The 72089-nt window shown below is 38.4% G+C and overlaps 1 protein-coding gene across 3 annotated transcripts; it reads left to right on the forward strand.

The window, feature by feature from the left end:
• Positions 1-1023: 1023 nt before the first annotated feature.
• On the forward strand, positions 1024-41033 carry LOC118802181 (NLR family CARD domain-containing protein 3-like). 3 transcript variants are annotated; one of them, XM_036562668.1, is made up of 10 exons: positions 1024-1201; positions 7006-7048; positions 8774-8834; positions 9378-9563; positions 11698-11790; positions 12473-14267; positions 17320-17490; positions 20431-20604; positions 28801-28847; positions 40428-41033. In XM_036562668.1, exons 3-10 carry the CDS (start codon positions 8789-8791, stop codon positions 40949-40951), a joined length of 3036 nt encoding a protein of 1011 aa, XP_036418561.1. In that variant the 5' UTR covers positions 1024-1201; positions 7006-7048; positions 8774-8788; the 3' UTR covers positions 40952-41033. The 3 variants fall into 3 exon arrangements, with proteins under 3 accessions (XP_036418561.1, XP_036418559.1, XP_036418560.1); XM_036562666.1 differs by lacking the exons at positions 1024-1201; positions 7006-7048 and adding an exon at positions 7924-8028; XM_036562667.1 differs by lacking the exons at positions 1024-1201; positions 7006-7048 and adding an exon at positions 7924-8028 and having other exon boundaries at positions 12476-14267.
• Positions 41034-72089: the final 31056 nt, after the last annotated feature.

A 72089-nucleotide genomic window follows, 5' to 3' on the forward strand; every position in this document is an offset into this window, starting at 1 on the left:
GTGATTAGTATTAAAGTCAGTGTGAGTCAGAAAATATAACCCATTTTCACTCTTTACTGTAATGTATTTCTGAGTTGAGCTCAGGATCTTGGAATGGCTCTGAGCGAGCTGAGAATCTGTATCAACCATAGGTGGGGGGAGGGGGAGGGGAAACATGATACGATTGGTTAATATTATTTTTGTTGCACGGCAACATAATCAAGAATCAGAAGACGATTTGGTAAAACCTTATTACTGAACATCATCTGACAGCATATGACATCTTTCATGACATGTTTATGGCATGATTATGTCAGTGTAACATAGCAAAGTTCAAGTAAATGTTACCTATGTTTTTTGGGACTGAGCAAAAGTCTTTATATTTTAATGATAAGATTTGGGAAAAACAAGAATTTTGTCTTTTAAATGACATGATGCAGCATCATATCATATTATTTGATGAAATATTATGTAAAGAATCATTCTTAACCTGACTGGGAATATGAACTAACCAGGTTAAAAAAGGTTCATTTTGAGTTCAGATGGACTTTAATGTTCTTGCAGATGTTCTACTTGTATTTTCATTGCTGTTCTTTTACTGGGTTGCTCTGATCAACATGCTGTCTGAGAGTGTAGATGTAGAAACCTGTACTGCTGGAAAACTCTGTCTCCATCAGAGCTTTAACTGGAGACAGAGAGCACTGACTCCCATATAATAACCCATATAGACATTTTTCTCTTTACTCTCAGAGCTCATATAGAAAAGTAATACATAGGTGTGTATTGTTTTATTTGAAAATGTGTTCCAAAGTACGTTACGCAAAAAACAAACTATTTTTGGCATTGTCATACATTTTCAAACTTATTTGATAAATGCATTTTACATGCATTTCTTTTCTGTGTGGTAGAGGAACACGGACAGATGATAAAATCATCCTGCAGTTTGATCTGCCACAACTACGCTTGTGATGTAATGTGAGAAAAATGTACCTCAACTAGTTCTTCCTAAAGAAAAAGAAATGCAGTCATATTATCACCGAGTCTGGACTGAGAGTGTGTGTAGATGTGTAGCACAGTGAAATATGAGAGAAGATACAGTACTGAAGTAGAGATTAAGTCAGCATGTGCTGTCCATAAAGTTTTCTTGTCTTTTGTTTTTAAGAATGTTTTCTGTGTAAATGAGCACTGATATGACTTTTTACTGAAGACGGAACCAGTAAAGGTAAGATTGCTCTCTTTTTCCTGATTGATACAACTTTACTGTGTTTTTTTCTGTGTAATAATTCCTGTTTTCACTGCACTGTATATGAAGATGGTTCTTATAAGTCATTCCTCACCAACTCACACCTGCCTGACGTCACATCGTGGGCTTCTATGAAAAAAATAAAAAACCTAAATTTCTCAGCCACACAGGCTGTACACAATTAGTTTTTAGATATGAATTTGCGAAGTTTGTCCCCTTCAGGCTCAAAAATGTGTTGTAAGCATTGAGTGTAACTGTTTACAGAATGACTGAGCAGAGCTGAAATATTAATGGGTATAAATACAACACTCAGAATTATATTTCACCTTAAATGAACAGGTTTCATATTAATAAATGTCCATAAGAGGTTAATTTATTGGATAATGTACTTTTTCTGAAAAAAATTCAGCAGGCATAGGTTCTATTTTGGCGGTGCACTCAGGCATATAAACACCAACCCACGTAAGTTTAAACACTTGAAAAAAAGCATTGCTATTAATCTGTTCCAAAAAAAACTGCTTTGAATTTGATTGTTAAATGAACGCAGCTCAGGTCGAGGCGGAGGGAGAGAGAGAGAGAGAGAGAGAGAGAGAGAGAGAGAGAGAGATGAAGACATTTGGAGAACGAGCAAGTTAGCATAATGTTAGCTAGCTATTAGGGGTGGGTGATACAGCAAAAATGTCATGTCTTGATACTTCAAGATCTTTTCACAATACACATTACGTATCACAACATTTTAGAACTTTTAAAAACAACCACCAAAACTATGAACATGAACTATGAATTATTCAGTGTTTCACACACTGCACTGCACTGCATCCAGTTAAACAGGACTAATTATGAAACATGCAGTTGGTCAGTGTTCTTTAAGTGCTGATGATCTCCGAGACATGCTCAATAAAGCATATTTACTATGATAAATAATTTATCACAATAGTGTTATACTGTCCTCCTCTTCTACCCTTTACGTGTAACTAGCAAAGTCAAACTGGATAGAATTTATTTTCTTAGTTTGAAAAAATGCCTAGCTGGGGTTCCATGACTGATTCATCTAATGTTTACTTAAAAGACAAGAACATTTTATCAGCAAAAGACATTATTTGTATTCAACCTGTGTCATGTTCAACATGTGTTTACCATGTCAACATGGTTTCTTCTGTCAGTAATAAAACACTTCAGTTCACTGTGAATCTCCTTTAGAGCACATAAAAACAGCTGTTAGCCTGTAGAGCAACATACCAGAGCAAAATAATCAGAATGTATCTAAATCTTTTACAGCACCAGCAAAGATGTCACATATAAAGCTGAGCCAGGCAGCCGGTCAGATAATCTGATTTTATATAGTTATGTGACAGTTTATAGTTTCACAGGGGACAAATGCAACACTCGCAGTCAGAGTTTAGCATTTTTATTAAATCTATGAAATATTCCTCTGCAAGCAGTATTTTAAGTTATGGTTATTTATTTATGTATTATTATTATTAATTATTTAGAGTTAATATTTAATTAGCTTAAATTACACAACCTAGTATTAATTCTTTAGGCTCTTTTTTGAATCTATTATTTCTCAAAATGGACTTTTCCTGTTTCCTTCAATCTTTTCCTGAATAAGAACTGAATTCAGTCTGTGATTTATTCATGGACTCACTGCTGTGATATCTGCTCTCAGTTCTTCAGTGAGGGGCAACTTGTTCAGTAGCGAAGCCCTAAAACTTTATTTACTACCCTAATCTTTCAGTAAGTGCTGTTCTGTTTCATCTTTCAGAAACCATCTCAGTGCTTTCCTCTTTACTGAAGTGTTCTCCTTTTACTTCATACCTCAGGGGCTTTTTATCTACTGCAGTTGAAGTTACTTTGGGTTTGTGAAAAGTTTTATGTAAATAAAACATTACTACGGCAATTAATATTACTATTGTTGTTATCATTATTAGCAGTAGTAGTAATATTAGGAGTTTTGTAGTAGCTAGAAAGTGTCTGCGTTTCCTGGAACCCGACAGCTCAACCAGTTTTTTTGGGGAAAGTGAACGTGACTGAATTCATAACATTCCACCTGAAACAGAACTGGAGCCAAAGAATGTCTCTTATCTCTCTTTCTGTCTGTCTCTGCCTGTCAGTCTCTCTCACGCACAAGCTGAACTGTCACTCAGGCACGATCCACTGTTACATGATGTTACAACATTTTAATATGTTCAAAAGCATTTTGTTCTTCAATAAATGCTGTTCTGGATTCCTTCTGTAGTGAAGAGTTTATATTAGAGTATCATTGTAAGTGTAAAGTTAAAGTAGAAGTGAATGAAATGACGAGAAGAAAGTCAAGTCAAGTCAAATTTATTTATATAGCGCCTTTTACAACAGATGTTGTCACAAAGCAGCTTTACAAAGAATCCGGGTCCAAGCCCCCAGTGAGCAAGCCTTGGCGACAGTGGCAAGGAAAAACTCCCTCAATAGGAGGAAGAAACCTTGAGAGGAACCAGACTCAAAAGGGGAACCCATCCTCCTCTGGTCGACACCGGATAAGAGGACAGACACAAAACAGTATAGGTTGATACAGTTTAACACCACTGTGCAGTGCGCCGGCCGCATCTCAGGTCAGACCCTCTTAGGACAGACAGCCGCTCAGCTCAGGGAAAGAGAGGGGGAGGGGGAAGGGGGGAGGGGGGATGAGAGGGACATAGTTAGAAAAACAAATTAACCAAAGGCTCGACTAAACAGGTACGTTTTTAGCCTAGACTTAAAGATGGAGGCTGTGTCTGAGTCCCAAACACAGACTGGTAGGCTATTCCAAAGCTGGGGGGCTTTGTATGAAAAGGCTCCTCCCCCTGACGTAACTTTATTTATTCTGGGTACTAATAATGAGCCCGCACCTTGTGATCTAAGTGGGCGTGTCGGTTGATAATAGGAAATAAGTTCACAGGTACTGAGGAGCAAGGCCATTCAAAGCTTTATATGTCAGTAGAAGAATTTTGTACTCAATGCGGAATTTAACTGGCAACCAATGTAAGGTACAAAAAATTGGGCTAATGTGGTCGAATTTCCTGGTTTTGCTGAGAACTCTGGCTGCAGCGTTCTGGACTAACTGAAGCTTGTTAAGGTTTTGGCTGGAACAACCAGAAAGCAGAGCGTTACAGTAATCTAACCTGGACGTGATGAAGGCGTGAACTAACATTTCTGCATCCTGTAGCGACAGTGCATTTCTTAATTTAGCGATGTTACGCAGGTGGAGGAAAGCTATTCTGGTAATATTGGTAATATGCTCATCGAAGGCCAGACTGGGATCGATCGTGACACCAAGACTTTTTACAGATGTGCCTGGTGCAATTGAGAAACTATCGAGATTAAGAGTAAATGTAGGCAGAAGAAAGGAAGTCTACAGCAGGCTAACCAACTGGCTTATTTGAGATCAGCATTTTATTATTGCTTATACTTTTACAATTATATATTTATGAGTAACAACAAAATGTATATGTTTACAGCTTCTGAATCTTAAAAATTCAAAAAGTAACAAGTTTGTTCATTTTTAAGCAACACAAAAAGTCAAAATGTCATCATGTGAAAGTTTCTGCAGGGCCGGCAGAGTCCTAGATCAGTTCTTCTACTCTGAGAAGCTTTGTGAATACGAGCTCTAGACACTCCAGTTCTGTCTTCCTGCTCTATATGAGTGAACTCATTCAGTTTTCCAGGTATTGATCAGTTTCAGTTCAATTCATTTTTAAAAATATTTTAACAGTAGATGCTCTCAGAACTTTTACTGATGAGTTGAGACAGATTTGTTTAGTGTAGGGAGTTGAAATATATTCTGTTTTACTGTGGAAATTTTCTAGTGTAATAGTGTAAAAGGACAGTTGTGGTACAGAAAGGGTGCAGAATTTAAGCAGTCTATAATTAATAAAACACATACGCATTGTGAAACTACACGAAGATTATCTATACAGTGAAATCAAGATTTAATCTCATTCATAAAGAAACGACTTCATGATGTTTGTTGAGTTCTTTATTATGTGTTAAGGAGGTCATTAAACATTAAAAAGTAATTAAAAGGTGTTACATACTGTTACTACTGTTAGAGAACATGGAGAACAAGGAGTCGCTTCTCAACATGAGTGTTGAGCTAAAAATGTAAACAAATAAGAATAAAAAATGATATTGATTAACTAGTAAAGTGCAGGGAGAGCCGAGATGGCAAAAACACTTGGAAATGACTGAATAAAATAGTAAATGAATAAAATAGTAAAAATGAACATGTAATTAAAAATATCAGAAAGATTGCGCACATAAAGAAAAGTTATTCTAATATATTTCTATTGTGTGTGTGCGTGTGTGTATCTGTGTGTGTGTGTACCCCACATACCTGTTCACATTTATTTTTAGTCTGTTTTGGTGTGTTGGTAATGTAATTTTTTGTAAAACAAATGCACAGACTGTCGTTCTTTTTGAGTCCCCACAGTGTTTTTCCCATGAGTAGTAATTTTATTCTCATCTAAGAAATGTGTTGTTTCCATAAAGTTTTGAGCTGTATGCAGGAGCCATGTTTACGTGACTACAGTGGACATACACATGCGTCATATTGAGCTATGACTGTGCTGCTCAGCTCATTACAGCTCCCACAAACACAGAGAGAATGGAGACAAATGTTTGCTGATTTTACTTGACACTCATCAGTGTTTTGATCAGTCTAATGCTGTTAAAAGTTAAATTAGTAGAAATACCAATTTCACTGACAAAACTGACTATTATCAGATCCAGTCCAATCCTGTCAATCACTACTACTGAGTTATTAGTATGTATGAGGAGAAGTGTGGGTCGGCCTGTGAAGTGTGATGAAATGCTGTCCAGACAAATGCCATCGTGTGGTGACTGAAGATTTAGATTAATTTTTCTTGCACAGCCTAATCCTGACTTTCAACAGAGACAGGGTTGTTAAGGAGCCACGGTTTCATGGTTAGTCACAGTGTATGATCAGGTGGTCACCTCAGTTTATTTTCTAAGTACCCTTCTTCACATTTGTCCGTGTGAACCTCAAAGCACTGGGAGACCAGCTCTGTGGTTCACTCCTGCTGTAAACACAGGCTGCATCGTTGGCTCTGTGTGTTCCAGGTGTTAATGACATCATCACAAATGACAGTTACTGAATGCATGAAAGAACACAGCGCTGTTCCATAAGCAGGTTAAAAACACCTACTTATTGACTTTATCTTGCATTCTGACTATTAACAGTCCCACTATTGTCGTGGAGTGCAGCAGGCACCCGAGCAGTCACCTAACAGTCACCTGTTTGGTGCTAGTGACTAGTTGGCATTTAGCATAATACATTTTGCCTGCTGTCAAATCACTACTGATAAAAAGTAATGCACAGGATTACCAATATAGAAGTTGTGAAAATGTTCACTGTTCAGACAGTTTCACCACTTTTGAATATTTTAATTTTACTGATTATTTGTTGCAGCCCTACTTAAAACTTTTGAATTTTTATGTTCATTTGCAAGTGTTGCATGTGTTTATTTTCAGTAGGCACAGAAACGAACTTGAAAAATAATTAGGAAAGAAATGCATAATGTTTTTGATGTTAATTAGCATCTCAACATTTTGTTGCTGAATTTAGTCGAGTTTTAGTAGAATTTAGTAGAATTGTTTGCATTATTTGCAACTAAATAAAAGTAAACAAAGACACGTACACATGAACACATGTGGTGGGTACTTCAGTTGTACTTCACTGACTTAGGTTGATGTAATTTGACTGGAATGTGTTCTGACCGGTTTTTGTTTTCTGGTTAAATGTCTTTTAGACAAGGAAAACAAAGCAAACTCCAGAGCTGAAGCAGAGACAGAGTAAGTAAATGGCCTGGTGTCTATTGTAAGTCAAATGATCTAGTCATCATACACTGTGAAATTACACATTTGTGACATTTTTGTATTCTGTAGTTCTGTAAACTAACCCTTTATGAAGATGGACATTTCAGATGTTCTTTCTGAAGACTGAAGACAAAGTCAGAGAAAAGTGAAAGTAATCATGATCATTGATGTAGTGTTTCGCTTTCATGTTTGTAAAGTTAGACTTTTGTTCAGAGTTTTCAGACTAAAAACAGCTGGGAAAGCAGGAACTCAGTCTCAAGCAGAAAACTGGCCTTCATTTGCAGTGGTAACAGCAAATCTCTTACATAATTATCAGATGAACTGTATAGATGTTTGTGTGATTACCTCGACCATCATTACAGTCCCCCAAAAAACCAATATTACTAGACTAAATGACTACAGGCCAGTAGCCCTGACCTCTGTAGTCGTGAAGGTCCTAGATCACCTGAAGGCCATTATAAACCCTCTGCTGGATCTGCTACAATTCGCATACAGAATTAACCGGTCTGTTGATGTTGTGGTCAACTTGGCCTGGCATTTCAACAGTCCTGGAACCTAGAGTTCTGTTTGTGGACTTCAGCTTATAGTGCCACAGCTGCTGCAGGTCACACTGCCCCATCTGTCTGTGGCAGATCTCATCTGCCAGTGGATCATGAATTTCCTGATGAACAGTAGACAGCAGGTGCGGCTTCAAAAACACACACCAGACCCCCGTACTGGAGAACCACAAGATCATATGCTCTGACCCCTTCTCTTCAGTCTGTACACCAATGACTGAGTCTCTAAGGAACCAGCTGTGAAGATTTTGAGGTTTGCAGATAACATGACTGTAGTGGGCGTCATAGCCAATGGTGATGAGTCTCGCAAGAACAAGCCAAACTCCAGCACATAATCAGGACATCAGAGAGGATCCCTGGATGTGTCGGCCAACACTACAGAACATCTACAACAACAGGGTGATGAAGTGCACTCAAAATTACAGATAACCCTTATCATACTGGACATTTCTAGCCACTTTACTCTGGTAGAAGATTTAGGAGCATCAAAACCAGCACAACCACACACGCTAATGCCCCCCCCTCCACCCCAAGAGCTGTAGCTCATTAACCATAGCAGTCACCTCACACTTTAAACTTAAACTAAACCAAACAAACCTCCTTACTGTATTACAGCTACCTCTCTGTAACATAATGTTCATTTGCACAGCTGTTTAGATGTCATTTTTGTATAAATATTCTTATTATTCTGTATATAATAGTTATTGCATTATGTGTGTCCTCAGACCTGCAAATGTATAGATATTCATATCTGCATATGTACACATTCACATATGTCTTTAACTCCTTTCACATTGGCTTTTATTATTATTTTTATTATTTTTATTTAATTTATTCTATTTTTATTTTGTTTTATTTTATTTATGGAACAACAGAAAATTACTTACATTAGAAATGAAGAGTGTTTTTGCCTTCACTAGTAAAGTTATTATTTTTGAGATACATATATTTTTTTTTTGACAGCAATGATATGTTGAACATTCATTAGTGTTTTATCCATTTAAGAGATCAGAAATGATCTTTTATAGATACAGACTACCAATAATAATATAATATTCACATGCAGAATTCGACATCAAATATTACTTCATCTTTTCAGTTATCAAAAAACTCCATTAACTTGACTGCATTATCCTTTTTTCAGTTCCAGTTATACACGATGGCAAACAATCCTGAAGTGCTGCAGAATATAACTGATAAACAAGGTAATGGAATATACTTCGTTTCTTCTTTCCACTTTCCACTGTCCTTCTCATCTGTTGATCAAGAGGAGTTTATCTTTTTATTAAGATCTTTTTATGGTGTACTCATTTCTCTAATAGATTCAGGTGGTCTTGTTTGAATGAAGAATGTACACAGTAGAAAATGCCATGTTTTATTTGGTTTATTTATAAAGAAAATTTGCTTGTTAATGTTGGTGTATGATGTTTTGTAGGGGTTGATAACAACCATGTGTGCTATGCTGGAACCCAAAAGGCTTAAGAAGATTTACAGTTACATGATGTGTTTGCAACACAACACGTTCACTAGCACTTCTTTGAGACCCAGTGAGAAGATGAATAGTATTTTTAGATGAATGGTTCATTATAGTTCTCCACAATGTGATACTGGATGTTCTTATGATAGTGGTATGGATCATGGCCTCAGAGCTGGAAATGTAATGCCAAAGCAGGCTTGCTGACAGAAAACCTTTGGTTTAAATTTGTTTAGTTCTGAGACTTTTTTGTATCCTTTCTGGAATTTTATAGTAACACTTTTGTGCCCTCCTGTGAACACGGATCAAACTGGTCAAGTGCAGACCACCAGACCGCAGAATGAACCAGTCCAGAACTCCACAGCTCAGACTGGAGGAACAGTCAATGCACCTCTTCTACATGGAAGTGTGTTTCATGGACCAGTTAATATCAACTTTGGAGCTGACTCTACACACAGAGGTATTTGATATAATTACAGATTGAGATAATACAAATATAGTGCAAATGCTGTAGAAGGGAGCGGTTTTAGTTGTTACTTAGATCCATACATTTCTAAAAGAAAACCTCCAGTCGTCTTCTCTGTCAAAACATTAAACACAGTGATTAAATCAAAGTTCGAAGTTTTATTTGTTACTATTATACACGTTACAATTGGCAGTGAAATGCTGTAATCTTCTCTTATTTCCAGATGAGAAAACGGTTTTACAGAAACATCCTAAGTTGCCAAAATATCCTAAATATTGTCTTAACTTTAAGATAAACTCCAGAGTGTCTTAACTTCTGTTTTAATTGTCTGTTTCTATTGTTTTATGCAGTGACAGGCAGCACAGGCATCATAAGTAGCATAATGACGTTACATTTTTCTACACTGAAAACTGTGGTTTGACGTGAGTTTTTTTTCTAACAGCGTTATCTCCACCATTCCTCTTATTACCTTCATGTGTTATTGTTGATGAAAACTCATCAGATAAAATTATACAGTGATGGTGGTGAATAATGAGGAGACAGAGCTGAACATGTGTCTGTTTATTGGGAGGAGTGACCTTAGCGTGCTCAGCTAAAGCGTTTGGGAAATGAAAATGAAACTGTGGAGCGGTGACGCTCTGATAAACCGAAGCTCTGTAAGTTAAAATTTACTAACTTGAGATAAGATGCTGTAAGATAAAATTAGATTTTTAAACTAAATTAAGATTTGCTTCTGTTATATGAATTTGTGAAAAACCTTATCTTGACCCATCAGATCTTAAGTTAAGACAAAAAGGTAGGAAGTTTCTGTAATACGGCCCCAAAATCCTACCACAACATACATTTGCTGAAGGTCTGTGTAAAGGAAAATTCACAGATTTGTTTCTGAACATTTTATACATGTTAGAAAATATTTGCTGAAGTCATGTGAAAAGACTGTGAGCTCTGTAGGAGTGAACTGTGGATTTTTAAACTGTTTTTCATCATTTTTGTGTTCAGGATTTTTTGGGTGGGCCTGAAACTGTGGCTTGATGACACACTAGAGACATATTTAGCATGAACCTTCTACTAACACTAAAACATTATAACAGCTAGAGCGCATTACCTTCAGTGGTTCTCCCAGCCTAATTTTATTTGGCTAGGTTGTGCTAGTCAGTATAACTTGCATAAATGAAAGAAAAAAAATACCATTTTGTTGCAGACTGAGAGGAAACATGTAGCTATGGCTGTACAAGTCCAATAAAACTGCTAGCGGCTTCATTTCAATCCAAGAGAGGCTTTTCTGCCCAACCTAGTAAGCTAATGGATGTGCCAACATTAGTACGGAACTGAAGTGGGCTTCCTGTTTGCCAGCTTCATGTTCAGATTTTCATGTGCCACCTTAAATAGTGTAGCAGTTACATGCTGGCGAACACAAAGCTAAAGAGGGCTTGCATGTTTCACATGATTGGGTGCTGTGTCAGTGCCTTCAGTAGACACGCCCCCAGCATTTCAGAGCAGAAAATATTGCTTATTTTTTCATGATTTTGAAACCTAATTTTGTGTACGTGGTGATTTTCTTGATCGTTCAAATTTGGCTGGGTGGTTAATAGTACATTTTTCTGTAGTTTGACAAACTCAGAACACATTTATTTCTGCTTTGCAAGGACTTGAAGTAATACTAAACTTTACACTTAACTGTGTCAGCCCTAAACATCTATCGGTCCTGCTGTACACACACAGTGTTTGAGCATAACAAAACTGTTTAAGGGCAAAGTAACCGGTCTTCTCCTGCAGTGAAGTGCTTGGCTGTACAGTTGCAGCTGTTTGGTTCTGGCTACCTGTGTTATATCTGAAGAGGCATCTTTTACTTTTTTGGGAAAGTAGACTATGTCTAGTGTACCAGAACACACACACACACACACACACACACACACACACATCATCTAAACCGCTTATCTGGAGCCTATCCCAACTGTCATCAGGCAGAAGGCAGAAAACTGCCCTGGACAGGACCCCAGTCCATCACAGGGCGCCAGAACATTTGACAGCATTTGTTTTATCCTTTTTTTCGTTCTCCCAACTCCATAATAATTGCTCAAAGAGATGTTTTGTACTCCTAATTCATTACTAATATTCACTCTCTCAGGTGGAGACAGAAGTGAGAAGGAAACTGGTAAGAGTGCAGCAGCCTCCTCCACTACAGCTCAGATTGGAGTCTCAGTTAGTGCTCTTACTGCAGGTAAACTCAACACATCATCATCATCATCTTCATCAGTGCATGGCAATGATTGAAAAGTAAACATCATGGTGCCCATAAGTCCTTAACATATGCGCTTATTCTCTTTATTTAGGGTGATATGGGGTTTGTATACTGTGGGCCAGCTTTCCAGACAGGGATTAAGCCAGTCACAGACTATGCAGGATTTTGAGTTTTAAATCGAAAGCAAAATATAGTTCATTAGTAAGCTTGTAGGCTCAAAAGCCTTTACATTCCAGCAATCTTGGCCTCACACTGGCACATACTGACCATGCAGAAAAGTCCATGCTTCTATTTGAAATATCTTCAAAATATACCTTTTAAACTCAATATGTTAGAATGTGTACCAAATCCACCAATTACTGTATAACTTGACTTTCCTTCCTCCATGCTGTACCAAAAGAGAAAATGACATGATAGGTATACAATTTAATAAGAAATTTGTGTAGTATGTGTCATAGATTGACTTTCTGTTAAGCCTTATTAGTAAACAAATTATTACCTTAGTCTTTCTGACATATCCTTGTTTTTTACTGATATAAGTCATGCTAGTTAGCAGTGGTAAACAAACATGAATACACAAAGAATAAATTCTGTATAATACAATCCTTACTCACATATCACTAAAAATGGAATAACATTTTGTTTTATTGTTACTTTTTAGCAGCTAAAGAAGATGGAGGTGTAAAAGATGCACTGAAAAGACATTTTGTGGCAAAATTTGCAAAGCTGTATGACAGGACTTCACTAGAAGGGAGTAATTTGCTTTTGAAAGACATTTACACTGAACTATATGTGATTGAAGGCTGCACAGGAGGAGTGAACACTGAGCATGAAGTGAGACAGATAGAATGTTTTTATCCCAAAATAGAGGAAACATCAATCAAGTTCAGTGACATTTTCAAAACACAATCCAGTGAAAATATGCGTGGCACTAAAGTACTTACACTGGGAATAGCAGGAGTGGGAAAAACAGCCTCTGTACACAAGTTTATTCTTGACTGGGCTGAAGACAAATGCAACCAGGATTTAGATTTCATTCTGTTTTTTCCCTTTCGGGAACTGAACGTGATCAAAGAGGAACGGTACAGCCTCTGGAATCTTCTACTTTACTTCCATGATGAGTTCCATAATGCAGATGTAAAGGAGATCTTGAATGACAAGTGTAAGGTGGTTTTTATATTAGATGGACTGGATGAAAGCAAACTTAATCTAGATTTTAATCAAAAGAAACTATCTAATGTAACAGAGGAGACCACCATTGATAAACTAATAACAAACCTCATCAAAGGAGAGCTGCTTCCCTCTGCTCTCATCTGGATAACCTCTCGACCAGCAGCAGCCAAACAGATTCCACCCAAATACTTTCATCATGTGACAGAAATACGTGGATTTAATGATCCACAGAAGGAGGAGTACTTTAAGAAGAGAATCAGGGATGAAGATCAAGCCAGCAGAATTATTTCACACATTAAGACAGTAAGAAGTCTCCACATTTTGTGTCACATACCAGTCTTCTGTTCAATCTCAGCCACTGTGCTACAGGAAATGTTGAAGGATGACAAAGACATGAAAAATGCTCCCACAACTCTTACAGAAATGTACACACGTTTCCTGCTGTTTCACACAAGAATAAAGAGTGAGAAATACAGCATAATGCAAAATGAGGACAGTACAGATCCCCCATCTGAGAAAGACAGACTGGGAGTAGAGGGTGTATTGAAGCTCGGAAAACTAGCTTTTCTTCAGTTACAAAAAGGACAACTCATATTCTATGGAAATGATCTGCAGGAATGTGGCATTGATGTTGATGAAGCTGTAGTGTACTCTGGAGTTTGTACACAAATCTTTAAAAAGGATGAGAAGATTTTCAGCTTTGTACATTTGAGTTTCCAGGAGTTTCTTGCTGCCGTCTTTGTGTTCCTCACATTCAGTCATAAAGATAACCCACTCTTTCAAACCAAAGGTGAGAAAATAAAGTGGAAGTTTAAACATACACTGGATGATCTCCTCAAGACAGCAGTGAATAAGGCCATGAAGAGTGAAAATGGACATCTGGACCTTTTCCTCCGCTTCCTTTGTGGTCTCTCCCTGGAGTCCAATCAGAGGCTTCTTAAGAGTCTCCAGCGAGAAATGGACATCAAAGAAGTGAGTCTAAAGGCCGTTGTAGACTACATTAAAAGAAAGATCAAAATGAAAAAACACTCTGAGAAGAGCATCAATCTCTTCCATTGCTTGAGTGAACTGAAAGACAACTCCCTGACAACTGAAATTCAGGAATACCTGAACTCAGGAGATCTCTCAACACAGAAACTGTCATCTACACAGTGGTCAGCTCTGGTGTTTGTGTTGCTGATGTCAGAAGAGACTCAAGAGAAGTTTGAGCTAAAGAAATACAGACCATCAGATGAAGGACTGAGGAGACTACTGCCAGTGGTGAAAAACACAAGACGAGCATTGTAAGTTATTTTCTCTAACCTTATTTTGAATGCCTCTATTGCTGACCAACCTTTAATAAATTGTTAAAATCTCCATAGGTTATATTAATACACAATGTAATTCAAGAATGACCGATAAAATCAGTAAACTATTGAATATACTGTGACGTTAACATGATATACATTTTAGGAGTACACAATAGAAATTGGTCTGAATGGTAAATAATGTGAGCCAGTTAAGTACAGGGTACATTTTTAATTTAGATGATGAAAATATCTTTAAAAAGGCATTTTGACTATATTTGCTATTGTAATATGTCAATTTCTACATTAAAAGACCTATTTAACTATCCCTGCACAAAACTACACTATATGTCCAAAATTATGTGGACACTCCTCCTAATTATTGAGTTCAGGTGTTTCAGCCACACACATTGATAACAGATATATAAAATCCAGCACATGGCCATGCAATCTCCATAGACAAGCGTTGGCAGTACTGGATTATACTGAATAGATCACTATGTGCAGTGCCAAGTACTGGCTGGAGTGGTATAAAGCACACTAGCACTGGAATCTGGAGCAGTTGAAATGCCAGAATGCATAGCACTATCAGTAAAGTTTAACAAATTAGAGATAATGGTCTGGGGCTGTTATACAGGGTTTGGGCCCCTTTGTTCCAGTGAAGGGTAATGTTAATTCTAGAGCATGCAAAGACATGTTGGACAATTATATGCTTCTAACTTTGTGGCACCGCTATGGGGAAGGCCTTTTTGTGTTGTAGCATGACTCTGCCCCTCTGCACACAGTGAGGTCCATAAGGCATGGTTTGGTGAGTTTGGTGTGGAGGAATTCCAGTGACCAGCACAGACCCTTGACCTTAACCCCATTGAACACCTTTTGGATGATTTGGAACATTGATTGTGAGCCAGGCCTTTTCATCTAACATTAGTGTTTGATCTCACAAACACTCTTTTGACTGAATGGGCACAAATTTCCCCAGACACACTCCAATCTTGTCAAAGCCTTCCCAAAAGAATGGGGGATGTAATAGCCCCAAAGGGGGGACCAGATCCATATTAATGCCCCTGTTTTTGAAATGGGATGTCCAGCAAGCTCATATAGATGTGATGGTCAGGTGTCTACATACTTTTAGCCATATAGTTTTTGTCATGCAAAGCTCCAGTAAGTTTGAGAGATTTTTTGTCATATAATCATGAGCATTTTAGCAAACAGCAGCATTTCATGTGGAAGCATCCCCTTTTAAGCAGCCTTTTTGACCACTAGTTTCATGTGAGCACAATTACATAAGCACATAAATTTATCACCAGCACTTTGTTTAATATAACTTAAGTCAGTTTTTTTTTTGAAGCATATGTTGTGTTTACTATAATTTCCAGCCTTTTAATTAAAATAGATGCAGTTTCCATCTGCAAGCAGTCATGGATTTGTACATGAGCTTCTGTTCTGCTGTGGATGCTGAGTCAAAAATGCAACCCTATCAGAAAGCTGCTAGGAGTTATCGAAGGCCATGTTACCTGTGAAAATGAAGTAGATCTCATCTGTTAGGATTATGTTTCATACCAGTGTGTTTGGCCAGCAAAGTATGAGCTTTGGGGAAAAAATTATTAATAGTCACTAATAATACTGTTAATTGTTAATGTAATTGTCTTTGTTGTCTGTTAAAAAAAATAAGTGACCAATAAGCCAATAAAAAAAGCATTCTAACTGTAAAGAAATGAGAAATGTCCATAAAAATCATGATAGGCATATACCCTTATAAACATATTTATAATCACTCGACTTCACTCTGCTATTTAAACTATATGTTTTGTGAGTGTAGTATGAGTGAGATTCTACAAATTCCTTATTCTGAATTCATACAGTGCATACAGTCAGCTCACACATATTAATAAGGTCACTATAAATTACTACACTATATATTGATTCACACTGAAAATAAGAGAACAATTGAATGTTTGAAGTTGAATTGCTCTAAACAAAAACATTTATGAAATATTTTAATAAAGCCATGTGTTACAATTATTGGCACTCCTGCATTTGGTGCTTTATGGAACCTTTATTTGCCCACATAACAGCAGTAAGTCATTCTCTATAATGCTTGGTTAGAGAATACAGAGCAATCTGAGAATACAAGCAATCTGAGCCCCCATCTCAACACAGAATCTTTCCAGATTCTCCAGGGTCCTAGATCCTCTGATTTGGATTGTCCTCTTCAGCTCATCCCACATTTTTTCAGTGGGGTTTAGGTCAGGGGACTGAGATGGCCATGTCAAAAACTTGATTCTGTGGTCAGTAAATCATTTTAGTGTGGATTGGAACATTGTCCAATTGGAAGATCCAGGCATGACCCAATTTTGTCTTTCTGGCAGAGACAAATTTTCAAGTAAAATCTCCCAGTAAAATCTGTCTTGAGTCCATGATTTTATGTGTCAAAAACAGTCCTAAAACATCATGATACTTTACAATGGGGATTAGGTTCTATTCAGTATAACAAAAATATGTTTACACCAACTTAGGGTGTCTAATTGTAATTAAATGGCCCCAAAATACTGCCATATTCTGCAAATCTCCAGGTTTGATTTTTGGAGAAATTTTGACTCTTTTTTATATCATTGCCCAACTCATGAAAGTCTACAAATTTTGTCTCATTTTATTTGTTTGTTCTCTAATCTTTGTGATGCTGATGAATGTCACTGGCACTGCACAGGCTTTGGTAAGGACAGGGGCTGAGGTGCTTTAAAAGGGCATTTTGTAGGGGCACTTCTGAATCAGAATTTCTTCAGTGTATGAAAACACCATTATAGACAAAGTTATTTGAATTTTATGGCATTCTCTACGAATATCTGATTTTGAGCTGACTGAGCATACAGTACGTACACACAGTTTGAAAAACGGCTTCTATATACATTTAGCCTATATGAATATTAAGCTAGAACTGGCAGTGAAAGCTATAGGCAGATAAATACGAATGTACTAGCCTGTATCCTTTAAGTTTAGGATTTACCCTGTTTTGTGCTTCTAAAAAGACATTATATTATTCAATGTCAAGGTTGGATCATTGTAACCTTGTTGGGAGCATCTGTGAAGCACTGGCATCAATGTGGAGTTCAGATTTACCACTGAAAGAGCTGGACCTCAGTAATAATGACCTGCAGGATTCAGGAGTTGGGCTGCTCTCTGCTGGACTGATGAGTTCACATTGTAAATTGGAGATACTCAGGTGAGCTTTCTGTCAATTAATTACTGCATGTAAAAATACTATGTGAATGCACAGTAGTCAGCCTATCAATAACACTGATTATAAAAATATGAAAATAAGTCATGCGCTTTTAATCTTTCCTTTATACCTGATACATGCATGCTACCTCTGTATGGGATGAGCGACCCGGCATCATCACTGATATAGCTTGCATGCACTGGCCGCAGTGCAGAGCAGCAACACAGTTATACAGTCATCGTTTATCCAAACAGATAAATAGTAAATTTAGCTGTTCTGCTCAATAAGAATATCCTTTATAAAAGAGCGCAGTACATCTGTTTACCATCAACAGCATTCTGACTGTGATTGGATGAACACCTGGAAGACCAGCCAGAAAACCTGTATGCAGCATGGAATGTTTAAATAGTATTCCTTTTAATGCTGTTCATAAATTAACATTTTTATTTAGTTTTCTATTTAATTTCCATTGATTTTCATGGCTGTTTTTTACAGAATATATCAGCACCTCTTGTAATTTCTAAATCACCACCATAGACTGCACTGTTCAATTCTGTAGGACCATCGGAGCAGCATCTTGGCTGGGCTTGGCTTTACTTGAAGCACTGTATAATTTGGTTAATGGATCAAAAAAAAAGAAACAATTAGGCAATCAGTCAATAATGGGCAAGACTTGACCAGTCAGATTTGACTATGTAAATTCTAAGTCAGGGACACTGCTACAGTGAGGCAATCCTGGGTATTTGAATGAACAACCTACTGCTTTACTTACAACTCATTAAGGCATGACTCTGAGCCTGGTTCATAAAACTTAAAGGAGCCGCACTTCACCACACAAAATGCAACATTGGCAAGAAAAAACTCCCTAAGAGCAATAAGAAGAAACCTTGAGAGAAACCAAAACTCTAAAGGGGATCACATCTTCCTCTGGTCGACTCTGGATAGCAAAACAAAAACATAAGCAACATAAGCAGAAAGTAAGGTTTTACCATTAATGTAAAATGTTATAAATAGAGGAATTTAAAAAACTGACTGTCATTGAAAAGAAGTATTTAGCTTAAGAACTGATCTGTGAAAATCAGTCACTCTTACAAGTGAAAAACAGTATCACAGAGAAAACCATGAATGTCAATGACTAATGTTAGAAGACTACTATCTGATGATCATCTGTTAATATGAATATGAGAAGCGCCCAGAGTATTATGAGGCAGGAATGCGATGTCTATGATTAAATAATTAGAGTTTGTGCAAGCAGCAGTATCATGAGGAGGGTCAGTGGCATGCAGGTGAGGCTTTGTGCAAAGCTTTGGACAGCACAAAGCTCCATTGTGGTCAGACTGGTCCAGAAAGTGTTAAGTGGGCGCCCAATCAAGGCAGATGAAAAACAGCATCAGACCGTGCAGTATGGCAGCAGTTGTTCAGCTCAGCACAGACAGTTCTGTTAGGAGTGACTGAAGACAGAATACAGAGATATTACAGCCTACTTTACAGGGAGATCCTGAAGGTAACAAAGACAAGAGGGCACCCTGAGATGTCAGTGCCCCTCTGTTCCACCATCAGCAAATGAGAGTGAACCCATGAAAGCAGCAGGACGACAGCACCAACACTCGCAGTTTACTATAATACTGTATGTCCATGAACCCCCTGACCTGTACCTTTTATCTAACGGGGGAAAAAACTAATTACCAAAGTCTTGACTAAACAAGTGGGTTCTTAGCCTAGACTTAAAGACTGAGGCTGTGTTCAAGTTCTAAACACTGACTGGAAGGTTATTCCAAAGCTGGGAGCTTTGTATGAAAAGGCTCTATCCCCTGATCCACTGTTATTTCTAAGTAATACCACACATAAAAAAGAGCCCTAGTTAAGAATACATGAACAGCTATCTCATATCTATGGTTACACAGATTTTTTTTTTGCAGAAATACAGAACAGGAACTACTTTCACTCATTATTTACCAAGGACATTTCTACTTTTACTCAGGTACAGGAACTTTGTGTCAGAATACATATATTCACTCATTTAGGAAAACATATGAAATTTATGACTTAAATTTTTGGGAATTTTTTTATATAAAACTAATATATAACATTCTTAAGGGTCCTTTACTTCATAGCATTGTTAAAATTTGAACAAACGTCTGTGACTTTAGTTAAACGCCCTTATGTCAATACAATGCCATGTACAAAATGTTTAAAGTCATCTTTTGATTACTGGCATAAGCTGTTTATAAATATACAGTTGTTGTTTTACAAATGTTATTCAATTATTCAATGTGCTTGTGTGATGTACTGCATGTTGCTTGACGTAAACACAAGACAAATCTATGAATATTGTACTTTGTTAGATCATATTTTAAATAAAATAACTAACAAATAATAAATAAACTAACAGTATTAAGAAACTGTGTTAAGTGAGGAGTAGATTAAATGGAAATAGCTTTGTTTTGTATGACTAGAGCAAACTAAATCTCACAAACCTCTCCTTACTGTGGCCCATAACTATATTTTAATTTTTAATTTTTTTTTTTAACTTTGCAGTGAAAATTAATGGCTAGTTCAAGCTCACAATTTAATGGCCCCATGTTTTCCAGTTAATAGTGAAGTTATCAGAGTGGGAAGATCAGTTTGAAATAGAATTTATTGGCACCAGAACAGCTTTATTAGGACACGGGTTTGCCAAAATTAACAACAACGGCATTAGGAACATATAGTTTTTTAAAACTTAATAACAAAAAATGTACAGGTGCACACTAACTCAGTATTTAGATGTTTCATCACAAGATAATCTTGGTTGAATAACTGTCTAATAAGTAGATTTTTTGAATGGTAATACATAGTTCTGAAACTGTCAATTTTCAGTATGCTGCTGTTAAGTTTGGTTTAATATTTCATCTTTCTCAGTCTATCTCTGGTTATTTTCTTCTTTCTCCTCTCACTTAGCAGATTATCTGGTTGTATGATCACAGAAAAAGGCTGTTCTTTTCTGGCTTCAGCTCTAAGTTCAAACCCCTCACACCTGAACAAACTGGATCTGACCTACAACCACCCAGGAGAGTCAGGAGTGAAGCTGCTCACTGCTAGACTGGGCGATCCACACTGCTCACTCAGCACACTCAGGTATTAACAACTGTGTTCAGAGGTTTGTTTTTTTGTGTGTATGTGTAAGCCTGGAAAGTAATAATATTGAACTGAAGAATGTAATCATCTGCTTCTTACGTATTTCTGAAAAGCTCTCCAACATATTAATCCTAAGTATGAAGTAATAGTGTAACCATACAGTATATTTGCATGTACAGTATGACAACTATAATATAGTAACTGTACAGTATTGAAAGGTGACTGTACTGTATACTGTAGGATAGCAACGTTACATTAATTTAGTGACTATAGTACAGTAAGTGTACAATCTACAGTAGTGCAATAACTGTGCACTATTGTTTAGTAACTATACTCTATACGGTAGTGTAATTACTGTGCACTATAATATCATAACTGTACTCTGTACTGTTGTGTAATTACTGTGCACTATAATATAGTAACTGTGCTCTATTGTAATACAATTATTATGCACTATATTATAGTAACTGAACTTTATATCGTAGGGGTTTTCAAACTTTTTTTGAGGTGACCCATATTTTTGTCATTGATTTTTTTATGCAGCACAAATAACAAATCTAACCCTGAACATTAATGAACAACAAAAAAGGAAATACACTTAATTTATAAGAAGGTTGGGCCCATCTGTTCTATACCATCTCATCACCAAGTCACTAGGTGGTGACTGCTTCTCCAGGGAAACACTGTGTATTTCTTCCATCAAATTATTTATATTAGATGAAATGTATGAAAAAAGAGAAGTCTGTATGAAAAAGTAGATGTGTATAATACTGCACTCCCATTTTGGCATACAGGTCTCAAAAAGACAACTGTTGAGAGCACTACCTTTATTAAAGTTTACAGTTTTGACAAAGTCTTTCATTACCAGTTCCATCTCTTGTGGCATTTCTTTTGATGCCAGAGCTTCACGATGACTGAAACAGTGATTCCAAGTAATGTCCTGGGCTGCTGCATCCTTAATCCTATTAATAACGCAGGCTACCCCATTGCTTGTTACATCTTTGCAGTTAGTTCAGCCCAGCATATGATTCGCTATGTAAGAGTTTATCTGTTCAGATGTCTGTTGTCTATTATGCTGGAAAGCAGTACTAAATGCACTTAGTCATTGTGTGATAGTGTGTGACTCCTGAGATGATATTTACAATCCTTGAGCCTTTCTCTAAAAAAAAGGACAAAGGCTTAGCTGCTGAATCACCACGACAGTTTGTTAAATGACACAGCAGATTTCCTGGTTTCAAACTCTTGTGTGCCACCTTTTCCCCACAAATAAGGAACATTAGCATCTTAAATGTTGGAAGAGTTAAAACTTTTAAAATAGTCCAGACTTTAAATATTCTATTTTTTCTTGGTTTGCTCAGAAGCAGCACTACTAGCTTGCTGCTCGCTGCTGTGTTCTAGTGTGCTTCCACCTGCTTACATCATGGCAAAGATGGCAAACTTTTTTCATTGTTTGTTGAGCCATTGACTCACTCTCTGTTTATCTTGTAAAGGACCCCTTTCAATGCTTCTGACTGTTGTGGGCCTATTTATTTACCAGTTATGATTTTTGCTATTTACAAGAGCCAACAAATGAATAGTAGAAACAAAAGAAGCTATACTAATTTGAGACAGGCTAACCAGAAACTCTGGGTGTCAACATCATCATAACTCAAAGCACACACAAGGGGATGTTTAAGTGCAGGTAAATTTTGTTTCTGTTTTTTATTTATTTGTTTGGTTAATTACTGTAATATAATCATTGTATAGTATAATGTATTACAGTAACTGTCCACTTCAGTATAGAACAGTAACTGTCCAATATACTGTCATATATGAACTGTACACTACAGTACAGTATCTGTAAAGTATACTGTAATATAGAAACAGTATATTTTAGTATAGTATAACTTTATGCTATAGTAGTGTAACTGTACATTATTGTGTTCAGCTCCTTACAGGTGTTTCTGCATTCTGTCTAAAACATAGTATGGGAATTTCAAATATGCTGCCTACTGAGGTACCTCATTTTGGCCGAATATCGAGAGAGCATTGATGCTTCTCAGCTGCTGAGCAATCCCGCGATGCAGCGCGCGCAACTTTGTGTATGAAAGGCGGGCGTAAACGCTTCTCAGCATGTCCATGTGGCTAACTGTGATTCTCGTGCAGTGGGCGACGTCATTGCTGTCTAACTAGAGGTCTCATTTATCTGTAGTAGATACAGGTTTTGACGTCACTTCAGGATTTCAGCTGCCTAGGTAGACAGCGGCTATTAGAGAGCTCAAGGTGTGTGATACACCCTTGTGTTTCACAATATTTACAGTCACTTGGAAACAGCAGCAAGCTCTGTCAGGATTTTTAAGAGCTTTTAACAGAGCCCAGAACTTAATGATTTATCTTTTGTTTAGACTAGATTTTGTTAGAGCTGAAAAAGTTTTTCACACTGTTCTAGTGAGAAGAAGGGTACCACAGGGAACCGTCTTGTCCCCATCAAAACTTTTGTAAGGAGTTTAAGAGCAGTGTAGGACATTTATATATTAAATAGGAAGAAAAAGAAGAGAAGGTTTGCAGCCTTTTAAAATATCATTACATTTGTGCTTGTCAGGTTTACTTTCAGGGACCGTTCTGTCAGTACTGCTCCAGCAGGTCCAGGACTTAGTAGGAGAAACATGCCTGTTTATATATAAATTTATATGGATTTTCTTTGCATTTTTGAGTTTTATCTGCATTGTGGATGCTGCGACAAACTGTTTTCATAGACAGTGGTTTTCAGAAGTGTTCCTGAGCCCATTCAGTGATTTCAAATAGTTTTTAATGCAGTGCCGCCTGAGGGCCCAAAGATCACAACCAGTAAATATTGTTTTTTTTGGCCTTGTCCCTTCCACACAGAGATTTCTCCAGATTCTCTGAATCTTTTAATGATATTAAGTACCGTAGATGATGAAAAGCAAAAGTTCTTTGCTATTTTACGTTGAGAAACATTATTCTTGAATTATTGTACTACAGATCATGCAGAGTGGTGAACCCCTCCTCATCTTTACTTCTGAAAGACTCAGCCTTTCTGAGATGCTCATTTTATATCAATCAACCACCAGGTGTTTTTTTAGCATTACACAACTTTATCAGCCTTTTGTTGCCCCCGTCCAAAAACTTTTTTGGAACGTGTTGTTGGCATCAAATTCAAAATGGGCAAATATTTTTCAAAAAGCAATAAAATTTCTCACTTTCAACAACTGATCTGTTGACTTTGTACTATTTCAATTAAATACAGGGTTTAAAAGATTTGCACATCATTGCATTTTGTTTTTATTTACATTTTGCAAAGCAAATGGGTAAATAAGGGTTTAAGGGTAAATTAAATTAATATGAGTATTTATTAAGGGATGAATTACAAGTATTTTTATTTCTAGCTTTAGCTCACTTTTCACTTTGAATAAGAAAATATTTGTGCTGTCAGCACCAAAATATAAAATAACAAGCAATAATGACAATGTAAAACTTGTGGATATTGGCTATTATACAGTAATAATCTCTTTTTTCATGAAAATAGATAATTCAAATGGCAAATAAAGCTGTCAGAATTCACCATAAAGAGCTTTCAATACAAAAAAATTCTTTCATCCCTTTAACTTGTACAGCAAGTAGAATCAGGACTAAAAAATCAACAGTTACTCTTAATAACAGTTATACGTTACAAACAAACAAGAATATTAACCTCTCAGCTCAGTGGAACAGTGTAAGTTACTGAGTCTCTGATAAGATGCAGTAAATGGAACTCAGTTACCAGTCTGCAGCAGTGGGACTGATGCTGGAGGATGTCTTTGAATAGCCAGGTGAACTCCTCCTAAACAGAGCTAAAGAGAGTAAAGCTGCACCACAATGTCTGAGATACGCTCACAGAAAATGGCGCAACCCGATGCCCTTTCAGTCCCAAGTAGCCTTTTACAGAATGTTGTCAAAGCCTTCAATCCTCCCAGTACCCCACAACAAAACACCAACCCTCTCAGGTGTGTGTAGAAGAATGAACAGTTGCTTAGAACTTAAAAAACTGATCCAAAAAATCCCCAAAAAGCGCTGTTATTTCAAAAACACAAAGGCTTGGATATTCCAGACTCACTGAAACTGAGATGTGTCTGTCTCTCTCTCTCTGTCTGTCTCTCTTTCTCAGAAAAAGAGAGTCAGAGAGAAATAGAGAGTCACAGAGAAAGAGAGAGACAGAGAATGAGAGATAGACTCAGAGAGAGAGAGAGAGAGAAATAAAGAGAGAGAGTGGGGCTGAGCGAATCAACACAGTGCAGTTCTACAATGAAATAAATCAAGTCAAAGTTTATTTATATAGTGCTTTTTACAACAGGCATTGTCACAAAGCAGCTTTACAGAAAAATCTGGGTCCAAGCCCCCATGAGCGTCACCAGTGGCAACAGTGGCAAGGAAAAACTCCCTAAGAGCAAAGAGGAAGAAACACTGAGAAGAACCAAGACTCAAAAGGGGAACCCATCCTCCTCTGGTCGACAGCGGACAGCAAACAGCATCAGTATAAAATATTAGAATATAAAACGGGAAAAAGCAGCGGTTAATTAGATAGTCTGAGTTTATGCAGCAGCATCAGCATCAGGAGGGTCAGTTCATGCAGGTGAGGTTTGCACAGCTTTGTACAGCGTGAAGCTCAATGGTGGTCAAAACGGTGCAGATCAGCCAACATTGTTTATATTGTGGTGGTCAGTTTATACTGTGGTGGTCAGTGTTTATTTGTGGTGGTCAGTGATAATATTGTGGTAGTCAGTGTTTTTATTGTGGTGGTCAGTGTTGATATCGTGTTGGAACATTGTTTATATTGCGGTGGTCAGTGTTGATATTGTGTTGGTCATTGCTTAGGTCGTGACGGTCAGTGATGTTATCGTGTTGGTCAGTGTTTATATTGTGTTGGTCAGTGTTGATATTGTGGTGGTCAGTGTTAATATTGTGGTGGTCAGTGTTGATGTTGTGTTGGTCAGTGTTTATATTGTGGTGGTCAGTGATGATATCGTGTTGGTCAGTGTTTATATTGTGGTGGTCAGTGATGATACTGTGGTAGTCAGTGTTTATATTGTGGTGGTCAGTGTTGATATCGTTCTGCACTTGAACATGTGTTATATTGTGGATGGTCAGTGTGATATTGTGTTGGTCATGCTTAAGTGTGAAGATCAGTGATGATATCGTGGTGTCAGTGTTTAATGTGATGGTCAGTGATGATATTGTGGTAGTCAGTGTTTATATTGTGGTGGTCAGTGTTGATATCGTGTTGGTCAGTGTTTAAATTGTGATGGTCAGTGATGATCTTGGGTCGTCAGTGTTGATATTGTGGTGGGTCAGTTGCTATCCGTGTTGGTCAGTGGATTGATATTGTGGTGGCAGTGTCATTGTGTTGGTCATTGTTTATCTTGTGGTGGTCAGTGTTTATATTGTGTTGGTCATATGTTTATATTGTGGTGCGTCATTGTTTATATCGTGTTGGTCATGTTTATATATTGTGGTGGTCATTGATTTAAATTGTGGCGATCAGTGATGATAGCGTGTATGTGTGGTCATTGCTAAGTTGTGAAGATCAGTGATGATATCGTGTGGTCAGTGGTTAAATTTGATGGGTCAGTGATGTATTGTGGTAGTCCAGTGTTATATTGTGGTGGTCAGTGTGGATATCGTGTTGGTCAGTGTTTAAATTGTGATGGTCAGTGATGATATTGTGGTAGTCAGTGTTTATATTGTGGTGGTCAGTGTTGATATCGTGTTGGTCAGTGTTTATATTGTGGTGGTCAGTGTTGATATCGTGTTGGTCAGTGTTTAAATTGTGATGGTCAGTGATGATATTGTGGTAGTCAGTGTTTATATTGTGGTGGTCATGTGTATCGTGTGGTCAGTGTTTATATTGTGGTGGTCAGTGTTTATATTGTGTTGGTCATTGTTTATATTGTGGTGGTCATTGTTTATATTGTGGGTCATTGTTTATATTGTGGTGGTCATTGTTTAAATTGTGGCGATCAGTGATGATATCGTGTTGGTCATTGTTTATATTGTGGTGGTCAGTGTTTAAATTGTGTCAGGCAACTACAAATAAATCAGTGTTTGTGAGACACTGTATAAGTCAAAGCACTGTTCTCCTAAGAAGTGCTTCATAAGTGCACAAGAGTGCTTAATAAATATTACATAACCAGTTAATCACATCACTATATCACTTCTCTGAGTTCCTATGTTCGTATTCCCATATCATTACTGAGTTCTTATATTTAATTGTATACATTTGTACATTTGTCTTATATTTAAGTGTATACATATATACATATTATAAACATTAAAAATGAACTAATAAGTCTTGTTTAATGGCTACTTAATGATTTAATTCTAATGATTTTTTTTTTCTCGTGTTGTGCTAATGACGTTTTTGTTTGGTTTTTTTTGTTTATTTTATTTTATTGTGAATGATAAAGTAACAGTAATTACAATCATATAAGGTGTTAATTAAGACTTTATTTGATGTATAAGTTGTAATATAAGCTTCAATGTATTACTATCATTAGTTAATGATTAACTGACACATAGTCTAGACTCCATTACTGTACAAGAACCACAAGAACAACTCACAGTTCTTAAAAATGGCTAAGCAGATATTAAAACACAGTAGAGTTAAATTAGGACTGGACATCCTAAAATTATATAATAGTGCTAGACAGTGAAATTTCCCTATGACCTGGAATAGAGATCTCATCACACCAGATGTTCACTGTAATAGTTTTACTGTAATACCTTTACAGTTCTGTGTGTTTGGTTAGTTTAGGTTTTATACAGTCTTTATTCTGTATCTAGACTTTCTCTCAGACACATATACTGAATACGCTCCTCTGCTGATGTGACCCTTTCAACACTGTCTCTGTTAACATGTTAAAACCTGTGTAAACATGTTTGTATAGTTTATTCAGTTTAAAGTTTTTAAGCTCACTTCACAGGATGTGAAAAATCACTGAGAGCTATTTAAGTTATTTACTTCATGTTTAAAGATACTTTAAAATGTTTTGGTACAGTTTTACAAACTGCACTGTTTAAAGTTCAGATCACTTTAATTTTTATAACTTTCTAATATTCATTTACTGTAAGATGTGTGAGTTTCGTTCTTGTAAATTTTCACACTACAAACATCAAATTCATGGTAAATATATATCAGCTCCAAATACCGGTTATCAGTCCCTGATTACTAATAATCTTGAAAAACCATATCAGTCAACCCCCTACGCAAGACACTACAACGAGCTTTACAATTCCACTCTCACTGATAACAGCCAGAGTCTGACCACCACACAGTGTATCTCAGCAACTGCATACACCCAGAAACAGACCCTCTCAGACCCCTCAAAGATAAACAGACCCCCTCAGACCCCTCAAAGATAAACAGACCCCTCAAAGTTAAAGAGACCCCTCAAAGATAAACAGACCCCTCAAAGACAAACAGACCCCCTCAGACCCCTCAATCACAGTCCAGTTCACCTTCTCACCAACACAACTCAAAATGATCCACAAAACCCACCAAAAACAATAAATCAATAACTGGATCAATGAAATTTCCTGAGTTAGTAAATTAGAATGTTACAGATTCCTGAGCAGAGAAACACACAGATTTAATCAGATTATCTGATTCAAATAAAATCCTAAAGAAACACTTTAAAATGTACAGACTCAGAGATCATAATGTAGAAAAAGGCTCCATAAGAAACACTGGAGGCCCAGAGAAGAATGACTCTGTAATCAGAGCAGCTCAGAACAGAAACACACACCACTTTCTCTCCTCACGCAGCAAAAATAAAGATCTCAGAGAAGATTATTACAGTTCAGTTTAAACTGAGATCCACCATTAGAAGAGGAAATGATTCAACCTGAAGATCTGATACTGATGTGTTTAGGAGAGACACCAGGATGTGTTACACTATCAGATAAATGTGTTTACAGCTGTTACACACGGAGAACAGACTGACACACAACCTTAATCACACATCAGTGTATTTAAGTGTGTCTGAGTATAGATGTGATTTTACACTGGACAAATGTAAAACTGAGAGAGAGACAGAGAGAGAGAGACAGAAACTGAGTGAGAGAGAGAAACAGGCAGAGAGAGAGAGAGAGAGGAGAGTGAGAACATTTGAATGCGTATATTAACATGTGTGTGTCTGTCTGTGTGTGTGTGTGTGTGTTTAGAGTGGAACATGGAGGTGAGAACAGAATCAAACCAGGACCAAAGAAATGTAAGTACACACACTCACACACACACACCCACACACACACTCACACACACACACACACGCACACACACACACACACACACATACTTGTTTTTGTGAAAATCGTCACATTAACCTACAATATTGGAACACACCTTTCTGAGAGATCTGGAGATGAAAACAGTTCTGTGTTACAGAAAGTTCATATATTAAGTTCATCAGTTGATATTTTATTATCTACCGTCTTTAAGAGGTCTGAACTTTCACAGTACAGTCAGGACATTTTCCAGTTTAAATATCAGGAGATGAAAACACACAGTTCTCCTGTTCGTACCACACTGTAAGGACACTCATGATTGCCTGGATCAAAAGATCAGCTGTGTCCCCTTTTCTGAATTCTGCTCACAGCCTCATACGAACCACACACTAGAAGACTTTAAACAGACTTTAAAAAGACTGCAGTAAAAAGACTTTTAAAAGACTGAAGTCTGACACTCACACCTAAAGACAATCACAGAGCTGTTAGTCACTGAGTATGATTTTACAAAGACTGGGGATCCTGCAGGGTCACTATCTGCAAGACTGCAACTAGAGTTTTGAGAGCATTTCCCATTATGCACCTGGTGGAAATACAGTGGCACAAATGGAAAGATACGTCGTTTGCTGGTCACGTCTGTGGATCAGCCCAGTTCACTGTAGAGGTTTTTAATTAACCTGTAAAATGTGCGGTTACTTATTTATTTAACATTAAGATTTACACATCAACACGATTCAGCACTGTTGACTGGGTGTTATGAACCAAACCATAAAAAACTAACAAAATAAGAAGCCGCTGTAACAGAGCAGAAAAATGGAAAAAACATTGATGCTTCTTTATTTTTGAATAATTTTGTTCCTTTTATGCTTCTAAAGTTTCCTTTGTACTACTTAAATGTTTAGCCTATTAGCACAAGCACTACAAAGGCTATCAGGTGACTCCATGGCCTGCACAGCATCAACTAAGGAGCCAAAATAACCAATCCTAAGAATGATCACCTGCTCAGTATACAGAAACGTCCATAATGTGCTGGAATACGCAGATCAGTGAGTTACAAGTATCAACCAAACTGTATTTATATATTTCTAAAACAACACGACATTCAGACGTTTAATCCAAGACCTTTGTGCACCATTTCTTTAGCTCCTGTAAGAGTTAATGCTGATGTTATGATGCTACAGCTGTAAAATCTTAAAATACTCTATAAATTCTATAAACTGTTGTGTGGCTAAACATTTCCATTCAACTTAATTATATCATATAAATATCACTTAATCTGTAACACTGAAGATTACATTCATGACTTAAAGCTCAAAAGCGCCTTTGACAGTAATTTGAGGATAAATACCTTTATTGACTATCATGAATCACAAACACAGGTGTGGTGAATCATCTGCACATATTTATTCCTTTGTATGGTCATTATTGACCAATCTTCCTAAATACCCATCCTGCTTTGCAGCATCAATTCTAGACACCATTGAAGCAAACAGAAAGAAAAAGAAGACAGAATCAGAGTTTTTCACGTTCAGTCTGGTGTCTATCTGTGTGTAAAGTGTTGTTCAGCTCCAGGTGAAAACAGCCAAAACTCACCATTCATCCTGGTTGGATGAGTGACTAGAGAACAGACATCCTTGCTGCTGATTGGTCAGCTGTGATGACATATGGTGCTCTTAAACATGCAGACTGATAATGTGAAGCTCATTGTTCAGACTAGAGAAATTTTCAGTCACAGTGCTTCACAGACAATGAAACGTGTGTTTGAGAGAGTTTAAAAGGCGTCTGACGCTCCTTTATACAGCAGAATAACATCTACACAGCTTTAGTATTGGAGCCACAAAGCTAATGTAGCTAACAGGTTCAATTAGCCTCGTAGCTCCAGTGCTAAAGATAAAGAAGCAAACTTCAGACACCAAACAGGTTTTGGCTCATGAGGCTTGTGAGGGTAAAACTGGATGAATTAGATTTTTAAGTGAACCATTCCTTTTGTTTCTAAACATTTTAAAGTAAAAACACACAAAGTTGATCCTGCAGAGTAAAACACTTTACGAATGTAAAAACAGGATGGTCAGTACTGACAGTCTCACAGTCCCAACTGTGTTTTGTAGTCACAGCATTTAGCAGCTTGTCTGTTTTTGTCACCCAACTGAAACCAAGACCACATTACTGCACTAAGTCAGACTGTATTCTGACTGTCTGACAGCTTAAATTATATTTTTTACTGGAGCTCCTGCCAGTGAAGACCCCTCCATGTCGTTTAACACATCATATAGACTCTAACTCCAATCATTCAGTCCTAATTTAACTGGAATATAGAGTCTGATGAATATGGAAATCATGCCACTGTTCACTGCCCTAACATTACTGAACCCCATTTGGACACATAAACCTTTATGAAGAAGAACTCTGTCTCCAGTTCCTCTGTTTAGTCTGTGGATGTTGTGATACGCTGCAGGGCATCATTTATCAGGGTGATTCTCCGCCGCATCATCAAACTGCATGAACATATTGTTGGTTATTGACATTTTTAGCCAGCAACAGTCAAATTAATAATTTCAGTGTTCCACACTTTAACATGTGTTTATTAAGGTAACGTTAGGCAGGATAACAGGAAACTGGGACATTATTTTTCCCAAAATCCAATAGTGTTTTTATTTAAATGTAAATAAGAAGCTGCAGAGTCATTTCAAAAGTAGTGTTGATGTTTGTGCTTTAAGGGCCAGTAAACCGTTCTGTTGAGATCTAAACATTTTTAAAGTCTCCTTAGGCTACAACCATATTGCCTGGCGTGACATTCACACATAGTCTCAACCTGGGAAGCACTGTACAGTTTCAGGTACTCCTGAAGAGAACAGCCCTGATCCAGCTCATTAACTGATTATGGAGCCCTTCATTAGCTGGATCAGGTGCTCTGGGGAGCAGGATTAAGAGACACAGCCTTCTACAAATGAACCTCTGCACTGTCATGTTTAGAGCATCAACTCCTTCCTGCTGTGTTGCTTGAATGTTTGCTGCTGTTACCGTTAGCCAGCTGCACTAGACTCAACAGCAGCAATGTATTTATTCACTTTATACCTGAACACGGAGACAAAGAATAGATAATCATTTACACCAGAGAAATACATAAAGAACGCAAGAACAATCAGCTGAATTTGGCTTCTCGTCCAGTTTTTCCGATCCAAAATGATAATGATCCTTAAATGATGCTCATTTGGACAGGCATCAGAATGTAACTGTGGTGTCGTTTAAGGTGGAACGGAAAAGTTTGAAGGAGAAGCTGGTGAATAAGAACCCAACTTCAGCTTCATGTTTGCACTATTACATGTTCACAGACTGCACCAGAATATAAACTAGTGATATATTATTGAGCCAACTACTATTTGTAGATCAATAATTTTATAAAGAGTCCAACAAAGTAATGTAAACTAGCTGGCATTGTCGCTAAGGGTATTAGCATTTATGCTAACTGCTACAGGTGTTTATTGCTCATATATTGACTTTGGCCCAATCAGAAATACACAGTTACACTTATATATTAAAACCACTGGCTGAATACAAACGATGGTAACCAGAAACGTTAGACTAACTAAATGAACTGTATAAAAATCGCTGGCTAGCTATTTTAATTAGCTGGTGTTAACGACCTGTTTTAGTGACTAATTCAACATTACTGGTCTGTTACAGCAATATATATTTGGGCAAATCACAAATATACATTATTATAGTTCAAATGGTTTAATTAGATTAATTTAAGTAAGATTATTCCTGCTGTTCTCTGCTGCTCCAGGTCAGTCTTATCTGAGCTTTTGGGGTGAAGGGTCTGGAAAATAGAGCAGTGTAGCTCGCAGATCACTGGTGTGCAGTTAGAACCAGTCAGAAGTTCCAGTGCATTAACAGGTAGTTTATGAGGGGAGAAAACAGGGATAAAAAACAGAGGCATTATAGAGAATGTATGCTGTGGAAAATGAATCAGGCATCACAAAAAATAAATAAATAAATAAAAAGCTTTTGTACACATATCATTGTACGCAATGCAATTTCTGCATTAATTAAAATATACGCCTCATTAAGAGCTCATGTTTAATTTAATAACTATAAAGCGGGCTGTTATCATCTGTGTGTGAACTCCAAATTGGCTGTATCCCAATATGAATAAGCCCCTGAGTGAATCCGTCAGCAGGTAATCTACAGTGTGTGTGGCTGGTTTCTATGGTGCATCAACATGGATCATTTTAGCTGACAGACACTGTACTGTACGTTTAGCTCTAACATGATTCCCACTATGGATTGACTTAGATATTAGATTTATTTATTATTGATTATTGATAATTTCATTTATTTTTATCTAGTCAGTGCTGCTGATGGAATTGAATTAATTGCAGTGGTGCAATGTCTGCATAGTCTCATATATATACTTGATTTCTTCTGTTTTTGCTAATTTGTCTCATTTAAATGTTTCAGATAATCCAACTAGTTTTAATAAAGATAAAGACAACACAAGTAAACACAAAATGCAGCTGTCATGTTCAAATGGGAGCTCCTCAGCCTGTAGGTTGGAGTTTGGATCATCCTGTCAGTCAATATTTATGCCATTTTTCTCCTATGAGTGCTGAAGACTTACTCAGATGAGGGGCTGGTGGGACATTTACACTTATATAATTGCGATATTGACTTCTGTGGGAAAGAGGCTCTTTTCCACACCCCCCACCAAACTGTCATCAATAGATGATGGCTTTGGGGTGAATTTAGGAGATACTGCACGTAATCTCACAGGCCAGTCTTAACCCATTTCCACATTACTATCAATGCCAGTTTCCACCTCAGAATCTCAACACTCATCACACAAATCTATTAATGTAATGTCAAGACATGTTTCTTTCAATGTGCTCGAAGCCTTAAGCCAGTTAAGCACGGGCAACAGGCTACTGGTCAATTCAAACACAGTAAAATCCACCTTCTGCATCACCAGAACTCCAGTTTTCAGTTGTTTGATATGATTACAGATTTCAATGTTAATACTTTGGTAGAAAAGAAAATCTAGCTCTAAACTTGATTCAGAGATAGTTCTTGTGTACTGATGAACATGTTGTACCTTTCCAGACTCTCATTAAGCCCTCACAAAACAAACACTGCTCTTACTAAAGTCATGTTGGTCTACAAATATTATAATGTAAATCACACATGATTAAGTAATAGTGAAGAATAAATAATGATAAAGTGTGTGGATCTGAATCGATATTCAAAGTGTTATGTGTAAGGGCCCAGTCTGCGCTGCCGGTCGCCAGCAGAGGGCGACGATGGTGAGGAGCCACTAACACAGGCAAAGCCCTCAGGCTGATTAGCCCCAACCTGGCACACCTGTGGATTCCTCTACTTAAGGCTGTGGCAAACAGCAGCCCTTTGTCACACCTTTGTAGAGGGGTGACCGGTACGGTACTTAGCCCAGGTGGGTATTTATACAAAAAGAAAAGAACAGAAAATGAAAAAAGAAAAGAGGGCTGGAAAAAAAAGAGAGAAATCACCCCAAAACTACTTAAAAGCCCAAAAAGAATAATCACTCAATTTCTCTGCTGATAAACTCTGCATTTCAGTATTATCGACCGAAAACGCCTCTCAGCGCCTCCGCCGATTAGCCGCTCTGAAGCTGCGCGCATCTCGTCAGTTTTCCTGCTGTGTTTGTGTGCGTGTTTCCTAGCAACGGCGCGTTGGACACGTGCACGCACATCTAGAGCTGAAAAGCTGCGCGCGCACCTTCAGAGTCTTTTGGTGTCCATCCAACCCCGCTGGACTGAGTGGTGTTTATCTGATCAAACCAATGCAATTATTATAAATTATTTGCTACAGACGGAATGAAGCTGGTGTTCATATTAAAATCTACAAGGTGTGGACGTCACACGAGTAAAACCATCATAAAACATGTTTTACATCCAACAATTCATTTCCATGGTATAAACGTTACTGTATGTAATTAAAAACATTAATTTATTAAAACGTCAGTATAGACCTCACATAGATCATACTTTTCATCTTTCTCAGGAACTACAGCAGAACAGGTGTTACACTAAACGGTGTCCTGGTCAGTTTTTAAATCTGCAGAGCACCTTTAGGCCTTCAGCTGTTCAGCTCAGCTTTATTTACTCGTAGAATGAGTAAACTAGTCTTAGTCCAGCTCTGCTAACTGTGGAAACACCACACCAGCGTTTCTAATTATGAGCCCACCTTTATAGTTTAAGTCACCATGAACACTGCCATGTTTGCACATCCAACCATCCAGCTGTGTCTGAGTATAAAACTGTGAATGATCAGATAAACATGCTGTTTCAGGCTTTTATCACATTCTGAATTCTGAAGCTCACCTCAGGACACCACTGCTTCTCTGGAGAGCACACGCGACCCAACACCACCCTTCTCACCACTCCTGACCCAAACTCGCCTGGCTGAATTAAAAAAATTAAAAATTACTCTGTCACTTTAAAATAAATCTGATCTACAACGTTTAAAGCCATGAAAGTACTCTGGTTTTAAAAATCAACAAGCAAACAGCCGCATATCAAGAAAGAACTAACAAACTTGATTAATTCAAACTGCTAGCGTGGACAGCTATCGCTATCACTAACTATGTTAGCAGCAGGTTAGCTCCATTACAATCCAACATACTGTACTTTGAGTATCTTAACCTATTAACGCCCTCAGTTCCAGAGAAAATAAGGCCTCTTGTCTTTATTTCAAGATTAAACAGCTGCACCTGACATCAATTCAAAATAAAGCAGCCCCAGTTACCCCAGTCTGCTAAACGCAAAGCAGTCACGGCTAACGAATGCTCAGCTAACACAAAGGGCTAAACTATATATAAGCTACAAATATGTTATTTATGTTGAGCATCTGTGCCCAAGATAACAGTCTTAGAGGATCTATGCTTATGTTATATTTCATGAACTGCCACCTTATTAGCTCCAACTAGTTAGCTTAGCTCATTTAAGATTACTTATTAAACATCAACACTGTATAACATTACATACATATTTAAATCACCACATTTCAAACGTACTTATGGTTATTAAAAAAGTACATATTTTTAGATGGAATATAGTGGAAAAATACATCCCTGATAAAGAAAATCCCCCTCCTGAGTGAATCTCTGTAGCTCTGGTGGAAGTGTGTGAATTTTGGAGTGAAAGTGTGACGCTGCTGTTCTAAATCATGATTCAATGGATACACAAACCCTTGAAGCTGAACTTAATTAAACTGAACTACCCATGATTCTGGTCTCTGCTCATCAGAAGCGCTTTTGACCAGGCAAGCTTTATTCAGATCCCAGAACAGACTAAAAGAGAGACAAATGATGAAGACAATCAAAGAGGCCTGAATTCATGACTCCATCAAATGGAGTATATATAAACCCTTGAAGCTTTTCAGGCACACATGAATTGTAAAATGAAACATGCAGACTAACCTACTTTCAAGTCCATCTAATCAGTGCAAGTGGCCCATAAGAAACTGAGCATTTGTCCAGTTCAGACAAAACTTCAACAGCCTCGAATGTTTCTGAAACTGCTGAAAAAAGAGGAAGGTGTGAATCAGAACTGGTCATTTAATATGTGAGAGGAAGAAAAAGTCGTAGTACTGTGGAAACTTTTTGCTGTACTTTTTAAATGCCAAATGCAAAGATAAATGTAAGGACAATGTTTACACATTTATATGATCAGTTTAAAACTGATTTAAACTAACCACCGTAGCTACCAGTGTAGCTTTTAATGTAAAACTAGATCACAAATTAGGGTAGAAGATTCAGTTCAGCACGGGCAACAGGCTACTGGTCTATTAGCTGCTTTATCATCATCAATCCCCCTAGAGACACAGTAAAATCCACCTTCTGCATCACCAGAACTCCAGTTTTCAGTTGTTTGATATGATTATAGAGTTCACTTCTACAGTATAGAGACAGTGACACTATCACCCTACAAAAAGACTGAGCATCAATATATGTTAAGCGCAAGAGCTTTATTACTTGGATATCGTACTGTAATGTTAATCCTTTGGTAGACGGCTCTAAAACTGATTTAAAGGTAGTTCTTATGTACTGATGAACATGTTATACCTTTCCCAGTCTCCCATTTAGCCCTCACAAAACAAACACTGCTCTTACTAAAGTCATGGGTTGGTCTAAAAACATTATAATATAAATGACGCATGATAAAATAATGGTGAATAATAAATAATGATGTCAAAGAATGTGGATCTGAATCAATGTTAAAAGTGTTATGAATACAGTAATGATCACTGTATTGGTGCAAAGTCAACAAAGTATCTTGAAGTACAGTCGTCACAAACCAAACCTGTTCTTATAAAGCAGCTTTAAGTCACTTATACAAAAACATGTCCCTCACAACAGCTTTAGTCAAGTACACAACATATAAAGAAGTAAGGTGATAACTTAGCCACATGTCCAGCATTTATGCAAATTTACATGCACTCCTACCAGATATGAGTACAGATATGCCAAGATCAACGTGATGAATAACAAAACCGTCCGTGAATTTGTGTGCGGTCATCTTACAGTCAGATGTGACCATAAGGATCTTTAATGAACCAAAGTGAGAAAAGTGAAGCAACTGAATATATGGAGGTGATGGAAAGTTAATTAACAGATAATTAGCGGGATTAACACGTAAGTGCTAGTAAGTTATCACCTTACTTCTTTATATGAAGAAAAATACTTATTAGTTAATTAACAATGTAATAAGCAGCAGTTAGTACACAGATAATGAGTAAGTAAGACATAAACTAACGACAAACTAACTTATCAACTAACAGTGTACTTAATTACTAATTAATAAGTGCTTTATCAATTACTAAGTAATAGCTAATGCTTAATGAAGAGTTAACTAATAACTAAATAATGGGAAACTAATAGTTGATTATTATGTATTTAATGATTGATTAGCGACCCTTAATGTAAAGTGTTACCAAATATCCAGCCAACAGCGTCCTGTGGGAAGCGTCCTGTGACCACTGATGAAGGACTAGAGGATGATTAGCTCATACTGTACAGCAAGAGATGTCATCTCTGGATAAGTTGTCTGAGCATGTAAAGATCAGAGCAGTTCACTGTGGAACTGTTTACTCTGCCAGATCATCACCCAGAATCTTTAATTAACCTGTAAAATGTGCAGATTCTTTATTTAACATAAAGATTTACACACCAACACAACATGCAGCGATTCAGCAGTGCTGATTGGATGTCATGAACTAAACCATAAAAAATAAACAGAGTGACAAAAAGCAAAAATAAGAAACATCTATGATTCTTCAATAATGCCTGAAATATTAAAGCAGTCAGTTTTATTGGATTAAAGTGGAGCAGATTTGCCGTTTTTACAGAGAGTTCAGGCAGTCACGTGTACATTTTCACTCTCTCTCTCTCTCTCTCTCTCTCTCTCTCTCTCTCTCTCTCTCTCTCTCTCTCTCTCACACACCACACTCACTCTCTCTCTCTCTCTTACACACACACACACACTCTCTCTCTCTCACACACACACACTCTGTCTCTCTCACACACACACACACTCTCTCTCTCACACACACACACACTCTCTCTCTCTTTCTCTCTCTCACTCACACTTACACACACACACACACACACTATTTGAGCCAAGACTTAAAACTTATATTAACATGGTTGATTTTGTCGCAGCGTCAAGACGAGAAAAAGATTGACTTAAGACGGCCATCCTAAACACCTCACACTAAACGATCGAGATGACGCAAGCGAGACGCGACTCTAACAAGACTCTCGTGATTGTAGTCCAGTGTTAATCCAGAACTGTTAAAGATTTTAATCAGCATCAAAACTAATCAAACCCATTTTCAGTACTGTCCTTATTCTCCACTGAGTGGAATCAGATTCAATAATTTACAGTTTTTATTCATCACTTTCAAAAATGACATCAAAAATATCACAGTGTGATAAATATAAGAGTGGCCACCTAAATATGAAATAAAGACATTCATAAAGACCTGATATTAATCATTTACTGTTTAATTATCTAACTGTAATGACCGTTGTTGACCGTTACTGACTGATCCACCTGAGTGATGCAGCAGGTCCAACACACGCAGGGCATTTGTTCATGCTTGAAACAGTTGCAGAGACTCGCTCATGTTTACAGTTCTGTTGGCAAAAACATCCTGATTTAATCAGACAATCTGTTCAAATCCAGACAATCATAGTTTAAAAAAGTCAGAAAATAAAATTATTTTGATCAGTGTAGTTGTAGTTGGTCTTTTTCGTTTGCCATCTGTAAATATATGATTATGAGAATCAATGTGGAAGTTTCAGAAAAAGACTAGAAATAAAAAACATCAGTTAATCTTGTTTTCATTCATAGTGAATGTTCTTCTTTAAATACCCTGCATCTCCATATTAATGCTCCTTATAGCAGATTTAGGGTTTTTCCTGCTACTGTGGTTCATTTTGGGCTAACAGGGTCATCATTGATCAAGTCCCCCGAGAGAGTCGTCTTCCAGAGCAGCATCAACACTGAACCATATAAATAAAGCATAACAGAACTTTCAGTTCTAGAACCACAAAAACAACAGAAAACCATTTAAAAATTAGCACATCAGCATCTCCTCACATATTACACTGACCAGACACTTCATTAAGGCCACCTCCTTGCTTCTACACTTAGTGTCCACTTTATCAGCTCGACTGACCACATAGTTTCACTCTGTAGTTCTACAGTTACAGACTGTAGTCCATCTGTTTCTCTGATACTTTGTTACCCTGAGTGCAGAAACGAGGAGGTGGTCTTAATGAAGTGGCTGTCCAGTGTCCAGCTAAATGAGAGAGTAATATCATTCATACCAAAAACCTTTCCACTGTAATGAAATTCAGACATGAACACTTTCAGGATATCATGATAGATTTTCTGTCTCCTTTCAGGTTCATGTTTAGTTATTAGTTCCTCTGTGATCCAAAAGAAAACCTCCCTTATCAGAGTGGACACAGCTGAATACTCCACAGTCTACGAGAGAAAACAGAGAACATGCAGACCAAATCAAACCATATTGACCTCAAACAAATAAACACATACAGCCAATTAAATATCAACATTAAATTACCTTTTTCTGGATTTATATTTTTCACACCAAACCCATCTTTGTCTTTATAAACAGGTGTAACATTTGCTGCCTCTTCTTCTGGATTCAGTTCTCTTTCTCAGCTCCATGGCAGCCATTTTCCATGATGACTCCACTCTTTATAGAAAAATAACAGTTTTATTTTGATCTTTTCATATATGAAATATTTTAGTCTCTTTATTTGATTGACTGTTGCTAAAAGGATATCAAGACAGTCTTATTTACAGCTAAAGTCTCACTTTTATTTCTGAACTAGCTGTGAGTTTCTGAATGTGACGACTAAACTAATCAAATCAAATTGAATCAGCTGAGAGGTCCTCGTAAACCACAAAAACCAACATGCTCACACACACACACACACACACACACACACACACACACACACACTCACACAGTGTCACTCTAATGTCTCTTCTTGTGTGCAGATTCCTGTGATCTCACTCTGGATCCAAACACAGTGAACAGTTATCTCTCTCTGTCTGACGGGAACAGAAAGGTGGAGTTTGTGGGATCTTCACAGTCGTATCCTGATCATCCAGAGAGATTTAATATGTGGCCTCAGGTTCTGTGTACAGAGAGTCTGACTGGACACTGTTACTGGGAGGCTGAGTGGAGCGGGATGGTTCATATAGCAGTAACATATAAATCAATCAGCAGGAAAGGAAACAGTCCTGACTGTCAGTTTGGAGGGAATGTAAAGTCCTGGAATCTGATCTGCTCTAATAACAGATACTCTGTCTGTCACAATAATAACAGCACTGATCTCTCTGCTCATCCCTCCAGCTCTGGGACAGTAGGAGTGTATCTGGACTGTCCGGCCGGCTCTCTGTCCTTCTACAGAGTCTCCACTGATAAACTGACCCATCTACACACTTTCAACACCACATTCACTGAACCGCTCTGCACTGGGTTTGGGGTCGGTTGCGACTCCTCAGTGTGTTTAAAATAAAATAACAGATGAGATAGAACACTTTACTCTGTCTCTCTCTCTCTCTCTCTCTCTCTCTCCCTGTCTCTGTCTCTCTCTCTGTCTCTCTTTCTCTCTCTCTCTCTCCCTGTCTCTGTCTCTCTCTCTGTCTCTCTCTCTCTCTGTCTCTCTGTCTCTCTCTGTCTCTCTCTCTCTCTCTCTGTCTCTATCTCTCTCTCCCTGTCTCTCTCTCTGTCTGTCTCTCTCTCTGTCTGTCTCTCTCTCTCTGTCTGTCTCTCTGTCTCTCTCTCTGTCTCTCTCTGTCTCTCTCTCTGTCTGTCTCTCCCTCTCTCTCTCTGTCTCTCTCTCTCTGTCTTTCTCTCTCTCTCTCACTCTGTCTCTCTCTCTCTCTCAAGTTGTCTCTCTCAAGCCAAAGCAGTTAATAAGAAACACATAAAAAATAAGAAAAAGATGATATAATAAATTATAATAGAACACTAAAAAATACGTTATTTACAGGGTTATTAGTAATCAAAAAAAAGAAAGAAAGGGAAAATAAAAGAGTCAAGACAAATTTCATAAATATATAATAATCAATAAAAATCAATATCAGTTTCTCACTGGTCGTCCCTCAGGTTGTGACAGGCGGTCACGTATCTGGCTGCGTGTGTGATCAGCTCGCTCTTCTCTCCCAACACGAACGGCAGTTTCTCAGAGTCACTGCAGAGCTGAAACTCAGGACAGACGCTGCTCACCCTCCCATAGAACTCCTTTCTAATGGAGTCGTATCTAGAGCACTCTGTGAGGAAATGCAGCTCCATCTCCACCACTGAGAGCTCACAGTGAGAGCACAGTCTGGCCTCTCTGGGTAACCAGATCTGTCTGCGCCGGCATGGTCAGCACTCTCCTCAGTTTTCTGCCTGTAATTGCTGTGAGGTACGGTGCTGAAGTATAATCTCGATTTAGGGCCGAATAGCACTGAAGCTTGTGCTGTTGATGTGTGGTCTCAGTCCAGTGGGTGATGTAGTTTTGTTTTTGTTTGGTGATAATCTGATTGGGTCTGATTTTCTGGGAGAGCGTGTGGTCAGGCTGATTGGTGTTAGTGATATCATTTGGTTGTAGGTCACTGAGACTCAGGACTAGCTGGCTCAGGGGACTCCTGTCGATGTTCAGCTCCTGACTGGCCAGTGCTTTATAGTGGAGTGACTGGGGGTCACTGGATTTTATGTGTTTCCAGAAATTTAGAGCTCTTTTTTGAATGTTTAATAGGAGTGGATACTGTCCTAATTCAGCCATGCACACAGTATTGGGTGCTTTTCTCTGCACATGGAGGATGTTTTTGCAGAATTCTGTGTGCAGGGCTTCAATAGGATGTTTGTCCCAATTTGTAAAATTGTTTTTTGTCAGGGGCCCCCATACCTCACTGCCATATAGTGCAATTGGTTCAATTACTGATTTGAAGATTTTTAGCCAGATTGTGATTGGTATTTCAAATTTGATTGATTTTTTAATAGCAAAAAGAGCTCTCCTCGCTCCCCCCCCCACCCCCTGAGTTCCTTCACAGCCAAGTCAAAACTTCCTGTGGAGCTAATAGTAATGCCCAAATAAGGGTATGTTTTAGATTGTTTGATGTTGGTGTTGTCAATTGTGTAAATATAATTCCCTTCATTTTTAGACCCCTTTGAAAAATTCCTATTTTGGTTTTTTGGTGGTTTATTTTCAAAGCCCAATTTTTACAGAAGTTGTCCAAGATTTCTAAATTTTGTTGAAGCCCCTCTCTGGTAGGTGACAGCAGGACGAGGTCATCTGCATAGAGGAGGTATTTAATTGTTGTGTCTCCCATAGAGAGGCCGGGTATTTCACTACATTGGTCGAGTTTTTCTGCCAGTTCATTGATGTATATGTTAAACAGTGTGGGGCTCAGGCTGCAGCCCTGTCTCACTCCTCGCGACTGTGGAAAGAACCCAGTTCTGATTGTTCCAATCTTCACTGCACATTTACTGTGAGAATACATTGATTTAATCACATCATACATTTTCCCCCCACCCCACTTTCAATAAATTTATAAAATAGTCCATTATGCCAGATTGAGTCAAAAGCTTTTTGAAAGTCTACGAAACACGCAAAGATTTTGCCCTTATTTTGGTTTACGTATTTATCAATTAGTGTGTGAAGAGTGAAAATGTGGTCAGATGTTCGATGATTTGGTAAGAAGCCAATTTGGTTTTGGCTTAGAACATTATGTTCTCTTAGAAAGTTTGTTATCCGATTGTTGAGGATGCTGCAGAAGACCTTTCCCAGGTTACTGTTCACGCAAATTCCTCTGTAATTGTTTGGGTCAAATTTGTCTCCAGATTTAAATATGGGGGTGATGAGCCCCTCATTCCAGACTGTGGGGAAATGGCCTACATTTAAAATAAGATTGAAAAGTTTTAGAATAGCCAATTTGAATTTAGGGTCTGTGTTTTTTAGCATTTCATTTAAAATGCCATCTGTACCACAGGCTTTTCTGGGTTGGAGGCCTCTGAGTTTTTCCTCTAATTCTTCTATTGTGATGTAGAAGTCCAGTGGATTTTGATAATCCTTAATTGTTCTATCAAGAATTTCTAATTTTCCAGATATTTTTTGTTGCTCTATATTTATCGATGGTGTTCTGTATAATTTTTCAAAATGGTTTCTTCATATATCCCCATTGCTAATTGCTATATCATCTTGTTTTTTTCTGTTTAGCGATTTCCAGTGGTCCCAGAATTAATTGGAGTTGAGTGATTTCTCTAAGTCTCTAATTCACTAATTTATTTGATTTTGCATGTATTTGTGTTTTTTTGTTTTCAGTATACATTTATATTCTTTAAGTATCTCACAGTATTTTGTGGTTCTCTGTGTTTCTGATTGGATACATTTCTAACTTCTTGCTTCTTTTTTTTGCAGTCCTGATCAAACTATTTGTTTGACTGAGAGCTCTTTGATTTGTTTTTCTGAGCAGTCAGATTTATAACTTGTGTGGCATGATCAAAAATTCTGTTGAGGTTTTCCACAGCCACGTCGACTCCCTCTCTATTTTGGGGGTAGATGTTTGACAGGAAGGAGTCAAGAAGTGTCTGGATATCTTGGCTGCTGATGGCGTGGAGATATTTTTCGGTGCTGTCCTGAGCCCACCTGAGGGGAGGTCTGAGTTTGTATATTTGGATAGGTTTTTGCCGATTATCATTTGTAGCTGTTCTTTTCAGGTATATAGTGATTTGGCTGTGGTGGGGGACAACCAGTGTGGGGGACAACCAGTGGGCTCGTCTCCTCTACACCATGTTTCCTGCAAAATTAATATATCAACATTTCCTACTTCCTTCAAACTATCAGGGTTTCTACTTTTTAAACCAAATAAAGAAGACTTTAAACCTTGAATATTCCATACAGAAATGCGAAAAAAAGGTCATTCTGTACAAGCTGAAGTGTGTTGCTATTCATGTTTTTGAAATGAGAAAAATAATTGCAAATAAATAAAATAAAGTTATAATGAATCTTTGAAAATAGAATTTGATGTCTTACTCACTGAACTTAAATTGAGTTATATACAATGTTGTTTTTTTTGTTTTTTTGTTTTTTTTTTTTAAACTAACATTAACTGTTAATGTACTTTACCTTTATGGTAATGTGATTCTTATCACAGACCATGTCCCATTAGACAAGTGCAGATTTGGCTGAGCATCTGCTGTATGTCTCTGAGCTCAGAGTTATTAGGGTTTGCTGGTCCACTGACAGCCTGAGCGTAGGTCAGTACTCCTGGCCTGGTCTGGAGTTGTTGGGAAGGTGGAGCTGGGCCCTGGGGCAGTGGTGCAGTGTGTGTTCCTGCCATAGGTGCTGGTGCTGGCGGGAGGCTGTGGTTGTTACGGTGCCTCGTCTGCCTAGCTGACTGTTCTGGATAGTGAGGGGCGTGGTGTCGAGGTCTCAGATGGAGGGCTTGTGGAATTGCTCCATCTGCAGGTCTTGGGGTGCATCTCGATGGCCGTGTGTTTGGGTTTCGTCCAGCTTTGCACTGGAGTGTGGTGACATTGCGAGTCAGTGTGAGGTCTTTCAATGTTTTAGCAAACACAGGAACTAACTCTTTGAATAGGTGGACTTGGTCATAGAGGCAGGCTGTATCCAGAGTCGGGTGGTGTGCGAGGTGGGTGTTTGGTCTGAGGGCACACTCTCTGGAGATGCTGGCATTGATTTTCTGAATTGTGTATGGATGAAAGTCTTTGCGGGGCAGCAGGGTGGAGATGATGATCTTCGTATTAGGGAAGGTGTTGCTGGCCTTCTCTATCACTGCCCTCAGGGATATGGCCACTCTGTCTTGCTGAGCTCTGAGGTCATTTGTCCCTGTGTGTATTATGATGTGGCTTGGTGACCCCAGTGTTGCCTCTGTGAGTAATTCCAGTGCTTTTCGTGTAGAAGGGCACCAGAGTTTAGCCACTCTGTGTGTGGGGAAGAGTTTTTTTCTCATCGATAAATTTACCATTGGAGTCTATTAGAAGTGCAATGTCCAGCTGGTCTGTGGTTCTTCTTTCTGCTCTGTTTGTGTCTTGGACACTGGGCTCTAGATGTGCTTGTTGGCTGGGAGGAGACTGCTGTGAGCTTGTGGGGGTAGAAGGTGGAGGAGGCTTCTGTGAGCTGGTGGAGGTTGAGGTTGAAGATGGAGGCTGAAGCTGGGGGGATGGGTTAGTCTGGGTGGAGGTATCTGCTGTTAGAGGACTCTGTTGCTGATTGGAGGAGAGTAGCTGTTCTCTCAGACTCTGCACTGTGCTGTCTCTCTGTCTCAGCTCCTCTCTCAGTGCAGCCATCTCCTTCCTGTAGCTGTCCCTGTCCTTCTCCCTGTCCTTCTGTAGTTCTCTGACCTGCTCTTTCAGTTCAGCCAGCTCTTTTCTGTAGGTGTCTCTCTCGTGCTTCAGCTCTTTCTTCTGCTCCTGTTTGAGGACCATCTCCCGAAGGTGTACAAGCTCTACCTCCAGTCGTGTGAAGTGTTCTTTTATCAGGGTAATGGAGGTATAGAGTGAAGGGTCTTGGTCCTGCTCAATGTCCTTCTCCTGAGCTGAGGGCTCTGCTGCGCTGCTGTGTGTTGAGGCACATTCAGTGTCTTCCCCCTGTGGAGTGTTTTCACTGGATCTCTCCTTCTCAGCGATTTCTCTGAGCTTATTAAACGACTCCTGGAACTCACTCAGGTTTCCCTGGACCATCAGAGTTCCGTTTTTGTAGATGTTGACTGTGGTCATGATTGTCTCCATGTCGTTAGGGTCTTTTATTTTGATTTTCCATCCATTACAGATGCCCTCTTTTTTCACAGAGGGGTAGTGAGAAATCAAGGCTTTGTGCCATGAGCTTGGGCGGTCAGAGTAAAAGATGAGGTTGCTGACCTCCCCCGTCTTATACAGGTCTGCAAACAGAGTTTCTGGCTTCTCTTTCAGGAGTTTGTGTTTGAACTGTTTCCTGGCAGTGTCGCTCTTTAGGTCAGGAGGGTAAGTGATCATGCAGAACTGCACTGGACTGCAGAGCGAGGCCACGGCCTCTTCAGGGCAGCAGGGGATGAACGAGGCTCCTTCTGATTGGTTCATTCTGAGAGCTCATTTGCATGAAGCTGCCTCGGAATGTTGGGGAGACTTTTCAAAAGTCAACGGTCAACTGACACTTTAGCTTTAGCCTTTAGCTTAGCCTTAGCTTTTATTGTCAAAGTCACTTAAAATATTAGTAAGAAGTTATATAATAATAATAAAATAGATGTTTCCTCCACTGTAAAAAATAATGTCACTCACAGAGCTGCTGCTGCTGTTTGTGAACTGATCTCACTCCTACATTCAGCAGCTCTGTCTGGATGTGATCCTCTCCTGTAGTTCTGAGCTGATCTCCTCTAAAATCTCACAGATATTGACTTTTTTTGTCTTGTTTTTTGTAGTTTTGTTCTTAGTGTATCATTAGGTAGTGTACCTCTTTGGAATCCTCTCTCTCTCTCAGCAAATTTCTCTCTCTCTCTCTCTGTTTCTCTCTCTCTCTGTCTCTCTCTCTCTCTTTCTTTATTTCTCTTTTCTGTATTCGACTCTTGTATTTTTCACTCTGAGCTCTGTTTATAGTGTTTGTGTGGTTTTGTGTAAAAAACAGTAATTATTCATTTTTAGATGATCATTTTTTTATCTTTATTCTTTATAATTAAACAGTCTGTATTTGTTTCTGTGTCTTTAAGACTGATATATGTAAATAGCTTATTCTGATTGGCTGTGCTGTATTGTGCCTCATTTATAAAGCAGTTCAGTCTGTATTTGTTTCTGTGCCTTTAAGACTGATATATGTAAATGAGCTCTGTTCTGATTGGCTGTGCTGTATTGTTCCTCATTTATAAAGCAGTTCAGTCTGTATTTGTTTCTGTGTCTTTAAGACTGATATATATAAATAGCTGTGTTCTGATTGGCTGTGCTGTATTGTGCCTCATTTACAAAGCAGTTCAGTCTGTATTTGTTTCTGTGCCTTTAAGACTGATATATGTAAATAAGCTGTGTTCTGATTGGCTGTGCTGTATTGTTCCTCATTTATAAAGCAGTTCAGTCTGTATTTGTTTCTGTGCCTTTAAGACTGATATATGTAAATGAGCTCTGTTCTGATTGGCTGTGCTGTATTGTTCCTCATTTATAAAGCAGTTCAGTCTGTATTTGTTTCTGTGCCTTTAAGACTGATATATGTAAATGAGCTGTGTTCTGATTGGCTGTGCTGTATTGTTCCTCATTTATAAAGCAGTTCAGTCTGCATTTGTTTCTGTGCCTTTAAGACTGATATATGTAAATGAGCTCTGTTCTGATTGGCTAATATAATTAATAATAATAATAAGTTAATATATAGCTAGCAATTAATTTCACAGCTAGCGCGTTAATATATGGCTAGCAATTAATTTCACAGCTAGCACGTTAATATATGGCTAGCAATTAATTTCACAGCTAGCACGTTAATATATGGCTAGCAAGTTATTTCACAGCTAGCGCGTTAATATATGGCTAGCAAGTTGTTTTACAGCTAGCGTGTTAATATATGGCTAGCAAGTAATTTCATAACTAGCGCATTAATATATAGCTAGCAAGTAATTTCACACTTAGCATGCTAATATATAGCTAGCATGTTATTTCACACCTAGCATGCTAATATATAGCTAGCATGTTATTTCACAGCTAGCATGCTAATATATAGCTAGCAAGTTATTTCACAGCTAGCGGTTTAATATACGGTTAGCAAGTTGTTTCACAGCTAGCGGTTTAATATACAGCTAGCAAGTTGTTTCACAGTTAGCGCGTTAATATACGGCTAGCTAGTTATTTCACAGCTAGCGGTTTAATATATGGCTAGCAAGTTATTTCACAGCTAGAGTGTTAATATAAAGCTAGCAAGTTATTTCACAGCTAGTGCGTTAATATATGGCTAGCAAGTTATTTCACAGCTAGCGGGTTAATATATAGCTAGCAAGTTATTTCACTGCTAGTGCGTTAATATAAAGCTAGCAATTTATTTCACTGCTAGTTGGTTAATATATAGCTAGAAAGTTATTTGACAGCTAGCATGCTAATATATAGCTAGCAAGTTATTTCACAGCTAGCGGTTTAATATACGGTTAGCATGTTGTTTCAAAGCTAGCGGCTTAATATATAGCTAGCAAGTTATTTGACAGCTAGCGGGTTAAGATATAGCTAGCAAGTTATTTCACAGCTAGCGGGTTAAGATATAGCTAGCAAGTTATTTCACAGCTAGCGTGTTAATATATAGCTAGCAAGTTATTTCACAGCTAGCGTGTTACTATATAGCTAGCAAGTTATTTGACAGCTAGCGGGTTAATATATAGCTAGCAAGTTATTTCACAGCTAGCGGGTTAATATATAGCTAGAAAGTTATTTGACAGCTAGCGGGTTAATATATAGCTAGCAAGTTATTTCACTGCTAGCATGTTGTTCCTAGTACTATAATGTTGAACAATTCTGAGTAAATTTCTCTAGAAGGATCCATTTCACACTGAACCGCTCTGAATGATTTTGTTTACCATTGAATGATTAGGTAAGTTTGCAAAATCGGTGGACTTCCTCTTTAACTGGGGAAAAGAGAGTGGAAGGAAAAGCCAGTCTCTTAGGCTTAGCTGTTAGCCATTAGCCTAGCATGGAGACCAACTGGCGTTCTGATGAAATGTGCTATCTTGTTGAAATGTACTACCATAGCACATATTCGTAAGTAGCTCCATACATAAAACCTCTAGGTAGGATATTTTGATAGCTTAAATACCCTCATCAAAAAACCCTACTGGCTATGAACTATACAGCTATGAACCTGAAGTCTGTTTCTTATTTGCCAGGTTTTTGTTCAAATTTTCCCGTTCCACCTTCAAACAAGAAACCAGTGAATGTCCTTATCGATAAATGTTACCAGCATTAAAAGAATAATTAGGATATTTTGATGGCCTAAATCACCTAATCAGGGATTAAGTTGTGATATGAATTCTGTAATGGATTAAAATCAAAACACTGAGTTACTACACTATACTAATCATATACGCATGCTTGGTAGGACTGCTTGATGGGTAGGGCAATTTCCATGCCTATGGTGCTTCTCGCTCAACCAGCTGCTACAGGCAGCTTCTCAGCTAAAACTGATAGTGTGAACAGATTATGATATTTACTACATTTACTACGGCAGTGTCTGACGCTCATAGATTTAAGCTCAAGTGCAAGAGACACGCATACGAGAGCAGTTATTTTTGGACGTAAAACAATAATGTAGCACCATTTTGCCAGGCTCAGAGAAGTCACTGTGGACTTTACATACACTGGCCTTTATCTCATTAGGGTTAGAAAGCAGTATTGAAATCTTTAATATTTTGCCCAAAAATATGTTGGGTCTATTTAGTTGTTAAATATGGTTCTTATTAAAAGTGAAGGGAAATCTAGAGTAATACGCATCGCCGATCTACAAAAAAGATTTACTTAAGCATTCAAAATGGTTTTATTACATTATATGCAGTATTACACTCTACTGTATACACAGAAAACATCAGTCACCTTAATATATTTGATATAATGATATATTGATATAAATTTTTGCCCATACCACCCACTACTAGAATGAGATCTGATCCATCACAGGCTAGAGTTATACCTCTTAGGGGCTCTGCTGCTTTCTATTTCCAGACTTCCTTTTCAGGTAAGCTTGACTGCTTTTAAACCCTTATTTTCCCATCAGATCTGAATAGGAAAAAACATCAGAAATCTCGGGCTGTTGCCTCCTCTCAGCCTTACCACTCAGTTAGTACCCTGCTCTCTGTCTCTCTAAAGGTATACCCGTGTTAAAACTATGAGGCTGAATTAAGCTTCTTTTTTGCAGCTTCTTGTTTGAATGTTCCTGTTCCACCTTAAATGGTGCAGCAGCTGTCACAAACATTAGCAAATGAGACAAAATACTGACCTGTTGGTTCTGTGAAACAGTAAAAATAAGTTAGTGATACTGAGCAATAGAGAAACCTCCTCATATCAGGCCTTTCAACCCTCCATGAAGCTGAAGTCAGCTTCTTTTTCGCCGGCTGCTTGTTCAAACCTTCCTTTTCCTCCTTAAATGGTGAAACAGGAAAAGTCGAACAAAAAGCTGACGAATGTCCTCAGAAAAATGTTACCAGTATTAAAATAATAATTAGGATATTCTGGGAGCCTAAATCAGCTGATCAGGGCGTCAGCAGTGATATTAAGTTGAGTCTGTACTGGATTAGCCTGAGTTCAGCTACGCTTGTAGATCTTTTTCAAATCCAGCTAAAAGGAGAGATCTATCATGTTTCAGTGAGCATCAGATGGAAAACTGTGAACAGCAGGGAAACCTGCTGACCCTATTCTTTCTGGCCATAGAGAAATCGGGCTTAGACCCGGAGTTCCTAATATGGGCATAAGAACATGGCTCTGACTACAAAATGACGACACAAATACAGTGGTCTATTATAAATGTAAAAACTTGTGGATATCTGTGTTTATATATTCTTTTTTTTCTCCCTGTAGGTATTTTAAGAGAGCTGTGACATGACTTCCCTTCTGTGCAGACTACAAGGGGTCTTTACCCCTCACTAATAGGACAGAGCTCTGCATGCAGTTGGAGATGTGAATTTTTTTTACCCTCCCAGGAACACAAATCGGCAAGTGCACACCATTCTCTGTACTTTCATTTTGGTAACACGTGAATTATGTGCTTGATGCAACCATAGCAGCTCAACATACATTCTGTAGATAACGTCACACACTCTCTCACTCTCTCATATAAAATGTATTTACACATACACTCTCAGTGGCCACTATATTAGTTACCCCTACCTTGTATCTGGATACATTGATCATTTGATCAGTTCTACTTACCTTATACAGGATTTCTCTAAATCCTTATGAAGTCACATAGTCTTAAAATAGATATTGCAAAATGTACAAAAATTACAAAATGCCTTATTATATAAGCATAATATTAAAAGATAACTATGATATATAAGATAATGTCTTATTTTTTGCTATTAGGTCCTAAATATTAAGGATGCCTGATTTCAGCATATTCTAAGGTGCCAGGTATCACCTAAAATAACCCGATCCAGTTCAGATCTTTTGTTTTTGTGCTCTGTTTACTCCATAAGTATAAGCATTATTCCACAACCTGCAGCAGTGAAGAGTGTTTTCTGCTACTGATGGTAGCAGAAGTGTTAGCATGTTCAAAGATAAGCAAAAAGAACAGCTACATAGCACGTTACAGCAAGATAAAATGTAAGCATATTCATGATCCTATCAAATAGTTATTTCACATAAGTAGTCCATTAAAACTGCAGTAATTTCACGGCAGAATATTAAAGTAACTTTAGCGAAATCATCTGGTCAGTCAGACTTAATCATACACCAGTATTTAACACTATAAAATGGTTATTTTGAAAAAGTGTGCATAGTGTTGGGAAGGCCTGCCTTAGAGCATATATCCATGTTTTAATCAACCAATCAGTTTGAATAAAATAGATATGTAATATATGCCATACGTAGGGATGCATCAGTACTGATACTGGTATCAGCTGTCAGCCCAATACTGTGCTCATTTACTCATACTCACAAAAATTACAACAGCATCTGATACCACCTGATATCATGTGAGGTAAGCTTAGTATACACTGCCACATTAATGAACAAATGACTCAACCTGGCAGTGAATGAGAATCTGTTCATGCAGAAAAGTGTTGTTGACACTGTGACAGTCAGACATAAAGTCATTGGTCGCTTTAAACATTCTGCCTCGGTAGATTCCTGCCTGGAACACACTGTGCAGTTTCGGCCAGTTTTAAACACACACAAACACAGTCACAATTGAAACCACTTGCCCGATAAGGCTGGAGACACATAGGCTAGCAAAATGTAGGGAGGGGGTCCACATTTGCTCACTAACAAAGTCTGTATATGCAATTTTACTCTGTTTGACTGAGTAGAATTTTGAGGTTCAAATTTTTGAAACTTCTAAATATCTTTTAAATGGTCTTTTAAAAATCGGTCGTAGAGAGACAGTATTGTTCTACCATAAACATCACCTCCTAGTTTTTGTTCTAGCGCACAGTGTGGTACAAGTCAGCAAAGGTGCTGTAGAGTTAGCTCAGTTCTCATCGTTTCTGCTCAGTGCTTGTTTTGAATGAAACAGCTTTATTGATAATTGTCTGTAGACAGAGCTGTGTATAGGGATTGCGTTGCACGTAGCATGTCAAATCGGACGTTTTCGTACAGTATGAGTATATAAATCGAGGGATTTGTCCACACGAAGGTCTGTTCAAACATACAGTTTGAGTCACCAAATAAGATTTTTAAAATCGCACAGTGTCTGTCTGACATACATGCATACATACATACATACATACATACATACATACATGACATGGAATAAAACCTGCTCTTGTCCATTGCAACACTACCCAATACAGGGTATATATGTAGCATAGCTAGCTAATGTACTTAATTTAAAATCAGCTAGTAGATTTAATGACTTAACTGTTAAGGTACTTTGCACTAGTTTACATTGACAATTACTTAATTCTAAGTAAGTTAATCAGTATGGTATTGGACTTGGTATCACTTAAACATGTACTTGTCACATTATGCAGAGAAACATATAGTGTATGATCCTGTAATTGTAGAACTACGAAGTGCACCTATACAGTAAGTAGGTATATCTAATAAAGTGGCCTGTGTGTGTGGCCTCACTGATTGTTGATTTTCTAAGTGAAAAAGTACACATCCTCTACAGAGATCACAATACTACACATTCTACACAATTACTTTTACAAATATGTAACATATTTTAAAAATGCCACATTTCATATTTTTCCCCAATATCTTAAATGGTACCATTCATTAGAAATTTTCAGAATATGCCATATTTAAGTTTGTTCCTTGTAGAGAATGTGTACTTACTTTCACTTACAAAATCAACAAAACTTACAATCTGACCATGGTGTTTAGTTTGTATATGACTGTAAGGCCCAATCCCATTTCACCCCTTGCCCCTACCACTTAGCCCTTAGCCCTCTGTTCTGCGCCTTCATGTCTAGGGTTAGGGTGTCCCAGTTTTTGTTGACATGGAAGGGTAGGGCGAAGTGTTAGGGCTGCATGGCCCTCCAGACGAAGATTTTTCAGAGGCACACTCCAAATGGAGTGTTATGAGGGGAAAAAAAGAAAAAACAGCAAGATGAGCGACCAAAGAAACCCACAAATGAAGTATTTTCTCAGTTAAAAAATCACTAATAGCATGCTAATGTTTCGGTAGCTAGCTAGTTTATTTTCCCGTTCCACCTTAAATAGTCCAGCAGTTCTGACGCCTGAAGCGCTGCACCATTGCTGCACCATTTAAGGTGGAACAGGAAAATTCGAACAAGAAGCTGGTGAATAACTGACTTCAGCTTTGTATCACCAAAGAATTAGCGCTGGGTGATTAAAACATAATTGTCTTATACCCCTCTTTGAATGCATATGATGACCTTAATGTAAGCCCAGCAGTGAGGAGCTGAACTTTTCCCTTCTCTGCTATCACCGAAAACGGGCCAGGTTGCCTACAGCGCAGCGCTAGTAGCTGTTAATGAAGCAATTTTAATTTTTAATTTTTTTTAATTAGACTGGGCCTAAGTGTAGCTAAAAAGCTACTAGTTTAGTCAAGTTTTTGGTAATTAGTTTTTCCCATTAGAAAATGGGTGCAGATCTGGGGCTTCATGCAGAATTAATCTCCAAGGAGCCCCAATGCCTGTGCTACTGGTGCTTCTGCTTCTCCCTTTTTAGCTAAGCACTTGTATCCAAGCCTACCAGAGTTTCTGCTTGCACTCTATTTTTAATATATATCAGGTCCAAGCTCTAAAAAGAACTGACAATCTGTGTGTGTGTTTTTTTAGCTGAACAACTGCCCATGCTGTCTGGTTGTTCCTGGACACCTGCCCTCCGGACCAGTATAATCACTGTGGAGCCACCTGCATGCACCACTACACCCTCCTGTTGTTGCATGCACCACTCCCTCTCTTCCTGTAATGGAAAGCTTCACTTTTATGTTATAGAGATATTAATGAACAGTCCATCGACTCTCCTTTGAACACCTGTTATGTATTTGGGCTGGTAACCAGCCTCTTTACCTGTTCATATTGCCTATATGGCAAATGGTATTCTCTTCAATTGCTAGTCCACCATTTATTCTGTCTGGCTTTTCAGATGGCCTTTTATATACTTCTAATATCAGTTATTTGTGTATCAATGTTTGTTTTTTATACTTAGCCATACCGGGGTTATTGCTCTGTCATTAGCTTAGCAGCAGTCCCTGGCATATATTGGTCACTGTATAACACAGGTTCACTATTATGTATATAACTTCACTTTCATTATTAAATTCAATTATAACGTAGTGTTGGCTGTTATATTATTAATATTAAGAAAACGGATAGATCCAGGTCTGAAATCTGACTGGCTGCGCTAGATTCAAACCACATATAATTCTTTAGTTCTTTAAATTATTAAACACCTGCTGGTAACAAACTGCATTTAAGAAAGTAATAACACACTTGCAGGCATGCCTTGCACTGTTTTCTTAGTGCAAGATGAGTGTTACCTACGAGCCAAGGCCCATTTTCTTGTGTGAAAAAAGTACTGCCTCTTGTGGCTCATTGATAAACATTGATATTCTTGTCTACAGCAATCAGTAATTATTATGATATTGTCAGTTTTTTGGGTAGTAGTTTTTTGTCTCTCCAAAGGGTAAGTTACTTGTAATCATGCAAGGGAAAACATCCTTAAAAAAGTAATAATTATGTGTAACTTTTGGGTAAAATGGAGTGTATTTGAGTTGCCAAAAGGGTTTAATCAGTCACACACACACACACACAGGTGCACAATAAAGATTTTCAGAAGAGCGAAAAGAAGACCCTCTCACTGGTAACTGCAATACAATGCACTTTTATGTTCACTGCAAAGAATAGTGGACACTTTTCATCCAACCCGTCCATCGCATTGAATCGCATTAAAGCCGTGTATGGTAAGTTTCAGTGTATGGACATTGGATTTGATTTGACACCCCAGTGCGCAGTGTCTGTAGTCTGCTCTGATTTGTCCTGCTAGCGGAATATTCGGCTTTTGAAGATGTGCAGATTGGTATGGGGTCGTAGGCTACAGTTTACATGTCATTCCTATGAACACAATGTAATTCTCCATTCCCGCCTTGCTTGATTTACATTTCTAATCGGATCTAGGCTGTTCAGTGCGCTGATTCATATTTGCATCTTAAGGTGAAAACTAGTGACGTAATGTTTGAAATCAGCTGACTGTCGCACGCGTGATAAATGACCGTCAGGGGACCACAACCGGACGTCCTTAAACGTTCTCTAAAGGTAACAAAAATAACGTTAATTGAGGGACTGTACTGGGACGTTACCAAACGTCCTGTGGATGTATTTTTGGGAACGTTTCTGCAGGACTACAATAGGACCTGTTGCGAACGTCCATAATGGCCTAGGAACGTTCTACAGCGAACGTTATAAAAATTCCCAAATGAGGACGTCTGGGAACGTCCCGGGGACGTCCGCTGTTTGCTGGGTACCGAGCATCAGAGACAGGACCCCCCAGAGAGACAGAAACAGGGTCTAATGCCTGTTAGTGAGGTTTAATTTCAGCACTGCTCTCCTTTTAAAGCGGATTCTGCCCACTGAAGTCTGTTAGTCCGGGCTGTAGCTCCACTTGATCCAGCGCTGCTGAACAATCCTCGTTTCTGTTCTGCTCTGAGCTGAAAAAGGTCTCCGGGTCCCGAGCGGCTCCATACAGACTGTGAGCGCCGTTTGGAGGAGGTTTTGTCGGTGAGTAAACCGTTAAATCAGCTGGTGTTGATGCTGTGAGCGAGTCGCTGTGAGCAGCTCGTAACGGTCGCGTTCGGTTTAAACAGACCCCCCGAGCGCCGGAGAGAGCGCGCGCTGCAGAGCGCGGCCGGGTAAACACTCCCGCCAGATCTGATTGGTCTAAAACTCCTGACCGGCACTCGATTCTCATCTGATCTGCTCCGCTCAGCTCTGCTCTGCTGAATGACCCGCGCTGTGTTTTAAATCCAGACGGAGCTGAAAAGTAAAACTCTTACATATTCAGCATTTTAGCGCTTCATTCCTCCGAGAACCGGAAGAGTCTCGATTCACCGAGTCACTGGACAAGAGTCGATTCATACTCCCTGACGCGCTGGAGTCGAAGAATCGATTCTGTTGGAATCGACTCCCCATCACTGCTTCAGCCTCGTATGATTCATCACCATAGCAACGGAGCTAAGAAAGCGCGGGAACTGTTCCGCAGTCCGAGTCCGCCAGCTGTTTCACTTCCGGCGCTCATTGTTCTAAGTGAGTGAAGTGAGATTAATAATGATTTGGCATCAGTTTGAGCCTTTATACATTCAGTGCGTATGAACTGTTATTTGTTTACATTTGTTTGTTTCAGACCTTCTTACTGAACTCCTGTGTTCTCCTTTATAATAAACGCTGTTTGAACTGACTGAGCTAACAGAACTGACTGAACCAGGGAAAATTAGGGTTCAGTCCGGATCATTTTCCCTGTTCATCAAATCAAGTGTCTGTGAATCTGATACTGCTAACCCTGCAGTCGTTCCCCTTTATAACCAAAGTTCACTCGTTTATTGTTTAACTGCACGCGCAGCACTTACAGTATGTACTGTAACAGATCTGTGTGTTTCACAGATTCTGATTCCCTTCTTGTGCAGCTGCAAAGCTGCCAGTGTTCCTGTGTGGCAGGTACAGCTTTGTGCAGCCATGTGGCAGCACTTCTGTACCAGACTGTACATTATTCTGACCTGAAGCCCACCTGTCCCCCCAAAAACTGACCTTTCCTTTTTTATTGTTATCTCTGTACTTCCCTTGATGAACAGACTGAGATAGAACTTACGTGAAAGTAAGCTTAATTGAGCTTAATTAATTGTAAAAAGTGACAAATTCCATTTACTGTTTATCATAAATAGTAGTAATTAAAATATTTTAGCATTTCATTCATTTATAAGAGCTCAGTAAGTTACAGCTGTTACATCAGTGAAATGTTGCTGTTAGGCACTGCATTTCATAATTTTAAACATGCCCTGAGTTTGCATAATCTCACAGTGGTGTCCATTTACAGTTTAAACACGTTGTTTTATTATTATTGTTGTACATCATTTGTATATGTAACAGGTTTATATAGAAAATGATTAACAGTGTAATAACAATACACGACTAGCATTGGAGTGTTTTTGTTGTCTTGTGTAAACTATGGTGATGGTTAGAGGAATGTAGGGGAGCAGGACTGACAGGTAGGTGGTTAAGGTAGGAGTTAAACTGATTTTATTACAATAATTCAGTTTTCAATCATGAACAATATAAAACAGATTTTATGTACGTATAAACAGATAATTGATATTTACAAGATTTACATTTTGTCTTCAAGACAGTAAACATCCTCTGATAGGCTTTGGGGTTGGAGGTGGTGGGAGGCCAACACTTCCATGTTCAGAAAGGTCCAGCAGAGGACGTCACTTTGGACAACATCAGCTGACTAAAAGTAAATGCAACACATCACAGGTTCCCAACCCTGGTCCTTCAGGACCCCTGCCCTACAAATTTGAGTAGGTTCCTTGTTCCAAACACCCCCACTTCAAGTGATGAAGGGCTTGTTAATCAGCTGATTCGTTGGATCAGGTGTGTTGGGCGCAGGGGAAACACTAATAATACGTGCAGTACAGGGGGTCCTCCAGGACCAGGGCTGGGAACCACTGTAATGTATCAGTGCTATTCTGGCTTCTTTTCCTGAGCCTTTACAAGAGGCCCGTTTTCATAGTTAGTCAGGAGACCTGCAGCAGTTTAGAGCTGATTAATATTAATATTACCAAAGAGCCAGAGAGGAATCTACTACTGCGTTCCAATCGGGAGGCTGCTGTCTAAGTAGGCAGCATTCTAAGGCGCTCCCGAGATGAAGGCTGTCCCATTCGGCAGGCAGCATAAGGCAGCTGCCTTCTAAGATGCCTTATTTTGACCAAATCTGAAGGCAGCATCGCATGTATCCTTGTCGGTGAAGACAATCCCACAATACTGTTCACCTGCTGAGAGTTCCATCGCTCCGGTCTGATCAACATGGCGGACGAGGAGTTTAGAATGTGAGTTATCTCTTCACTTCTGTCTTTACTGTTTTGATTAATTGTTGTTTTTGTGTAAAGTATTGAACATATTTGTGTTCCCAGCTAACAAAATTACATTCTCAGAATGTTCCCCTAACGTTCCATTTTGGTTGTGGGAACGTTGCATTGGAATGTTCCCTCAACGTTATTTTGTTCAGTTTTCTTAATGTTCTCAGAATGTTCTTTAAAAGTTATGAGAACGTTCCCAGAACAGCACCACAGCCTCATTCGCAACAACAGTTTAACATTTAAGGTTGTCTTGGAACGTTCTGACAACGTTCAGATTATGTTCTCTGAACGTTCCTCTAATGTTCCATTTTGGTTGTATGAACGTTTTATTGGAATGTTCCCCCGTGAATCTGTCCAGTTTTCCCAAAACATTCAAGTTACAAGAACGTTCCCTAAACATCAACCCAACCCCGCTGGAAACGTTCTAGGAATGTGGTCTTGCTATGTTCTGAGAACGTGAAAACATTCCTATAACGTTATGTTTCCATAACATCTTTCTTAAAACCACTGCCCCAGATTATCACCTCAGCTTTATGTACACTGACCACTGAACATTCCTGGAATGTTATCTTTAAACGTTCTTCAAAGGTTTATAGTTCCAGTTTTCTTAACTTTCTTAGAACATTCAGTCTTACGTTGCAGTCTTTGATTTATAAGTCAAATGTGCAGGAGGTGCCTGTGGCTCTTTTTTCATGGCTGAATTCCTCACATGTGATTGGAGGCACTTCACAGCAGATATTTAAATAATGTTGATAAGTACTGAGGGCCTTCTTAGCTTCAGGGTGTTTGATTGGCATGTATAGTGGCCTTAAAGTTGCATATAAAATATGAGGATTGTGGGACAGTATGGAGCCCTTTAGGGGGAATGTTAAAAAACAGTACTGACATTTTGTTCCCCTGCAAATGTTCTGCGTTCTCTTGTAAAAAAATTCCAAGCCTGGTTGCTCTTAATGCTTGGATTTCATGTGCGCACCGTGGATTACAGCAGAACTGTACTGCAGTGACCTGGAAGTGTCTTCCTCCTTCTTTCAGTGTGCGACTCTCTTTCAACACAGATTTTGAAGATTTAGTCTTAAGTGTAATTAAACACTGCTTCAAACACAGCTACAATCCGCCTGTTCAGTGTTCAGAGTTTGGTTTTCATGTTTTTTCCACAGTGAAAATCATGAAATATCACTGTTTCATGAGGTGAATGGCAGCATTTAATATGCCATAAAAATTAAACAGCCAACTTAAACACAACTCCAACAAAGGAAGAAAATGACCCTGTTATCAGAAACCTCCACTGTAGTGTTTAAACACTTTCTGACACACATGAGTTATGAGCTACATTTTATTTTACTATTTAAATTCTGAACAAGATGTCTGCAGTGCTTGGGAAAGTTAAATACATATGTTAAAAAATTCTATAAACAGAAGGAATCAAACTGTTAGCAGAGGACTACACTGCAGTGTTGAAGACCTCGGGTACACAGAGAATGAGATTCATGTAATCTCACAGTCTGAATGTGGTGCAGTTCCCTTTTAAGAGCTTGATTTGAATATTTTATGAAAACCTAAATACACTATGTAATAAAACTTGATTTATTCTGCCATTTGGGAAAATGTTATTTGAACCTGAAACAGTAAAATTACACAAACTTAGTCCATGTGTATCTGGGGAGGTGTTTTTCAACACTGCAGTGGAGTCCCCGATAACATCTTGATTTCAATGTTTTATAAAATTTTAAAAGCTGCCTTATTTTTAATGAAACTTGATTTTTTCAGAATTTTAAGCAAAGATTATTCAAAATGACCTAAATTCTTTGTAAAACCAAGGTGTTTAATGTAACTGCAGTCTGTAGTAGGGCTTCATCAATACCAATTACTTGTACTCTTACTCATACAAATTTACAGATACCAACATCTGGTACCAGCTGATACCATGTGACATAAGCATAGTATATGCTGCCATGCTAATGAAGAAATGACTCAGGCTGGCAGTGCAGAGGGTCTGCTTACACAGTGAAGTGTTATAGGCTACGTTCACACAGCAGATTACAGTGGCCCAAATCTTTTCCGTCATATGTGACACAGATGTGTTACCTGTGTGGCAGTGTAAATGGGAAAAAAACAAAAAACATATTGAATCTGACATTGAATCCGATATATATCCAAATTGTGGTAAAGCGACTCCGTCTGAACAACCAGATCAGAATTCATGTGATGCAAACATCAATTCAACTCAACTCTGAATGAGCTGTAGTATTCTGTGATAGTCATAGTATGAGCTGTGATACTGTGAGTCTTGTTTATCGTTAACAGAGCTATTTAAATGCAGAAACCAGACTGATAAGTTCCACTTTCATTTTATTTCATTATTTTATTTCATTTCATTTGTTATAGCCCATTTGGGGTTAGGTGCCTTGCTCAAGAACACTTCAGTCATAGGCTGTCAGCCGAGGGGATCGAACTGGCAACCTTCCGGTCACAGGGCTGGTTCCCTAATGTTAGGTAGTGTCAGTATTCTTCAGATTTAGAGATACATACATAACAGAACAGCTTCTTATAACAACTGTATCTTTAAGAAACTGATAACTGCAGCCTCAGAGCTTCTGCTTCAACTACTCGGCTCACGAACGCTGATCATGAATGTTCGTTAGAACTGAGGTTTTGGGAAACACTGGCTCACTTTCCCTACGGAACTTAGCAAGTTACACACACACACACACATATATATATATCCGATCAGGCGTAACATTCTGACCACCTCCTTGTTTCTACACTCATTTCCATTTTATCAGCTCCACTTACTATATAGGTGCACTTTGTAGTTCTACAGTTACAGACTGTAGTCCATCTGTTTCTCTGACACTGACGTGGTGGTGGTGGTGTGTTAGTGTGTGTTGTGCTGGTCTGAGTGGATCAGACACAGCAGTGCTGCTGGAGTTTTTAAACACTGTGTCCACTCACTGTCCACTCTATTAGACACTCCTACCTTGTCAGTCCACCTTGTAGATGTAAAGTCAGAGACGATAGCTCATCTGCTGCTGCACAGTTTGTGTTGGTCATCCTCTAGTCCTTCATCAGTGGTCACAGGATGCTGTTGGCTGGATGTTTTTGGTTGGTGGACTATTCTCAGTCCAGCAGTGACACTGAGGTGTTTAAAAACTCCAGCAGCACTGCTGTGTCTGATCCACTCAGACCAGCGCAACAAACACTAACACACCACTACCACGTCAGTGTTACTGCAGTGCTGAGAATGATCCACCACCCAAATACCTGCTCTGTGAGGGTCCATGGGGGTCCTGACCACTGAAGAACAGGGTAAAAGGGGGCTAACAAAGTATGCAGAGAAACAGATGGACTACAGTCTGTAATTGCAGAACTATAAAGTGCACCTATATAGTAAGTGGAGCTGATAAAATGGACAATCAGCGTAGAAACTGACAAAATCAGAATTGTTTACATATGAATATTTGTGGTTCCTATCACCACCACCATAAGGAAACCTGAGTCTGTTTTCTACAAAGAACCATTTCACATCAAAACACTGTGAATGGCTCTGTTAACATCTTTACCACTCAATTATGCAGACATGAACAATCTGTAAATACAGCATGTAGTCTAACATCAAAGCACCACAAATAACACAATATTTATAACTATCAAATAAACATTAATAGGTTTAAAACTACAGTGTTCAGTGGGCAACCAGACATAAGAACACCTTATTATTATGTAAAGTAAAACAGCAGCAAATGATTATAGTCCAGAATATTTTAAAATCACATGAACATTAATTGAGGTGTGAAATGCTTCATCTATTCATTTTGCTTACCATCTCAGTTTTTGCAGCAGAGTGTCCAGGATCTTCCAGCCATGCTTCCTGGCGGTCAAGGTCGTTCATGTCCTTTAAAGGATATGAAAACTCTTGAGGCATTTCTGCTCCACTGATGACACACTGGTCACCTTGGAGTAGGGTCAGTATGTTGTTTATTGCAATGGTCTGCTGTATTTGTTGTTGTCTTATTGATTCCATAAGTGTCAAAAGCTGTAGCTCTGCTGCTGTAGTGATGTAGTGACACATGAACTGTTTTAATATATGAATTTAGAATTGTTTGTGTTTATAACTTAGGAACCTTGTTTGTGCATGTAAAGAACAGCACCACCTTATGGTTTATGATTGTATGAGCTTGACATTAGTTATGTATAGAATTCACTTATTCAGTATCACTTAATTAGTAACTGTTTAAGTTTTCCTGTATATTGTTTTGTATTAAGTATATTGTTTTGTATGGAGGTCTTACCACTACATGGAATTGGTCCATTGCATCCATTTGCAGTGAAGCTGTATGTCCTGGAATTTGCCTCTGTCTCTATGGAGAATACCAAGGACAACTGTCACATAATTTCTAAAGCAAAGCGATGCAACTGCTGTTCCTTTTCATATTTTTATCTCTAAGAAAACAACAGCACAGAGAAAGCTTGTACTGAATTCTTTTAGTCAAAGTTAGACAACCACATTCAACAGAGTGTTCAAATGCATGTGAAGTCTCAGCTGTGTGTATGTAACTGTTTATCTGTGCACTACTGTTTATTTTTTAGAAGGGATATATAAAGTGTGGTTATTGGATGCATTTAAAATAGAATTTGGATTATTAGTGTCTTCATCTTAGCACGGAACATTTTGCACACAGTTAATACTGAGAGGTCACTTCAGTATTAAATCATTATGCATTCTTTTGCTTGATTAAAAACATATTTTGTGACAAAAACCTACAAATTTTCAGCTTAAATTTACTATTCTAATTTGCATATTAAAATAGTCACAATAACAGAATAAAAATTGCATTCCTTAAAAAGAGGCAATAGATTGTACTGCAGTATAAATTACATACAAATCAAAAACACACTGGGAAGCCTATCATCAGCTAATTCTGGCTCTCTAGTTGCAGAAGGATTGTTGTTAATATATGAACTGTTTGTATAATAAGTAAATCATGTAACTCACTGACTGTATGCTTGACAAGACAGTCATTTTAAAAGGCTAAGGTACAAGTACTGGTATTTATAGATTGTAATTACTAGTTTGACTGACTGATTGTACCTAAGGTAATTACCTTTGTGGGATACTGAGCTTCCCATTAGTCCACATCGTGAAGCAGGTCTTGCTGTCTGACTGACTGAGGGTTCACCAGTCTTCTCTATTAGACGGTAAGGATTACTAATTACCAACACATCACTTATATTCAGAAAGGTTTTGCTGAAAGAAGATTAATATAGATGAAAGTGATTTAACATTCTTCATGTTACTTAAAACTGCACAATCAAGTGCCTAAATCTCTCCCAGTAGTGTTTAGTGTGTTACCTCTATAGGATGGTGCTGCTTTCCAAGCTTCCCTGTTTTTGAAGCAGGCCTTGGTACTTAAAAACAAATGACCAAAAAAATCAAATCTAAGGCTACAACTATCCATTTAATAAATGCTGTACATCTGTGGCAGCCTAAAACAACAACCTAGGGACATTTGAACATTTTAAAATCGCCACCTTTTGAAAATCCAACAAATCCCAGAAATTAGAATATTGCATTTAATCTAAATTGAAATTCCAGTACAAAAAAGGAACACATAGTTTAAGAGATCTGAAGAACAAATGTGTCCTCTTTTTCATCTTCAGTGACATAAAGGAAAAACAACAGTAACACATAATAGCCTCACTAGCATGTTAACAGCCTATGTGCAACCAGTATGTTTAAAGAAATCAAAATAAACTATTAAATCAAGCTTTCAACGACAATATTGAATCACGTTTCAGGTGCTACCAGTAAATACACAATTAAAAGCTTTAAAAGTAATAAAGTTTTTTTTGACAATCTGTTTGCACCATGGTTTTCTGCAGATCACCACAAACCAAAACTTATTTGAGGTTCTTTGTGGCACAAGAATCACCCATGTAAGACGAAGAGGGTCCCCAGTTTTCCACACTCCCTGGTACTGGCCCCACCTCTAAAACACCTGGTGGTTCATGAATCATCTCTGCAACAACACAACAACTTTAGAACAGTATTTACTACTGCAGATATGATGGCTGATGTACAGATTTCAGAATAAAAGACATCTTCCCTCTGGTAAATCCAGGCTTTCCCCATTTCCCAGTTTGTACAGTATATCTTGAAGTAGGCTGTTCACAAACCTTCTCTATAAACAGGCAAAATTATATTACATTTACTGTCCTGTGTTGCATAACATTTTAATCATGATCGTACGGCAGAGTCAAGCATGTGGCGTTCTTACTTTATAGAGGGGGCTCAACATCACTTACTGTTTGAAAAGAAAGAAAACTGTGTACTGCAGTTGTCCACAGTGTCTACATACTGGATTACATGTACAAACTAAGTACAAGTGTCTTTAAAGTATTATGTAAAGTAGGGATGCATAAATACCATTTTTTTCTAACCGAGTACAAGTATGTGTATTTTTGTACTTGCCAATACCGATACTTACATAGAATTAAGCAACAGGAGCATTATGTAATAGTGTAGTTATTAATGTAAAATACTGCAATGAAACTTTTTGAAATCAACACAAAACCAACATTGAACAGTGAATTTACCTAGAATTTAGTTTAACATGAACTTTTTAGTTTAGATTTACCTACACAAACATTTATCACCCATGTCAACACAGAACTCATTTTTCAGTATTTTTACTGCTTTCTGTAACAAAGTTTGATAAAGATGAATCACATTTCACCAAAAAAGGCTTATAGACCTTACATTACAAAGGCTACAACAACAGCTTTAACAGCTAGACTAGACAATCCAGACAAAGCCTGCAGTGTTTCAGTGCTAACTGTTTCATTCCACCAGTTAATGGCTGGAGGAGATATATGATGATATTTTACACCATCACATTTGAAGCCAAATGGAGCTGAAGAGTGCTGATCTATACTATGTATAACATCATGTTTCAGAGAGCTACACTGATAAGACCATAAAGACCAGGCTGTAAAAGCCAATCTTTTTGGGAACCGTAAGTGGCAGGTTCTTCTTCAGGAAAAGAAGCATCTCTGCATGTTTAGCTGTGAGGCTGCTTCTGCTTTCAGTGACAATGTGGGCCACTGAGCTAAAGAATCGCCCACTTCCCACACTACTGCATGGGGCTGACAGGTATCTTCTTGACATTTGGGACAAAGTTGGGAATCACACTTTGTTAACCGCCCAGTACTGGAGCGGTTTCTCTGAACGAGAAATGGTCTTCTCTCCAAGGTATGTTTCCAATTGTATGGCAGCAGCCCGTGGAACACTGAAGCGTGCGACAGCAGCGATTCCATCAAACACACTGTCCAGACTGCTGCACTGGTCCTTCCTTGGCCTTTTGACAGATGGTTCCTCATTCTCCTGTTGGCCTATGTCTCTGCCAGATATTTTCTGCAGCTCCTGCATCACTTTCTCCTTAGCATTCTCAGCAGTGCTGGAGCTTGAGAAAAAACAGTCCTTATATCTGAAAGAGAACATAGGCTATGTTGCTGAAAATGTATCTTATAGGTGTCCAAATAAATAGCAAAATGTGATCCCATGATGTCAAACGGTGAAGAAACAATGGTGAAGAATACAGACACACATATAGAAATATATTTTACTTTTGATTTGTATCAAGAGGTCACGTTTTTAGCGTGCATGCTCGTTTATGTTAAATCTAAAAAATAAAACCCAGATAAGCGAGGAGAAAAAAAACTCAGTAATGTAAATATTTGAAAAATAATAATCTAACGAATAATAAAAGGTCAGCTTCTGATGACTACATGAAAAGCAGTAGTTATGAGAGTTTGTTGAATGTTTTGGCGACATCATCACGCACGCAGAAGCACCGACCTTAGAGGGTTGAAGTGTAGTCGAGAGAATAAAATGTAAATGAATTATAGACCGACACAGTCTACAATAAAAGAGTATAAATTAATCAATTTGTTATTTGATATTTTAGAATAGAATAGAAAACCTTATCGTTCATCTCTGGAGCTGTCCATCTTTTATTTTAGCCTTTTCCCGCATTACACCCCCAATAAATTAGCAACATGAGGTGCACACACATTAGTTACCTTGGATCGAGAAGCGTTGCGGTGGAGAAGAGCTGGATTTGCTCCACGTCAGCAAATCGTTTCTGTACAGCTGTCAGTAAAGTGCGTTTCATTGTGTTGATCCCCGGCTCCTCATCGGCTTCTTTGGACAGCAGTCTCTGTAATACGGTGATAGCGGGAATCACATCAGAGGCTGATGCATCAGAGGAGCTCACCTGTCGAGTCAACTCTTTGAATGGCGCCAAAAGTGTCACTGCCTTCTCTAGTAGGTTCCACTGATTAAGGCCGAGGCTGTCGGGGAGCTAGTGTTCTGACCCAAATATTCAGAGAGCCCGTTTTTGCTCAGAGAGGGACTGTAGCGTACAGAACGTGCTGTTCCACCGTGTTTTCACGTCTTGTTGGAGACGTTTAATGGGCTGGTTGAGCTGCAACTGAATGTCTTCCAAGCGGGAATACGACAAAGTAGAATGTTTGAAATGCCCAACAACTTTGCGTCCGACTGCCACAGCGTCAGCAAGCAGACCCTCGTTTACCGCCAGCTGAAGTGTGTGCAGTGCATGAAAAGCTAGGCGGTCCAGCGTCATCCATCGCCTTTATCATGATTTTAGCATTGTCGCGCGCCACGACATGGACAGAACTTTTAGGAATTTCCCAAGTCTTGAGCATTTCCTCAGATGTGCTTGCTGTGGCTTGGCCTGTGTGGGACCCACGGAACTGTTCTGCGTGCAGTACAGCTCGCTGGAGAATGAAACCATCGGCCATCCACTGTGCAGTTAGGCTAATGAGAGACACTGGACAGACGCTGCTGCTCCAGAAGGCCGTAGTAAAGCTTAAGGCTGTAATGTCATGCAACAAGCTCTTGATATGATTTTGCACCGTGTCGTACGTCTTTGGTAAGACAGTTTCCGTTACATGATAACGGCTGGGGATTTCGGGCTTGGGCTCTAACACATCAAGAAGGCGCCGAAATCCCTGGTTGTCGATGACCGAAAATGGTTGATGATCAAGAACAGTATACTGGGTAAGAGCTTCTGTCATGTTCACAGGTCTAGGGTTGTGTGTAGACATTGGATCTCGTCTAGCTGGCGTTTGCTGCAGTGTTGGTTGATGGCGTGGTCTGTTAGCTGCGAACTCCTCGTGCTGAGTTTCGTGTTTCATTTTAAGATGGTTCATCAGGTGACTTGTGTTGTAGGAAGATGCAGAAGTACCTCCTCTTGATATTTTCATAGAGCACAGTTTGCAGTCTGCTTTGCTTGGGTTGCCATCACTGATTGTGAAATAATTCCAGATCGCCAACATTTTTAGTTGTCTTCTCATTAGTAACGTAGCTGACCTGCACTCGGCACAAGGTATCGGATGTTGGTATCGGAGCCTCGTTTGTGATTACGAGTACGAGTAATATGAACACGGTATGGGGCAAATACCCGATACCAGTATGGGTGTTCATGCATCTCTAAAGTAAAGTAAATGAAATACTAATTTAAAACACAATAAAGAGTTAAATTAACTTGTGTTCACGTCACATTTAGGGTTAAAATTATGTTTCTGATGTAACAGAAAAAAACCTCAGCAAATGGAAGCAGAGACTCAATTTGCACATGTAGAGAACAACACAGTTTTTCTTTTCAAAGTTACTGTAGCTGTTCCTGCTACCATCACTGCTTAAAGGGCCTCAAACACAAGGCTTTTATTTCCAGAGCAAGTTGAGCATTGAACAGAAATGTTTTCAAAGTTAATGCATTTATCACTGATACCATTTATGCATGAAAATGTAACACAAATGGATTTGCTTTGTTTACCTCAAATTTGATTAAAATCCATTTTACTTGTAAACAACCTTATCAGCCACGTTTTTAAAGTCCAGAAGTTTAGAGTCCACTAGACCCATCTGCAGTTCATGAGCTTAACCAAGGAAATTCACTCAAGCTTGAAGGACAGTGAAACAGCCTTAAAGCATAACTGGTGAGGACTAGCAGTGGAGCCAAACTGTATTGCTAGAAATATCCATAAAAAACAAACAAACCAATAAAAATATGATGAATAGCAGTCATGTAATTAAATTGTCTGTAATTAAAGTCTTACCTCTACATGATGAGGTTGATCCCCAGTCATCCCCATTCTTTGAAACAGTGTGCTGGTCACAAGATGTCTCAGCTAAAGTCATAATAATAATGATTATTTTACATGCAGTTCTGGTTTACAGCCAAGAGACAGTGTGTACATTACCTCTGTAATTGTTAGGAGTCCCCCAGTCCTGGTCATTCAGCATCTCTACAACAAAACAGTGTGCCTCATATTTAATGAGGATGGTCAGTGATGACAGTTTTGTTTTTAAATTTATGAAATAAACTTGGTGAAGGACAGTTTTTTCAAATTACTCGATAATGTAAAGATCTGTTTTAATTATTTGCTTGAGGATTTTTTTCTGTAATTATGTACAGCAGTAAATGTAATATACAATACTAAAGCTTATACACAATGCAGACCCCGTACCCCTTCATGTGTCTGGCAGAAAACTGAGATCATTTCCAGCATCGCATGTAATGCAATGTATTACACATACGACAAGGTATGTAGCGGATTTTTTGGTTCGGATTGCTTCATCCTAACGGGAGTTACAACAGAATATTTGGGGCCTCTTTCGAGTGAATCTCCCTGTATAAACCACATTATGTTCATCTGTAACTAGGCCCATTTTTATATCAGTGCATTAAGAATTATTAGTATGAGTATAATATACTGTTAAATGGCTTGTTTTAATAATTGATGAAAAGATGGCTCAGATAAGTCAGATAAGACAGTGTTCAGCTTGATTTTCATGTTTTATATTAAAGTGACAGTGGATCACACTGACATACACTCAGTGACAAGAATAATGGAAACATCTGTTTGCCCAACAGACTTTCCCTCCATTTATAGTCTTTATGGGCTGGAACTACGTATGGCTTTTCAATATTCAAGTAAATTCTGTGATGTGTCCTTAGATATGTGCAATTTTCTATTATATTAGCATCAATTATATCTACCTGTGTAGGATATGGGGGTCTCCTGTTCCAAATTCCCTACTGCAGAGTTTTCCATGAGTGCACCTGGCTGATCAGAAGCGCTCTCTGAAAAACAAACAGACAGATAGGGATCACATTCTATTACTTAGCAATAGTAACAAAACAACCCAGATGCACATATTAAAGGTATTTTGTCTTTACTTAACTCTTTTTTTTTTAAAGTTAGATTGGTCCAATTTCATTTTTTTTATTTTAATATTACAATGTGTAGCCAACCTAATAGAAGTATTACCTCTGTATCTGCTAATACAATACAAATTTAGTTCCTATCTAAAGAGATAAAATTACTTTTATGTAATACTTAATTTCACTAAAATGTCTGCTTGTTCTACATTCCTTAAAAAATGGTTCTTCAAGCGTTCTTTTGTAAACAAATAGTTCTGTATACAAACCCATTCCCAAAAATTTGGGACTTTATGCTGTGCAAAAGTAACTAAAACAGAATACAATGATATGCTAATCATCAGAACCCTATATTTAATTGAAAATAGTACAAAGACAATATATTAAATGTTGAAACTAATAAATAATATTGTTTTTTTTAAATATATATGTCCATTTTCAATGCTACTTTGTGGCTAATTTCCCAAAATTTGTAGCTGCTACAATTTAGCTACTTTTCCAGAAAAGTAGTGGCTACTTTTTAGCTACTTTCAAAGCGCGATTGTCAGAATGTTTGTGAATCTCCACCTGACACACCAAACAAGCCCACCTGATAATGTGAACAAGACACTGCATTTAACGCGCCACTGAAAAGGTGCAAATATAAAGATCACCAAAAAGTGAGTTTAAGTGTAACCAGCAATCAAACCAAAGACGTGATAACCAACAAAGATTTAGACTAAGTAAAAGCAAAGTCCATCATTCTGGGTTTTTCCTAACAAAAATCAACAAAAATAACTGAAAACAACCCAAACGATTTTGTGCAAAGTATTGTGAACTGTTGAAATAAAACTGCTCCAATGTAAACATTTCAGCAGGATCTACAGACACGACATTCAGAGTCCTTTAAACTTCAGCAACACTTCAGCCTCAGAATCCTCATCGGTGACTCTGACTCTGTTTGGGGTGAATCAGGCCTGAATAATCTCTCCACTGCTGCATAGCTGCTGCAGCTCCACAGCAGAACTGGATTTGTAGGTAAAATAACATAATAATCATCCTTTACTGTAAAATCATTATAACACACAGTTTTCACAGTAACCGGTCTGAAACGCTGGAGTGAACGCAGAACTGCTCATCACCACCCTTTAACGCTGAAGACTGACGCGCAGACTGCGGGTCTCACAGCAGCGCGTTTGGAGATGGACGGACTTATTATGCAGTTGTAAAGACTCAGCTGGTTTCCTGACACGGTTAATCTGCAACAACTCGTGAAGCTGAAGCCGCTTCTCATTCACCAGCTTCTCGTTTGAACTGTCCTGTTCCACCTTAAATGGTGCCTGAGGCGCCAGATTATACTGCTGCGCCATTTAAGATGGAACGGGACAATTTGAACATTCAACCTTAAATGTCGCAGCAGCACAATCTCCCAGCAAACAGCGGACATCTCCGGGACGTTCGCAGACGTTCTCATTTGGGAATTTTTATAACGTTCGCTGTAGAACGTTCCTAGGCCATTTTGGACGTTCACAACAGGTCCTATTGCAGTCCTGCAGAAACGTTCCCAAAAATACATTCACAGGACGTTTGGTAACGTCCCAGTATAGTCCCTCAATTAACGTTATTTTTGTTACCTTTAGAGAACGTTTAAGAACGTCCGGATGTGGTCCTCTGATGGTCATTTATCACGCGTGCGACAGTCAGCTGATTTCAAACATTATGTCACTAGTTTTCACCTTAAGGTGCAAATATGAAGCAGCACGTTGAACAGCCTAGATCCGATTAGAAATTTAAATCAAGCAAGGCGGGAATGGAGAATTACATTGTGTTCATAGGAATGACATGTAAACTGTAGCCTACGACCCCATACAAATCTGCACATCTTCAAAAGCCGAATATTCCGCTAGCAGGACAAATCAGAGCAGACTACAGACACTGCGCACTGGGGTGTCAAATCAAATCCAATGTCCATACACTGAAACTTACCATACATGGTTTTAACGCGATTCAATGCGAAGGTCTGGTTGGATGAAAAGTGTCCACTCTTCTTTGCAGTGAACAAAAAAGTGCATTGTATTGCAGTTACCAGTGAGAGGGTCTTCTTTTCGCTCTTCTGAAAATCTTTATTGTGCACCTGTGTGAGTGTGAGTGATTAAACCCCCTTTGGCAACTCAAATACACTCTGCATTTTACCCAAAAGTTACAAATAATTATTACTTTTTTAAGGATGTTTTCCCTTG

Source organism: Colossoma macropomum, unplaced genomic scaffold (assembly GCF_904425465.1).
Source record: "Colossoma macropomum unplaced genomic scaffold, Colossoma_macropomum, whole genome shotgun sequence".
NCBI lineage: Eukaryota > Metazoa > Chordata > Actinopteri > Characiformes > Serrasalmidae > Colossoma > Colossoma macropomum.

Coding starts and splice junctions, on each gene's coding strand:
- LOC118802181 (XM_036562666.1), top strand. CDS start 7,927: ATGAGTCTCGCAAGAACAAGCCAAACTCCAGCACATAATCAGGACATC. Junction 14,268..17,319: donor AAAAACACAAGACGAGCATT/GTAAGTTATTTT, acceptor TTCAATGTCAAG/GTTGGATCATTGTAACCTTG. Junction 28,848..40,427: donor CAAACCAGGACCAAAGAAAT/GTAAGTACACAC, acceptor TCTTGTGTGCAG/ATTCCTGTGATCTCACTCTG.